General features: G+C 35.7%; 8 protein-coding genes and 2 non-coding genes across 10 annotated transcripts in view; 6 read left to right on the forward strand and 4 right to left on the reverse strand.

Annotated features, from left to right (window-relative positions):
• LOC111471064 (40S ribosomal protein S29) overlaps positions 1–512 on the forward strand; it is a 1,493-nt gene extending 981 nt beyond the window's left edge. Inside the window, exons 2-3 of the mRNA XM_023116752.1 lie at positions 91–190; positions 288–512. Coding sequence (XP_022972520.1) covers positions 91–190; positions 288–296 — 109 coding nt within the window. The 3' untranslated portion in view covers positions 297–512. The remainder of the gene's footprint in view (positions 1–90; positions 191–287) is intronic.
• Positions 513–8,978: 8,466 nt separating this feature from the next.
• On the forward strand, positions 8,979–18,669 carry LOC111471084 (QWRF motif-containing protein 2-like). The gene is made up of 6 exons (XM_023116778.1): positions 8,979–10,634; positions 14,049–14,168; positions 17,426–17,542; positions 17,637–17,726; positions 18,034–18,141; positions 18,234–18,669. Exons 1-6 carry the CDS (start codon positions 9,153–9,155, stop codon positions 18,312–18,314), a joined length of 1,998 nt encoding a protein of 665 aa, XP_022972546.1. The 5' UTR covers positions 8,979–9,152; the 3' UTR covers positions 18,315–18,669.
• Positions 18,670–21,227: 2,558 nt separating this feature from the next.
• Positions 21,228–22,108, reverse strand: LOC111471090 (zinc finger protein AZF3-like). Its single transcript, XM_023116782.1, has one exon. The coding sequence runs from the start codon at positions 22,000–22,002 to the stop codon at positions 21,295–21,297; it is 708 nt and encodes a 235-aa protein (XP_022972550.1). The 5' UTR covers positions 22,003–22,108; the 3' UTR covers positions 21,228–21,294.
• A 1,817-nt stretch (positions 22,109–23,925) lies between these two features.
• Positions 23,926–34,653, forward strand: LOC111471086 (zinc finger protein-like 1 homolog). Its single transcript, XM_023116780.1, has 9 exons — positions 23,926–24,187; positions 24,578–24,658; positions 31,872–31,989; positions 32,100–32,194; positions 32,673–32,744; positions 32,939–33,226; positions 33,321–33,429; positions 33,971–34,157; positions 34,236–34,653. The coding sequence occupies exons 1-9, from the start codon at positions 24,164–24,166 to the stop codon at positions 34,336–34,338; spliced, it is 1,077 nt and encodes a 358-aa protein (XP_022972548.1). The 5' UTR covers positions 23,926–24,163; the 3' UTR covers positions 34,339–34,653.
• An 11,756-nt stretch (positions 34,654–46,409) lies between these two features.
• LOC111471089 (transcription factor bHLH139-like) lies at positions 46,410–49,355 on the forward strand. Its single transcript, XM_023116781.1, has 5 exons — positions 46,410–46,759; positions 47,926–48,162; positions 48,247–48,312; positions 49,107–49,172; positions 49,257–49,355. The coding sequence occupies exons 1-5, from the start codon at positions 46,424–46,426 to the stop codon at positions 49,353–49,355; spliced, it is 804 nt and encodes a 267-aa protein (XP_022972549.1). The 5' UTR covers positions 46,410–46,423.
• A 2,004-nt stretch (positions 49,356–51,359) lies between these two features.
• Positions 51,360–51,467, forward strand: LOC111471096. Its single transcript, XR_002715159.1, has one exon. It is a non-coding gene; the product is annotated as a U6 spliceosomal RNA (small nuclear RNA).
• A 387-nt stretch (positions 51,468–51,854) lies between these two features.
• LOC111471085 (vacuolar-sorting receptor 3-like) lies at positions 51,855–60,076 on the reverse strand. The gene is made up of 12 exons (XM_023116779.1): positions 59,323–60,076; positions 58,292–58,984; positions 58,114–58,202; positions 57,871–57,940; positions 57,197–57,280; positions 57,005–57,081; positions 56,803–56,884; positions 54,922–55,004; positions 54,758–54,824; positions 53,287–53,415; positions 52,472–52,578; positions 51,855–52,335 (listed from the first exon to the last, which is right to left on the reverse strand). Exons 1-12 carry the CDS (start codon positions 59,630–59,632, stop codon positions 52,237–52,239), a joined length of 1,890 nt encoding a protein of 629 aa, XP_022972547.1. The 5' UTR covers positions 59,633–60,076; the 3' UTR covers positions 51,855–52,236.
• Positions 60,077–60,201: 125 nt separating this feature from the next.
• On the reverse strand, positions 60,202–60,275 carry TRNAN-GUU. The gene has a single exon. It is a non-coding gene; the product is annotated as a tRNA-Asn (tRNA).
• Positions 60,276–60,886: 611 nt separating this feature from the next.
• On the reverse strand, positions 60,887–67,565 carry LOC111471001 (RINT1-like protein MAG2). The gene is made up of 5 exons (XM_023116675.1): positions 67,075–67,565; positions 66,870–66,959; positions 64,582–64,685; positions 61,666–63,601; positions 60,887–61,513 (listed from the first exon to the last, which is right to left on the reverse strand). The coding sequence occupies exons 1-4, from the start codon at positions 67,367–67,369 to the stop codon at positions 61,691–61,693; spliced, it is 2,400 nt and encodes a 799-aa protein (XP_022972443.1). The 5' UTR covers positions 67,370–67,565; the 3' UTR covers positions 60,887–61,513; positions 61,666–61,690.
• Positions 67,566–68,256: 691 nt separating this feature from the next.
• The window catches only part of LOC111470995 (dual-specificity RNA methyltransferase RlmN), a 5,085-nt gene continuing 2,611 nt past the window's right edge, over positions 68,257–70,730 (forward strand). Inside the window, exons 1-4 of the mRNA XM_023116666.1 lie at positions 68,257–68,614; positions 69,300–69,410; positions 69,510–69,644; positions 70,431–70,535. Coding sequence (XP_022972434.1) covers positions 68,324–68,614; positions 69,300–69,410; positions 69,510–69,644; positions 70,431–70,535 — 642 coding nt within the window. The 5' untranslated portion in view covers positions 68,257–68,323. The remainder of the gene's footprint in view (positions 68,615–69,299; positions 69,411–69,509; positions 69,645–70,430; positions 70,536–70,730) is intronic.

Raw genomic sequence — 70,730 nt, forward strand, 5'->3', positions numbered from 1 at the left:
TTTGATTGGGTTTACATTTATTCAGAACAATGATATGAAGGTATCTTTTGTTTGAATTAAAATGTGGCCTCTATTTGTCTTGTCTTTCAGCCGGGTGTGCGGAAATCCTCATGGGTTGATCAGAAAGTACGGCCTTATGTGCTGCAGACAGTGCTTCCGCAGCAACGCTAAGGAAATTGGATTCATTAAGGTAAAAATTTTACATTCTTGTTTATTTTGAACTAAATTCATATCAAGACTTTTTCAATGTCTTCTGACCCTGTTGAACCCCTCAACTCTTCTTGCAGTACCGCTAAATGGCGAAATTTTGCCTCTCCTGCCTCTCCCATTAGAGAATGTTTAATGGATAGAATATGGTTGCTGGATTTGCTTATATATGAGAAAGAACCTTGAACTTCTTTTCTGTCCCTAGTTCATTATTTCCTTGAACCTCGTGCTGATTGTTGAACTTAGGCTACTACAATGTTTACTAATTTTGAAGATTAAGTTAGTGTGTTTCATTTGGCAGAGTATTCTTGTTTACCTCTCTTTACTTCTTTTTCCCCCCCTAATGGTATTGCTTTATAAAATGTGGGGACTAGAGTAGAAATCGAGTTAACCACCATGGCTTGGTCTAGTGGAAAAGGGTCCATCTACCTTGAAGGACTTAGAAGAAATGAATTGAGGTCATGGTTACTATCTATTTGGGATTTAATATCATATAAGGCTTCGTTCTAACTGTATCACTTTTATATGTACGGATTAAAGTAGAATCGAGTTAAACCATCATGGTTTGGTCTAGTGTAAAAGGATCCATCTACCTGAAAGAAAGGGCTTAGAAGAAATGAATTCAAGTCATGGTCACTATCTATTTAGGTCTATTTAGGATTTAATATCATATAAGATTTTGTCTGCACGTTATAAATGTACGTATTAAAGTAGAAATCAAGTTAATCATCATGGTTTGATCTAGCTGAAAAGGGTCCATCTACCTGGAAGAAAGGGCTCAGAAAAAATGAATTAAAGCCATGGTCACTATCTATTTAGGATTTAATGTTGCTTAAGGTATAGCTAATGCTTTGACCGAACATGTATGAGGTATAGACCTAGCCACACTACTACTGATTGGTGTCCCTACTATGATGGTATCTCAAATGGGGTCCTCCCCATTAGGCATTAATGCATGCTAAATTCAGTCTGAAACAGGGTCTGGTCTGAACTTATTAATTATGTTCTTCTTACTGGTAATTTGTGCATAGTTTTTAGTGATCTGTGGACCATTTATCAATTGCTTGGGCTGACCCCGGGACAGTCAACATTCTTGAAGGCTTGAATATTCGTTCTTTGGACACTTTGTAGACCAGGCCCCTTTCCTTTTCCTCATAGCTTTGATGAAATATTTATTTTTGTCTTGGACATTTAAATGATTTAATTATGATATCTATAAAAGTTCATTGAATTTAGATAATAATGTAGGTAGAGGTGGATATAGGTTTTGAGATTTTAGTTCAGACACTGAAATAGGATTTGTCATGAGCGTTCTGAAAAATCTTTAGAGCCAATTCAAAATTTTGGGTTGGTGGGTGACTCCGAACAATTTGTATAGAATACCTTCAACTCAAATAATAATAAAAAAAAAACTTATCCACATTACATGTTACTTTAGTAACGAAAATCTCGAGGTTTCAAATATTTAGAGTGCATTACTAATATCAGTTATCAATGTTAACATATTCTTAATCTTTAAGATTGAATAGGGTTCTAACCAACTAGATTAAATTTTAGAAAACGTTCAATTTAATCTTATAGTTTGAATTGAAAAGATTTTTGGGTGTTCGAGTTATATGAAACACTTCCGATAAATGGCAAGTATAAAAGTAACCTACCTTATAGTAATCTATTTTTGTGGAAACCTCCAAAAAGTATTGAGTATAATGTTACAATACAAACTACTTTTAGCAAAGAATAATAATAAAGCACTAAAGTCTATGTTGTCAGAATTTCCAATGATGTAATGCAGCCACCAAGTGCAGCCATTTCCCTTTTTTTTACCCACTCCACCACCACCGGACCCATGTCCGGTAAAAATAGTCGAGGTTCATACAAGTTGACATAGACACTCACAAATGTTAAAAAACGAGATTAAGAGTTTAGCTCTTCATCTGGTTGAGGTATATGTCATCCACCACCGTGATTCTGAAGCTAAACACGTTTAATTTTGAATCTCATTCCATTAAGCCATTAAAAAAGAACAAGTATTTTATTATTACTAGTAGTAACTTTCATTATATCCTTAAGATAACTTTCGTTTGTATGCAGTCTTAATCCATTTATGTATCTTTCTCTTACTCGAGCATTACATACCCATCAACTTCTGCTTTTATTCACCACCAAACCACACTTTTTTAGGAAAGATTTCGATCGGATAACAATTGTAATGAGAATGACCCACACTTTTCGACTCCTATACCAACATGAGTCCTTTTAGCATATTTCGTTCTTACTCACATATTTCATAGAAAAAGAAAAAATTCTAAGAGATCCCTCGACGTAAAATTGCTCCAATATCGTTAAACAACTCGATATAAATGTTGAAATAGTCGGAACGTTACATTCCTCATCTGCCAAAGGCTGTGAGGATTGAGAGCATAATGATAAGTAGTTGAATTTAATGTTGAATAATGCATTGATCAAAGTTAGGAAAGAAATAATAAAATAAACAAACTCACACCAACATTTACTCACCATTACTGACTCCAACTTTAAAATCTTTTCAAAATTCTATATTTTTTTTTATAAATAAATATTAAAACAACTTTGAATTTGATTATATTTTTGTCCATCAAATCTTCAAATATTTTAAAACAACATGATCTAACTTATATATATATATATATTTATTTATTTATTTTAATGGGTTAAATATAGCTTAATAGAGACGGTCGGGGAATATAATCCTGTCTTCGGCCCCATTTATCTAGATGGGAGAAAATATTTCTCACTCAATCCCTCTTTCCTGGTCTAAATAGAGAACCTTTTTCTTATCGGGCTGAGTCCGAATGTGATGTTCTACATTGGTTGAGGATGAGAACAAAACACTCTTTATAATTATAATGGTGTGGAAACCTTCCCCTATTAGAGCGTTTTAAAGCTTTGAGGGGAAGTCTGAAAATGAAAGCTCAAAGAGAACCATATAGTGGTAGGTCTAGGTCATTACATGTTTTAAAGCCTTGAGCGGAAGCTCAGAGAGGACAATATATGCTAGCGGTGGGTCTGGGTCATTACACCCAACAACACCATAAAATGGTTATCTCTAAAAATTAAATTTCGAGTTTCAATATATACTTTAAATCTTCGGCTTAAAAGTATCCATAAATTTAATAATTTTTTTTTAAAAAATAAATTTAAAATATTGAACCATATCCAACCAAGATGGAAAGCAACCACATTAGAGTTATATTTACTTCTCCAAACTTTTCTCTTCAAATATCTCAATCTTTAGCTCTAAGAAAGTGTGGAAAATGTGTAACCTATTGCTTAGACATCTCGAGAATATAATAAACCCTAAACCCGAAAATAGTCACATCACGACTCAAACTCGGGATTTCTTTGAACCAATAAAATTAAAACTCAACGGCTTGTTTGAGAGACTAGTTTTACCAAACTTCTACTACGAAAGGCTTCGCTCTTGTTGGAGTTGTCCAAAAAAAAAAAAAAAAAAACTCGTACCCACAGTTCATGGAACAGTGCGACAAATAACTGAACCTTGAACGAAATTGAGAACCAAATATATGTTTCAAGCGTTATTACCAGAGTCGTTCTAGATCCCAATTTTTATATGAAATTCTAGCCGATCTCTATTCTCGAGACAGCTTTTAAACATTTATAACAGATTATTAAACGAAACGTGACATAAATAATTATTAATATATAATAAAAGAATGTGTTAAATGGAAGCAATGGTAGAGAGAAAGGTATATGAGTATTAGGGTTATAAGCACTTCATAAGCAAACAAAACCAATGCCTCAAAGCATTGTTAACAAACAAACCCATCACACTTAGTGGGTGCAAAAATATTACTTTTGAACCAATTTTTATTTATTTGTTTATTTATTATTATTATTTTTGAGTATGTTTTAAGTCACATTGGAGAATGAAAATTTTTATTTTTTCTTTTTAACATGATTCTCTCTCATCATTTTTCTCACATTAGGGTTTTTTTTTCTCTCTCTAAGTCGTTTTATATTATAAATTCGTTTGAGATTTTGTTAAAGGTGTATACGGGTTGGATTGGGTTTGGTTCGAGAATTTTTTGGATCAATCTGAAATTTTGGATTGGTTGAATGGGTGATTTGTGTAACGTGAATAGAGTTTACAACTCAACCCAACTTAACCCGATACAATCCATGGGTGACTCGAGAAACTTGAATAGAGTTTATAACCTAATCCGATACATCCCAATGAGTGACTCGAGCAATCTGAATACAGTTTACAACCCAATTCAACTTAACCCGACAAAACCCAATGGGTGACTCGAGCAACCTGAATAGAGTTTATAACCTAACTCGACACAACCCAATGGATGACGATTCTAGCAACCTGAATAAAGTTTACAACCCAATTCAACTTAACCCGACAAAACCCAATGGGTGACTCGAGCAACCTGAATAGAGTTTATAACCTAACTCGACACAACCCAATGGATGACGATTCTAGCAACCTGAATAGAGTTGCAATCCAACCCAACTTAATCTGACACAACCCAATGGGTAACTCGAGCAACTTGAATAGAGTTTACAACCCTACCCAACTTAACCCTACACAATCCAATGGGTGATTCGAGCAACTTGAATAGAATTTACAACCCAACTTAACTTAACCCGACACAACTCAATGGGTGACTCGAGCAACATGAATAAAGTTTATAACTTAACTCGACACAACCCAATGGATGACTCCAGCAACCTGAATAGGGTTGCAATCCAACCTAACTTAACCCGACATAACCTAATGGGTAACTCAAGCAACCTGAGTAGAGTTTACAACCCTACCCAACTTAACCCGACAAAATCCAATGAGTGACTCGAACAACCTGGATAGAGATTATAACCTAACCCGACACAATCCAATGGATGACTCGAGCAATCTAAATAGAGTTTACAACTCAACCCAACTTAACCCGACACAACCCAATAGGTGACTCGAGCAACTTGAATAGAGTTTACAACCCAACCCAACCCAACTTAACTTAAACACAACCCTCGATTCTTCAGGTTGAGTTGGGCATGTTACATTGATAACTTAAATCTCACAGTATTCAAATATCAAACATTCACAAGTCACAATGTATCGCTAACATTAATTACGATTATCAGGTATATTTAATTTTCATAACAATCTTAAAAGTACGGTTGAGTTGTGTTGGGTTATAACTCTATTTTCGAGTTAACTTATTAAAACAAATGTCAACCCATAATCTGACCCAAATTTTTTTATTTTTTAAAAATTCAACCCAATCCAAATCTCGGGTTTGGTTGGGTTATCAAGTTATATGAATAACCCTAGACTTGATTCGTTTATGTTACGTTTCATTGAATAATATTTAAAGAAAATTTTGACGACAAAACATACTAGAACCAATCACAAACAGTCAGTTTTCAAGCACCCGATCATGGGACGGACCAAAAGAGAAAGAATGCCACAATCGAGACTTCCTTAGATATCTCTCGATAAGAGATATTAGCTCAGTTGGATCGACATAAACACAAACGAGGTAGATTCGTGAGTTTAGTCCAACATGAATTAGGGTTTTAAAAAAATATATATATGAGAGAGAAAGAGAGGAGAGAGAGAGAGCTTCAAAAGCAAGAAAAAATGGGAGAAATTGGGAGGGAATGAAATGATGTGTCATATCTCATCAGATACCAAAAAATAACAATATTAATAAAATAAAATAAAAAGAATTTTATTAGGCTTATAAGCTTAATTAATGTATTAATTAATCTAATTAATGATTATTAAGTGCTTAAGTATATCCCATTATCTCTTTAATTTTCCATTTAAAATTATTAATAATGAGAAAAAAGAGGACAGACTTTGTGAATATTTCAATTAAAATTTAAATAATTATGATTATTTTGGAGAATTAAAATTAGGGTTTGTTGGGTTAAACATTTGGTTTTGACTTGAAAACCCTAATCAATAAAATAATTCTAGAACCCGAACCATCTCGATTGAGATAGAGATGTAAAGTTATTTGTGATAAATTAGGTTTAATTTGAGTTAATTGAATCTCGTACATGTTCGGTTTGGTTGAGTCACGTTATTGGGTTTAATAGTGATTTCTAATATCGTATCAAATTGTATATTAGGTCGTTTTCTTCTGCTGTAATATCGAGTGTTTGAAAAATCTGGTGACTCAAACAATCTGATCAACTCTACCGAACTAGTAGTATTTGGGTTAAGTTATGAACTCATTTGACTTAGATTTGGTTCAAATAAATCAGACCAACCCAAACCCAAACCCAACTACAGTAATATCGAGTGTTGAAAAATCTGATGACTCAAACAATTTGACTCAACTCGTACTATTTCGATTGAGTTATCAACTTATTTGAATTATATTTGGTTCAAATAAATCTGACCAACCCAACCCAACTTAGCTCGTACTATCTGAATTGAGTTATAAACTTGTTTAGGTTGAATTTGGTTCAAATAAATATGACTAACCTAACCTAACCCAACCCAACCCAACCCAACCCAACCCAGCCTAACCCAGCCTAACCCAGCTAGTAGTATTTGAGTTGAGTTATCAACTTATTTGAGTTAGATTTAGTTCAAATAAATAACCAACCCAATCCAACCTAGTTCGGACTATTTGAGTTATTTTGAGTTAGATTCGGTTCAAATAAACGAAAACAATATTAATTTAGTTATATATAGTTACTCCTCAAATTAATTTAGGTTGAACCGAACCAACTTAAATTATTCTTAATTAAAAAAATATTACTTAAAGAGTGATATATATACATTTATTTACTTATTTACTACGCAATAACTCTTATAGATGTATTAGTCTCCGCAATATAATTTTTCAAACCATATACTAAAATTGAGTCAAAAATTTTAATTAGTATTAAAAATAAATAAACAAAATAAATCTCAACCATTTAAATATGAGATCTCACATCTGTTGGAGAGAGAAACGAAACCTTCTTCCCTCCGTAAGACGTACAAACATCTTCTTAGTACATACATTTTAGAATCGTAAGATATGTAAGGTGCATTATATAGCTTGAACTGTTACACTAAATCTCTGGATTAGTTAATAACGCAGATATTTTATAATTAAATTAAGTTAAATTGATTAGTTAATAATTGAGTTTTAGGGTTGGTTAGGTCTAAAAAAAATTAACAACCCTAATACGAATTTTCCACGTGTAAATAAAATATTAAAAAAATTATATACTATTAATTCAAAAGTGTAAACGAATGAATAATTATTATTTTATATATTTAACTACTAAAGTGTGTTTGAAATTCATTTATTAAGGAAGAAATTGTAATTTATATGGTTTAATTATTTATATATATTTTATATTTATATGTAATTAATACGGTCGTATTTTTAATTTAAGTACCAATAATGCAATTTATTTAATTTTTAAAAAAATTATTACTAAATAAATATAAAACTATTGGATAGTTTAACCTTATTATAATCATATATAATATTAAAAAAAAGTATTCTCATAGTTTAAATTACAATGGTATGTATTTTAGAATTAAAAATAAGAGAAATTAATATATGTGCTCTAATATCATATAATATATTTATGGGCTCAATATATATATATATATATATATATTTATGAATTTTTATACCATCTATAAGTTCTAAGGAATGAATTTTAAAGCGTATTTTAAAATTTAAATATTTTTTATTTTGCACAAGAATTTGATGATCGACTAAAAGAGGAGTATATTAATGAATTGAGACCACTTTTAGAAGTGATTTTGTAACAGTCCAAGCTCATCACTACTAGTAGATATTGTCTGTTTTGACCCATTACATATGACTGTTTTCAGGCTCACGATGTAAAACGTGTCTATTAAGGAGAGGTTTTCGCACCCTTATAAAAGATGACCCAAGTCCTTGTTGGTACACTACCCGGTGTTTAGCTTTGGTGCCATTTGTAACAACTCAAACCCAACGATAGTAGATATTGTCTACTTTGATCCCTAACGTATCGTCGTCATCCTCACGATTTTAAAACGTGTTGGTTAGTGTACTTCGTTCCCCTTTCCAATTGACGTGGGACTTAACTTTTTAAAACGCGTTTGCTAGTAGATATTGTCCACTTTGATCCATTGCATATAACCGTCATCCTCACGATTTTAAAACGCCGTTTGTTAGTGTATTTAGTTTTCTTCTCCAAATGATGTGAAACTTAAATTTTTATTTTTATATCTAAAAGTTTCTTTAAAAATATAAAATTTATAAAAATGTAAAATTTAAACATCAAAAGATAAAAACAATTTAAAATAACATCAACTTTTAAAAATAATAAAAATAAATAATTATCCGAATTATAAAAATAAAAAAAAACTTATTAAAATTTTTTAATAAGGCTGAGGCAGACTCATAACATTATTTTTAAATTTAAAAAAAATAAAAATTTAAAGATTATAATAAATAACAAAATATTTAAATAAATAAAAATAATAAAATAATAAAATTACATAACGTCTCTCCAAAGACTCCCATAAACCCGAAGAGAAGACCACTCGATAATAAATACAGTATTCATATACAAAATACAGTCTTCTCTTCTCTCTCTACTTTCTCTCTCCTCTTTTTTTTTTTTTTTCCTCTCTCTGCGAGTGAATTTGCAGAGCTCTCAAATCTTGCCTGGCACCTACTCTCTCTCTCTCTAGCCCTGGAGAGACGGTGGTGAGCTCTGAGAGAGGGAGGGTCCATTCCATGAGCAGTGATTTCATTGCTTTAACGGAAAATGTTGAATCTAGCAAGCTTTGTCCACCTTCTATCTGGAATTTCTTGAATCTTTTGTTCTGAAAATGGGGAAGAATTCGTCACTGAGATCGTTGTTTTTGAGGATTCAAGTGTGAAGAAGAAGAAGAAGAAGAGGAGAATAGAAGCTTTGTTGCATCGATGGTGGCTGCCATTACTGGAGCAGCTTCAACCCATACCCCAATCCCTAAAACCTCGGCTCAACGGAGTGAGCAGCAGCAAGATCATATCAGAAACCAAGCGAGGCCTCCGCTGTTACCTTCCGAGAGGGACAATGGGATTCTCAACCGAAAACCTAGAGGCAGACAGGTTCCTTCAAGGTATATGTCTCCTTCGCCTTCGACTTCTACTTCTAGTGCCTCAACTACTTCATCGTCGGCTTCTTCTCGGCGATTTCCGTCTCCATTGCTCTCTAGGTCCAGTAATTTGACACCTGCATCGACTCCATTGCCTTCGTTGGGACCTAAGCGGTCCCAATCGGTGGACCGGAGGCGATCAATGACGCCCCGGTCGATGACTCCGGTTATCGATTCTAGACACGGGAATGCGAGTGAGAGTTCGGCGGCTGCGAAGCTTTTGGTTACTTCGACTAGGAGTTTGTCGGTTTCGTTTCAAGGGGAGGCGTTTTCCTTTCCGATTAGTAAAACTAAGGCTACTGCGACGCCGATGAGCAATGCAAGAAAGGGTTCGACGCCGGAACGTCGTAGGGCGACTCCACTTAGGGATAAGAGCGATGGGTCTGGAGTTCAGGTGGAGAATTCGAAGCTCATTGATCAACATCGCTGGCCGGCGAGGATCCAGCATGCGAATTTGGATGGGAACCCGTTGTCGAGGAGTTTAGATTGCGGCGCTGAGCAGAAGAAAGTGAATGGAATGGGATCTGAGATGGTGGTTCGGGCGTTACATCAAGCAATGCAAGATGACTGTAGAAGAGCTTCTTTTGACGGTCGATTGAGCTTGGATTCAAGCAGTTCTGAGTTGTTGAAGGCAGTTCGGCAAAGCCCAGATGCGGATTCAGTGAATGAGTCTTCTGTGCCCTCTGATCTCACTACTTCTGATACGGACAGTGTATCCTCCGGCAGTACTTCAGGAGTTCAAGATTGTGGTTCGGCTGCCAAGGGGCGAAATGGGCCTCGAGGGATTGTTGTATCTGCGAGGTTTTGGCAGGAGACCAACAGCCGGCTGCGGCGCTTGCATGATCCTGGTTCTCCTTTATCGACTAGTCCTGGGGCAAGACTGGGAACCGCATCAAAGTTCAGTCAGTCAAAACGGTTCTCAAGTGATGGTCCACTTTCATCTCCACGAACAATGGCTTCCCCTATTCGAGGTGGCACAAGGCCTCCATCCCCAAGTAAGCTTTGGACTTCTTCGGTATCATCGCCATCAAGGGGAATGTCTAGTCCTTCCAGGACAAGAAATGGTGTCGGTGGCTCCTTGGTTAGTAACTCAATGAGTACGCCCTCCATTCTCAGTTTCTCTGTTGATATCCGGAGGGGGAAAATGGGGGAAGATCGCATTGTTGATGCACACGTATTGAGGCTTCAGCATAACCGTTACTTGCAATGGCGGTTTGTGAATGCAAGAGCGGATGCAACGTTCATGTTGCAGAGACTAAACGCAGAGGTACTTCTTGTGTGCAGGATTGCTTACCCTTTCAATTATTTCTGTGGTTTTTTTTCTAACCCCATTATTACTGTGGAGGTTTTCAATATCTACTTACAGTTTAGCTTATACTTTGTTCTTCTTCTTGATGCACGCCCTGTCTCTCATAGATTGTTACATCCAAAAGTTGGACTTAAATCAGATCTAACGTTGCTAGCCATATCCACTACTTTCAATCATCTTTCTTCTAGATTTCTATCTTAAATTGCCTGTTCAGTAACTACTGAATCTTTCATATGGAACTTCCTATGGGTGGGATGTATGAACGGAGGGGATGCTCACCGCATTTGGTCACGATGCTATTGTCCTTAGGTGGTATAATTAGTTTTCCTCATTTAGGGATTTAGTTACAGACATCCTTGGAGAGTTGTTCTTCCGGATTTAGAGTATTTTGGGTGAGTTTCTTACTTGGTTAAGACACACAGTTCATCCTTGGAGGTACAATTTTCAAAGAAGCAAATGTTTCACATTTTTCTTTGTCCTTGGAAAATTGGATTCAATTTTCTTTTTAGGATTCTACTTTTTCATTTCCTTTACTGCACTGACACTACTCATGAATTATCTTCTATGCTCCCTTCTACTTAAAGGATAGGATCTAGTATAAGTTTTTTTCTTGATAAATTCCTCTTCTTTCCTTTTTGAATGAGGTTTTTTAGTCCTCTCTTCTAGAACCCAAACCCTCTACTTTGGTTTCCTGTACTTTTTAACTTATGGGATGGTAGAGTTTCCACCAATCTAGATGTTTGTCTTTAAGGGATTGTTTGGAGTTTGTTTTTGATTTTTTAAAAACAAAAAATCATTTTATAATTAAGTGGAAAACTTCAATTTATTTGAGATGAAATGGAAACTTCAATCTAGAACAACTATGGTGACAAAAGTCTAATGTGGAAGGCACTTATATATGTCCGTTCCTTAAGAAGCTCTATTTTGTGTGTGACATATTAAATTAACTAGTATCTTTGTATACGGTCTTCAAAATGTTCTATGCTAAAAAGCCATAATCTGTAGTTCCTCAAACTATTTTCACCTTCTAGCATGCTTTTTGTGAGTAGAGATAAGTTATTGGAAGATGGTAACAAAAGTCTAATGTGAGTGAGACATATATGTCTGACATGCAATAAGCTACGATCGATTAATATGTGACTTATTAGCTTAACTACTACCTTATATAAGATCCCCATGAAGGTGCTTTCTGAAATGCTGAAATTCACGCTTCCTTTCACTCTTTTCACCTTCCAGTCTGCTTTTATTGGAAAGAGACAATTTATTGATTCCCTATTGTGGCTAACGGGGTGGTCGATGACTGCAAGCAAAGGCACGTGTGGGGTTTTGAGTTCAAATGGTAAAGGCTTACCAGTTGCAACAAAGTTGATTGGTCTTTCCTAAATATTGTTCTACATTCTAGGTAATTGGTGGTAATTGAAGGAACTGAATGTATGGGGGTATCAAGATGAATTGGCTGACACTGAACAAGCTGACGAGAGCCTCTCTGGGACTTTCTCCCTTTCTTCCACTCCATTGATAGACTTTGTGAGGTTTTTAGTCATTGGCAGGTATCATATTATCATGGTGGCACTGAGTTTAGGAGAGTAAATTTGATGTTTGCAGAAAAGGGGGAAATTTAAGTATGTGCATCAATGAAAACTTTGAATTAGTTAAGTGTTAGGTTCCCTTATTTGAAGTGACTCTCTCTCATCCTCCCCACACTGCCCTACCAGCCCCCAACACCCAACCTCTGGTGTCCCCAAACCGCTCCGTCCAACTGCCTCTCCTCACTAATGGACAGAAGAAAATACCCACACTTGGTTTCCGTTGAAAAATAGACGGAAAAACACAATCGAGATTGAGCACCAATACTGAGGAAGTAGGGCAAAACTCACTAAATCACAAATGACATCTTTTTTTATCTCTTCACTGGACGTTGGTGCTTTGGATAACCAAGACTTTCTCCACACTCCTTCCTGCTCCACTCAACCAAAAGTTCTTCACAGAAACTCGAGTTGATGACCTGACCTTGTGGGTTGAAAAGACTTCAAACAGGAAGGGAACCATTGCAGAAATCGCCAAAATAAAAAACAATGGAAGATTGGACAAACTCATTATCCCAAACAGTGAGGGCAGAAGTGGTTGGCGATCATTTTATGCCCTATTACTTAATTCTGCTCCACCCACCCAAACCATCCAACCAATCAATACAGCTAACCCCCATAAATTTCCTCCCCCCTTCTGATCTCCCCTTGCCCGTGTAACTACTGGCTTCTCCTCTCTAACAAGGCAGCAATGTTTCTATATCTCCTGTGTTTCTTGACCCCTTGTTTATTTTTTTTTTATTTTTTTTTATAAGAGACAATTTCATTGATGAGTGAAATTTACAAGAGGGATGTATAATCCATGATGTTTACAAAGACCTTCCCAATTTGCAACGAGGGAGGTATAACTATAGGAAGTAAAAATATTAGATAGTTTACACCAAGATATTTCTTGACCCCTTGTTTAAACTGTCCATTTTCGTTCTTGGCAGCTGGCACCATGCTTGGGTAAGGCAAAATACAAGCCGGCCAAAGTATGATTGTTAAAGTTAGTTCTATTTAGTTGATTACAATGTTGGTGCTATCTATCATGGACGTAACTAAGTCTTACTCTTCCATGAGGTCTCCCCTACCTTTCTCAGGTTTGGAGACTTGGAATTCCTATCAAGTCCCTGATATATATTTTGATGATTCAAGTTAATTTTACCAGTCCTGATAAGCAAGCATCCAAATGGTTTGTATAATTTGTAACTAGAATAACTAAGAATATGATTGTTGTGGTTGGTTTGGTCATGGAGTGGGGAATGTATTCTGGGGGAAATGATTTGGTTTAAAATATGACAACAAAGAAGTTGTGGACAGAAACAATAAATTAAGAAAGTTTACAGAAACGACTAATTTTTTTCATTTTTCAACATCCTCAAAAATCTTCCTACCCCCTTCTATATAAAATTTCTTAAAGAAGAGCCCTTGATAGCATCCAATGGTTCTTATAGTGGTTTTAGTCCTTCATGTACCTTTTAATATCTTTTAATTAAAAAAAGAAAAATAAATTAATGAAGTTTCTGCTTTCTATCGATAGAACTGGTTTGGCCCTTTTATGTTTACTAATACTACAAGTAGTCATTTCATGATTTCTACATTACTAATTTCATGTATATCTTTAGTCGTGTCTTTTTCCATAATTTTTTGAATATCTGAATGCATTTCTTTTTTAATGCGAAACAAATATATGTGAACACACAATTTCGTTCATAGAGTTTGTGGAATTACTTGCTGCTATATCAGTGTGATTGGGATATTGAGTCCATTAGTTTTATTGTCTTTTTTTTTTTTTCTGCGCCAGAGGAATGTTTGGAATGCATGGGTCACTATTTCAGAACTAAGGCATACTGTCACACTTAAAAGAATCAAGTTACTATTACTACGGCAAAAATTGAAGCTGACATCCGTCCTCAAAGGACAAGTAAGATTCAGACTCCTTTTCTTTTTTTCTCTCATAGAACGTCATTTGGTCGATATTTTTGTCTCTTTAAATGCCATCATATTATATAGCACACACACAAAAATGCTATCGAACTTGATAAGTATCTTTTCTTCGTTTTGCTTGTTGAGAAAAAAAAAAAAACATTGCGTCGTTCTTCTAAATGACACTTGAAGTGCCATTTTATTACAACTCTTGAAGTGTCAATGAAGTAACACTGAGCCAAATTACATTGATTATATGCGAAGTTATTCTTCTTCTTTCTAGTTGAGCCCTTCACCATCAAAAGACTTAGGAAGGTTGGATAAGCAGCACCTGACCATCAAGGATAGAAATTGATAGTTTAGGACTAACTTGTGACCAATTGACAATTTTCTATTCTTGTCTTAATTTATTCGTCTAGTTTCGTATTTGTGACCAATGACTCATATTTGTACTTCTGCTCATTGACTTGGTTTCTCATTAGGTGTTTTTTTGTAAATCTATTTTATATGATGGTTTCTATTTTTTCCTTAGTGTATATATATATTCCAGAGCACCCTAGCCATCTGCGTTCTGTAGGAGTTTGTTTTCAGTATTTTCTTGGAAAAGATTATGACTGTTCTCTTTTGAAGATTGACATTCAAAACCATCTAAATCGAAAGATTCATAAACTTTCAAATTTCACAGACAGTGGCATTATTGACCAATATCTAACCCACTTGTTAGAATTTTTTTATAGAGAAATGAAATATTAATTGACTAAGGAACCTTTGTAGGATGAAAGGGATGATCGAAATGTTCTTATGTAGAATAAGGCCAAAACGTGAACTAGTTTTCACACATTTCATGTGTGCAACATTGTTACATTTGGGACTTGCATTAATGTTTATTTGATATCACCTGATCTTTTTATGCGATAAGGAACTCTCCTATATTAGGTTCTTTGATACTATAGTTTTTTTTTTTCCTAATTTTATATTCTTTTTACAAGAACTAGTTCTTGGTTCCTAGTTGGTGTAAATGCTCCCCTTGAAGAAGTTTCTCGTAACTCTGTTGGATGGAGTCTACCCCTCTTTTGTAATTTCATAGCATCAATGAAAGTTTTCTTATAGCATGTATATATATACATACATATATGCATATTGCCTGTTCTTACTATATGAGCAGGAAAGATACTTTTGGTTTCAAGTTTTAGTACATAAAATTAGATCCGTAATTCATCTTTTTCGTGTTTCTCAACATACATGCAATTTTTGTTTCCCAAAAGAAAGACCATATACAATATGAAAAAGAAGGCTCTGAAAGTTTTACCCATTTGAAAGGCGACTTTGAACCTTTTCAACTGATATCAAGGTGATATGTCTACGTTGAACATCAGGTTAGGATCCTTTTTAATTTTGACGAGTATCAACTCTGTTTTGGATAAAAAAAAAAAAACTACACTGAATAAATGAAAACACAAAATGAAGGAGAAGAAAGCCTCATCCCAGGTTAAGGAAGTTTCAAAAAATTAAAAAAAGAAAAGAAAAGGAAAATACAATTAGGGCAAAGAGAAGAAAACCCATAGTTACCGAAAAGGTTGAACAATCTGGACCAGGTAAAATCCACAAAGCAATATGCTCTTGCAAACTAGAGAACATTCTTCTCTTATAGATTCAATGGTTTCTTTCAAAGAAGCTTTTGGGCGTCTTTGTAGGGTGATAATCAAAGCAGTCATGGAGAAGAGTAATGATGATACTGTTAGGAAGAATAATGTGCGACCCAAATGAGTTAAAGGAGGGTAGTCCAGAAATGTGAAGCCTTTGAGCAAAGGATGATAAGGTGATCTTACTTTTCTTTCTTGTTTGTGAATAAGGCACATCAATTTGGGGGAGGTTTCGTTGTTTGGTTACTTCCTTTTCCGTTGAATGACTTTAGTTTTTCCTTAGTGTGAAAGATTATGATTCCCAAAAGGTTAAGTTTTTCGTGTGGCAGATTATGCAAGGAAGAGTTAACACATTGGAATTGGATGTCAGCCAGGGAATCCTCTTTGGTCACACCACTATTGTATTCTTTGTAGGAGCACAACAGAGGTTTTAGATCATTTACTCCAAAGATGCGATTTTGTTAGGGTTGTGTGGGGATGTTTCTTTTAGACATCTAGTTTTAGCTTTGCCCGCTTGCAAGGTTGTAGGGAGACAATTTCAAAGCTTCTTATTCGTCTTCGACAAGAAAGAGCTGTTTTTTTGGCAGGCTGGGTTTCCTCCATTTTTATGGGGTCTTGGATGTGAGTGAAATAATATAATATTTAGATGGAGGGGGAAGTTGGGTTTCTTGTTAAATTCTATGTTTCTCTTTAGGCATGGATTACAAAGTCCTTCCGCAATTACTCGCTAGGTCTTATTATATTGGATTGGAGCCCCTTTGTATACTTGGTTGCTAGGCTCCCTTTTTTATGAGTTTCTCTTTTTTGTAAGCCCTTGCATTCTTTCATTTTTTAGAAAATAAAAGTTCGGTTTTTCGTAAAAAAGAAAAAAAAGTTACCCCTTCCAAATCCATTTGCACATTGGATAATTGAGAAAGGGTAGTTTTCATGCAATCTTCATATGTCCCCTTCGTTTGCACATGGGATAATTGAGAAGAGACTTTATATTTTTATCAATACTCTTAACCCTCCCCTAAACACTAATCAATATAGAACTTTGATTGTCTTCTCAATAATCCTCCACTCAAACAAAGGATCACCATATGTCCCCTTCATTAGTCATTTATAGAGAATCTCGCCTGTTCGATAGATCTCAACAATGGATGAGCAAGACTACATCTCCGAGGCTCATAACTTCTTTATTCATCACTCAAGCACCTTGAGAATTCCACTGACCTATCTGATTTTTCTAAGAATTGCATTGACATGGCTGATTTTTCCAAGAATTTTGCTAACATGGCTTATTTTGTTACGAATTCCACCGACATGACTGATTTTGGGGCTCTGGCTGATTTTCCTAAGAATTCCATTGACATGTCTGATTGTCTTGAGAATTCTGCTTGACATGGCTGGTTTTGGGGCTCTAATATCACTTATTGGGGACAATGTACCTTCATATTACTATAACGGTATAATGTTACCACTTTGTACATAAACTCTTCTAGCGTGGTAACTTTGTCTTACTGAAAAAATGTCTTTAAGTTTGTGTCCTTGTGGTGAATGATCGATTTTGTGTTGATTTTATTCTTCAAATTCTAACATGAGCGTTTTAACTTAATCGATGTGATTGTAGATAAGTTATTTGGAAGAATGGGCTATTTTAGACAGAGATCACTCCAGCTCCATGCTTGGAGCAACTGAGGCTTTGAAGGCCAGTACCCTACGGCTCCCAGTTGTTGGGAAAGCAATAGTATGTGCTCCTGCACCAATCTCTACCTTCATTGAAAAGCGGTGCTAATCAATGTTCAAAATATGAAGAAAATAAATCGTTCTTATTTTATCAGGCTGATATTCAGAACCTGAAGGATGCTGTGGGTTCAGCTGTTGATGTTATGCAGGCAATGGCATCTTCAATATGCTCTCTCTCATCTAAGGTGCTGCTTTACCTATAATTTCTACCTGTCTGATAAAGTTAATCATTTTTCTGCAAGCCTAAGTTTACGAGTAGATCGCTTGAAACTATGTACTTCTGTAGATTCAATTTAGGTTTTTCGGTTCGGTATGAGAAATCTCGGGATGCTGGTTATTTTCATTATCATATGGTGTTCATCCTGGAGGCTGAAAACTAATGCTTTTACCCTTTTCTGTAGCTTTCCACTTACGAATGAAAAGATAATGGCATCCTTGACTTGTATTCCTTTTACATAGCTTATATCTTAGAAATGGTTGTCTCATTCACAGGTAGAAGAAACAAACTCCGTTGTGGCTGAACTGGTTAAGGTGACGGCAAAGGAACGGATTTTCCTTCAACAATGTGAAGACTTTTTGTCCACTCTTGCAGCCATGCAGGTTAGTCGTAGTTATCGAGTCTTGATAATCGAAAAGTGAACTGTCTTCGTGTTGCGTTTCTCTTTGTTTTACCGTTTGGTTGTTATGAATAGGTGAAAGATAGTAGCTTGCGGACGCACATATTGCAACTGAATCGATTTCCAACAAGACAGCAGCCTAACAATTACATGTAGAACTGATATGATCCTGATGATATATGTCTCACTCCTCACCCGTTATTCTACTAACATTACACGGACCCCGTCTCGTTTTTCGACCCGATGGAGGCAGAAACTGAAGTAACACAAGAACAGATTGGTGATTTTTAGGATCTCTGGGTTTTGAAACCTTCTTGGTGGCTCCTCTCTATGTTGTTAAATGTATCTCTTTGTATCTGGAAAAAAGAAAAAGATGAACAAACAAACAAACAAACCCCATCCCTTTGATTAGCTGTGTAAAAGTGCAGCAATTCTCTATCCCTTTAGCCAACGAGTAAATGCCAATGCTGAATGTGTATATATATGTAATGTTCTCATCATTGTTGATTCTTGTAGTTTGTGAATTCTTGTGACTCCCTTTTTCCGTAACTCGTAACTCATCAAGACATCATTTCTGTTCGACTAAAGATTTTAGTGGATTGATAGACTTGTGTTCGTTGTTGTAACCGCCCAAGTTTACTATTAACAGATATTATCTGTTTTGGTTCATTACATATTGTCGTCAACTTCACAGTTTTAAGACGTGTGACGTGTCCACTATGGAGAGGGTTTAGCCTTACTTAGATAAGTGTCTTGCATCGTCCCGCGACGAACTCTAATACCATTTGTAATAACCATTTGTAATAAATTAAGTCTACTGTTAGTATATATTGTCTACTGGATATATTTGTTAACGGTTGACTTTGTATTTTACATGTTAAGCAAATAAAATATTAGTTATTGTAATGTTTTAATATTCACAAGATTTTTAAATAATTTAACTATTGATTTAATATAATTTAATTTTTAAAAAGAAAAAATAAATAAATATGTGTTTCTAAATCTCTTGAATAAAAGAAAACTCCACTTGAATTAATTAATTAAATTAGCCAACCAAATTGGAATCTCTCTCTAACAAAACTAACCAACATTTTAATATATATATATATATTTATTAGAAGAGCCCAATTGTATAAATTCTATGGATTATCCTATTTTATTTAAAATTAATAATACGGCTTTAGACATCGACAATAATATAGCTTTACAGGTCACAGGTCAATATTTCATCCACTCGGATATATCTTATAATTATATATGCCAAAATGAGCATAAAACAGCGATAACTGACATATATTCTTTCTTTTGAAGACAACCGCTCAAATTCTTGTACTCCTATTCATTGTACTTAAAAAAAATTATATTTTTGTTCATTTAGCTTCTCATGTTACCGCTCGTATCTATTTAGTATTTATGTAGACTTTTAATGCATACTTCTTCTATTAACGTACACCAGTCATTTTGAACACGGTTGCTTCATAAAATTATTTTTAATTTTGTTAATAAAACTGACACATGGTAATTGTGGTGGACGACTGATAAGAAAAAAGTATCTACGAGTTTCGGTCAATTATTAGCTCTTCAGTGGTACGTCACAACAAAATTTTAGGTTGATTTTTTCAATTATTATTCAATATTTATAAATAAATGAATTAAGTAAATATTCAAACAAGATATTGCCTATCAATGGTATATAATTAAGCTCTAAATTAATGCAAAACCAAATTAAAAAAACGTGGAAATTTCCCAAAATTAACGGTTAATTACTTGTTTATTTAAAGATAATTGAAATTAGGAGTTTATTGATTAATAATGGCATTTTCTTCCACCTACACGCAACGGCGACGTATCGAAAGATAATTTAAATAATTTTAGTTACCAACTGCCCTTTCTGTCGTTTCATCGATTTTGACATCGCACCAGAAAAACGACACAGCGTTTTGCGCCTTATTTACTAAAAATAATAAATACATTTTTTTGAGAAAAATATTGTTTTTTTTTATATAAAAAATAATAAATTTCAGCAAATTAATCAATTTTTATATGCAAAAATCTATAATTTTAATTTTTTTTTGTGGTAAATGTTCGGGCACAATTCCAAACAAGATATGATACGATAGCGTCTGAGGTGAACTTCTTTTAATTTTAAGCTGGTTCTTAGTCTAAGCAAATAGGTGATCGAACCTTTTACGAATGTGATTTTTGCATTGAGTACCACTTCCAACCGTCTATACCTAGGGATCATCAGTATATTTCGGGCTAGTGGGTTCACACAAGCCAATAACCCATTGAGTTGAGCTTGTTTTCTAGTTGGCATGTGTAGGTTTCACCTTGACGTGTCCGAGCTATAACTTGTGTACGTTTCGTTCGGTAATTGTATTAGATGGCAAGTTTCCCGAAAACTTTTAATTAAAAATTAAAAATTACTCTTAAACTTAAACAAAAAATTTTAAAAAAATTTCGAGTATTTTTTAAATAAAATATTAATGGTTTCCTAAACTTATTTTTTGAAAGTTTAAAAATAATTTTATTTTTTTTAACTTTTTTTTAAGTTTACCTTTTCCCGGTTTTAAAATATCTATGTTGTTGAGAGATTTTTATGCCCTGTTTTGTTATCTTCTATAACGGGTGAGATCTCACAATCCGCTCATTAGGGGTCCAGTTTCTTGGTCCATTGTTAATAGATATTGTCTATTTTGGATATCGATGAGATCTAACAATCGCTCATTAGGGTTCCAACTTCTTGGTCCATTGTTAACCGATATTATCCATTTTGGATATCGATTAGATCTAACAATCGCTCATTAGGGGTCCAGCTTCTTGGTCCATTGTTAACCGATATTGTCCATTTTGGATATCTGTTATTGAGAGATTTTTATGCTCGTTAAGGAATGTTTTGTTACCTTCTACAACCGGTGAGATTTAACAATCCATTAGGGGCCCAACTTCTTGGCCCATTGTTAACCGATATTGTCCATTTTTTAGCATTATATATTGTCGTCAACCTCAAGGATTTTATTTTATTTATTTATTTTTTTCCTGACAAAATATTAAAAGAAAAAGAACAAAAAACAAATTTAATCTAATCCATAAATAATTAACAACTCTTCTTATCTTTGTACACAATCAAATCAATCTAAGAACAAAAAACAGAGGATTTTGGGTCGTCGGAGATCGGAATCGGAATCGGAATCCTCAGCTTCTTCAACGGGTGAGGTCTCTCCACTTCTTCCTCTGCAAAGTCTTGTTTTGCACTTTGACTTTGACTTTTTTGCTGCCGGTCACTGGCGGGAAATCTCGACCAGACCTCCGGCACGGCAGGGACGTTAAGGTCAAATTCCCGGATATGGGTTTGCGTGAAGCTAGAGCTATTACTTTTATTACCACTGCCGCCGTCGTAGTGCCGTCGCTTATGGCCGCCGAGAGCCTGACCGGTGGGAAAACACTTAAAACAAATGGAACACTGGTGGGTCCTACAAGAATTAGACATGGTGGCAGTAATCGCCGCCGATACTTTCTCTCCACCGCCTCCTCCACCGCCATCAGATTTCCGATGGCTAGCCTTATGACCACCAAGAGCTTGATAGGAAGAAAATAATTTATTACAAATACTACAAGCATAAGACTGGGACGGAGATAAAGAAGACTTATTGTCAGTGTCAGAATCTGAGATTCTGCCACGGGCTAGAAGGAGAAGGCAAAAAGCGAAGTACTCGTCGTCGGAGTCGAACCGGGGTCGTTTGGAACGCTTGGATCGATGGGTCAATGGGTCGAAGGGCTTATGATTGAGGAGCTGGTCGTGGACGAGCGCGGAAGTAGGGGAATTGAGAGCTTCCAAGGCCATGGGTGAGGTTTGTTTTTTTAGTTGGGAGTGAGGGAAAAGAGGAAGGGAAATTGGGTTATAAAGAGGGAGGTGGACAGGTGAGTGAGTAGTGAAGTCGGTCAACTGAAAGGAAGGGAGTTGGAAGCTGAGGGTGTGGTTGGCGGTGGCTAAATGGTGGCTTTATGGGACCTTGAAAAAGTCAAACTAAAAAGGGTTGACTGTGTTTTTATTTTTATTTTTATTTATTTATTATTATTTTAATAATTAATTAAAAAATGGAAATTAGAAGAACTAGACGTTACTAGTGAGTGGGAGAATTATGGAGTGTCCCTCACGCATTAATTCCGTTTTATTTCTGATTTTTTTATATTTTATATTTAATTAGTCATCATTTATTATATATAAATTTAATTTATATATTTTTTAATTTTTAGGAATTAAAAAAAATAAAAATATTAGTAATTCTTTTAGTTTTGAATGAAATTGAATTATTAGGGTAAAATATTTGTTTATTAAATATAACATATATAAACTATTTACATTTGAATTAATATTTTTTAATAAAATGTAATTCATGAGGAAATAAAATTTTAATTTTAAAAATAAAAAATAAATTGGTTTAAAATAGTATTCATTTTTTTTAATGGGCCACGTGTACTTTTTTATCGCATTTTCCATAAATCACTGCCGTTTCCAACTCACAATGCTCCAACGTGGCACCAATCTATTCGACAGCTGTTCACTTTCTATTGGCTAACACCCATCATCCAACCTCCCCACCCAACTCCTTAATTCTTTTTATTTTAAATTTAAATAATACTGTATATATTATTTAATTAAATTCAAGGATAAAAATGAAGTTTTAGCATATTTATTTTATGTAATTAATATATTTTTGAATTTTGAATTTTATCTTTAAAAATATAAAATAGATACATAATATTTTTTTTATCTAATAGATCATTCAAATTTGATTTTTATATTTTTAAAATTAAATTATTAATATTTGAAATATTTATAAAAGAGGAAGTATAATATTAAAAAGTTTAAAAATAAAGTTTATTACGAGTATTTTTTGTAATTTAGTTAAAAATTGAAATTTTAGAGTCGTCGCCTTATGTCGTCTACGTGACAGCAACGGTTAAGCCCACGTCATCAATACGCGCTTCTCTTTCGCCATGCTGACGCGTGTTCCTTCTTTTTAGGGTCGAACAGTGCTTCCATAACTGACAACTAAAAACTGTCACATTCACCACATGGCCCTCTTTCATTGGCTGATTCAACTAAATTCCCTCCACGTGGTCTCCTCCTTGTCCACCACTTGCCACGTCATCATCCCAGTCAAAATCTCCACTTTCTTTTTTTTTAAACACGTTTATTATATTCTCTCTTCTTCAATGTCACATGTCAAAATACGATACGAGACGAACATATAGGATACCAAATATTATCAAACCATATGATCTATTGAGCTCGATTAATCAAGACAAGGTGTCTCTAAAAGCATTATGACTTTTGATGAGTGGCAGCGATTTATTTGATCGTTGTAAGTGACCACCGAATTTAGTTGAGGTTGTCGATGGTATTCTCTTGTGGTGGATGACGAGGGTAGTGGCGAGGGGTTACAGTAGCTGTGAAAAGTAAACCTAGTTTGAGGATATTTTAGTAATTTAGTAGATTATTAAAGTTTGAAGTGTTATTTTTTAATATATTATTTTAGTATATTATGTGGATAAAAGATATCAATTAAGGTGTGATTTTCTGCCCTTAAAATTGAAAATGAAAAAAATATATAATTAATTTTAAAATTTTCCTTTATATTTTATTTTTTTTATATCTATTTTAAATAAAATATTAATGATTTCAAAAAAATATTTTAAAAATCTTTAAATTAAATATTTTATAACTTTAGCAAAAATTTTAAAAGGAAAAAAAAAAAAAAGGGGGAGAGAGAGAGAGGGAGCTGTTGGGAACGGATCGGCGAAGCGAACACTTGCCATTTTACCGTGTGCGGTGGGGGGTTTGATTGTTCTTCAGATACATTCGCACACAGCTAGCTCAAGGCGATTGATCATTGTAATTTCTACCAAAGATTTGAGAGCATTGGAGATCTGAATCCATGTCGTTGAATTGTTAGCTTCGCCATTGTATCCATCAGAGCGTCTCCGCACTGGTCACTGCAATGGTGGTCTGCAAATGCCGCAAGGTACTACAACTCTCCCTCCTCCTGCCTCTTCTGTTGACTATACAGGATTTTGGATAATTTCTGATTCGGATTGTAACGTGGAGGCTTGGTTGATATTCATTTCGTTGGGATTTGGGATCGGATCCGGGTTTGAGAGTTTGGAATTATAAGCGATCTCAATGCTTGACTAATTGATTGTTTGAAGAGTTAATTTCTCTGGATTTTCACGAATTTTGGAAGTACCGTTATTCGGATCGAGGAAATGTCTAAGGCTGATTGATTTACTGTTTAATTGAATTAAGTTTTCTTATTGTTGCTTTAATTTGTTATGGTTACAACCTTGTTGTTTCTGGCTTTGTTAAAATCAATGAACTTACGAATACCGTTTGTTTTGTGTTTTTGGTGCGTCAGGCCACGAAGTTGTATTGTTTTGTTCATAAGGTTCCCGTATGTGGAGAATGCATTTGTTTCCAAGAACACCAAATATGCGTGGTAAGCTTGTGTATTTGAAAAATTCATTTTGTATTTCAGTTTCTTATCGCATGTGTTTTTTGTAGTTTATTTCTAGCTGCATTGCCATTCCCCAGTATAGCACTCTTTTTCTCTCTAGTTTCTTGCGGTTTACAATATGATGAGCTGATAGATAATTTGGATGCTTAGCTACCATGATAGTCCATTATACTTTCCACCTTTTGTGTACAGTGCAGAAAGGGATTATTTACGAAAGGGTTCACCTGATATGTGTGCGTATAGAGAGTGATGGATTAGGTGTAAATCATGTTAATGTCTCTTAAGCATAGAATTTCAGCCCTCATCAAAAGATGTCTTCTTTGGTGTTAGGCCTTCGTGCCGTGTCTTATTTGAGTGTGCTTCTAAGAATATGGATATTCTTTTTATGTGATTCAATTTGAATTCTTTTTTTTTCTTGGGATTTTTGGGGTTTTACTTACCCTTCCAAGATAAAAGGCAGGGGACCATTTGGTATGTTGCTCTTTTTTCTTATCTTTGTTGGAACATATTACCCTTTAAATTTTTTTTTTTATAAATTTAATAAGAAACCTGTAAAATGTATTGAAAGAAAGAGAGAAACGAAAGACTGCCTAAGGCCTGGGGGAGAGAGTTCCCACTCCCTGAGAAGCTGCCCTAATTACAAAAGAATTTGCTAATCTGTGAGACTACCAAGAAGCATTGAGAAAACTCTTTGAATGGGAAAACTCTTTGAATTGAGAAAGGAATTTTCCATTGAGAAAAGTATTTCCATTTCACAAGATGAGTTCCAGCCGTGAAATCTCCCCCATCATATTAAAAGTCTCTAGACAGTGTCATCCTTTTAGTAATTCCAGCCGGCATTTTAAAGAATGGGAAAACTCTTTGAATTCAGATTCAATTGAAGAAAGATGTACAGAGCTTTTAGCATCCAAATGTTGCCTTTCCACCCTCCTCTTCGCCTATCTTACCCTAAGACAACCATTTTGTCTTCACCCCTTTGGATCCAGATGTAGGTTTAATCAGAGGAGTTGTTTACTTGATAAAGGACTTTACACCTTGTGATGGCATCTCTGAGGTTGATTTTGAGGTAAGTTTGAGTTGTGTGAAATCAGTCATCAACCAGTGCAGTATGGAGGCTGACATTCTTGAGGATTCTTTTTCTGAAGCTTTTGACTTAACAGTTCAAGATTGTGATAATAAAACTCTTCTTATTTCTTCAGCCAATCCAAACAAATTTGCTCTGTTGATAGAAGCATGTGGTCTTGAGTTACGTGAAAGTTCTCGTATGGCTTAAGAAGGAAGTCATGTTATGATTTACTTTGAAAGGTTTTGTTTTATCTTTTCTGAGGTAATTGGATTAACTTACATGAAGAAATTTTTTAGTTCTTTGCTAGTGATGGTTCTGCAAAAGCTTCTTTTTACAAGATTGTTGTTATTGCAAAGCTGAAGAGTTTTTTCGAGCAGTTGTGCAGATTTGAATCTGGAAGTTAAGAATTTGATGGAATCAATCTTTTTGATTTTGTTGAATAGGTTGCCTTATGGTTGGTTTTAAACTTTTTTTGTTGGTTGATTATTAATTATTGTTTTTATTTTCGGAAGATATGAGGTAACTACTGATTCTCAGCAATGCCTTATTCGTAGTTTCATCCTTCTTTTGAAAGCTCTCTAAGTCTTTTGGTAAAAAATATTAGAAAATTTATTGGTTCTTTAAATGTTTATGTAACAACTCTATTTTTCTACTACCTAGTGGCGCTACCATATGCATAACGTAACTTCTTTATGTGGAAAATATTTATTTAAAATGACTTCATAAAACGATGTCATGGACTCTTTACAATAAAGAAATATAAAAAAAAAAAAAGAAAAAAAAAGTAAATATTAAAAATAACAATGCCCTATACTAACTAAGATCTACGAAATTAAATGCAACTATCCTAGGTAAGTTCCATGGTCTTTAATTGCGATGTCAACCGTACGGGGTGCCTCATCTTTACTTGAAATATAAAAGTGTCAACCATACGGGGTGCCTCATCTTTACTTGAAATATAAAAGTAGCACATGACTTGAGTATTTTAAGAAATACTTAGTAAGTGACTCCACTATTGGGGTCATGGTTGAGTATTTCAAGAAATACTCAGGAAGTGACCCCACTATTGCACATGACTTGAGTATTTTAAGAAATACTTAGTAAGTGACTCCACTATTGGGGTCATGGTTGAGTATTTCAAGAAATACTCGTGACCCCACTATTGGGGTCAGGGAGTGCACACATGCAACTATGATTAGAGACTTATAATTTAAAACCATCATAGAGGTGACCTCTAGTTCGGACAAATTGGATGTGTACTACTTCCCTACACACGGCTCACACGTGCGAGCATGAGCCCACCAGGCGGCTCGCACACCCCTTGAACCTATCATAGTCAGGCTAGTTGGCTATAGCCGGACGTTCGGAGGTACAACAAACCTTCGAATATCATGTAAATCATGATGATGATAATGATCTCATCATAGTGTATGCGTTCGTACAAATTGAGAAGTAACCCAATGTGAATGAAATACAATAGTCAGGCTTACACGTGCGAGCATGAGCGAGAATGAGCCCACCAGGCGGCTCGCACATCCCTTGAACCCATCATAGTCAGGCTAGTTGGCTATAGCCGGATGTTCGGAGGTACAACAAACCTTCGAATATCATGTAAAGCATGATGATGATAATGATCTCATCATAGTGTATGCGTCCGTACACATCATCATAAAAGGAGAAGTAACCCAATGTAAATGAAATACAATATGTATGAATTCTTTATAGTTTTCATTTTAAATCATTCATGTGATACAACCCCACACATTCTTTACATGTTACTCTAAAACATCATTTAGAAAACTTTTCATTATAATGAACATGACATCTCATATATGCACATCATCATTTAGGAAACTCTTGATTATAATGAACATGACCTCTCATATATGCACATCATCGTAATATGGGATATCATCATATTATGTCATGTCATAATGCATCATCATTCTAGCGTATCATAGCATCATAGTATATCATAACATCATCATAACATCATAACATCATCAAAACATCATAACATCATCATAACATCATAACATCATCAAAACATCATAACATCATAACATCATCATGACGCATCCTATAATATTATATAAACATACATGACATGTACAAGGGTCACAGGCACGTGTCGTCATATATAAGACAAATCTTCTGACCGAGCTGATAGTAATGCTACTTACTTGGTTGGCCTAGGTCAAAGCTACTACAACTCTTGATGCTAGCTTAACACTGCTCTTTGAAATTTAATTATGTCGAAGGAGTTCAACAATCATAAATTAGAATTCTAATATGGGAATTGGCTCACCTAATTTTGCATAGAAGAATTTAAGTTAATTCTGTCGAAGGAGTTCAAGAATCATAAATTAGAATTCTAATATGGGAATTGGCTCACCTAATTTGCATAAAAGAATTTAAGCTTACTCTTAAAAGTTAATCATACTAACCTTAAACGCTTCCGAAGAGTTGAAACTAATAGGAAAAGGGTCCAATCTTATCAGGTCCAAGCCTCATTTGCCAAGATGCTTGCCTGAAGCCGTTAGAAAATATATTCTATTTTGAACGGTTAAAGTGGGATGATAAAATGAAGTAAGGGACCTCCATTTTATAGTGGAGGTCAACTCTCCACTTCTCAACTTAAGCGATGTGAGACAATTTATCTTTTTTTTTTTCCTTCTAATTTTTGGGTTATTACATTGTACCCATCTAAAAGGAACTTTTATCCTCGAAAGTGTCTTAATGTGAGTTAGGTCATCCAAATTAAGGACGAGACAAACAATCTCATGTTCTTTTCTCATGTTCTTTTCATAGATATGAGGTAGGATTTTTACTTTTTGAGTTGCATTATTACTCTGATTAGTTATCTCTTCATAACATCATTAAACTTTATTGACCTTCATATGTCATCCAACACATCTTTATACTACGGTTGAGACCAGAAAATTCCTTAACTTCAGAAAGCTCTTCTCACATACTCCTTTTTAGTGCGAGTTGTGGTCGCATAAATTGATTGAGTCTAACTCGAAACATTTGAACAAACCTTCTACATTGTCAGAGTGAGGGAACTTACAACTTTATTCTCTAGATAAGACAACTTAAAAAGTAAGCATCCTACCTCATATCTACGAAAAGAATATGAGATTGTTTGCCTCGTCATTAATTTGGATAACCTAACTCATGTCGTAGATTACGAGTTCTTATAGGTAGACGATGACCCAAGTTATGAGAAAAGACCAATAAGAATTTTAGCCCGAGAAGTGGAGGTGTTTTGTACTAGGAAAATGGTCTTTACAAAATCATCCATCGGAAGAAACTATGTGAAAACAAAAGGAAGAGATGAGGGAGAAATATCCTAAGAAGTAATTCCAAGATTAAGATAATTTTGAGGACGAAAGTTTTTTTTAGATGTGTAAGTTGTAATAACCTAAAAATTAGAAGGAAAAAAAAAAAAAGGAAAATTGTCCCACATCACTTAAGTTGAGAAGTGGGGGGTTGACCTCCACTATAAAAGGGAGGTGCCTTACTTTATTTTATCATCCCATTTAAAACGATTTGAAGCGAGTTGGAGAATATATTTTTTGACGGCTTCAGGCCCGTATTTTGGCTTATCCAGCTTGGGTTTGATACGCTCAGATTCTTTCTTACTATTTTTAACTCTTTGGAAGCGTTTAAGGTTAGTATGACTACTTTTAACTAGTGTTCGGACCCTTTCTTACTAGTTTCAACTCTTCCGAAACGTTTAAGGTTAGTATGACTACCTTTTAGCTAGTTTAAATTTTTGGAATCAAGTTTAAATTATTTGTGCACAATTAGGCTTAGCTAGATTAAATTGTTAGGAGTAAAATTAAATTATTTTATGCAAAATTAGGTGAATCAATTCCCAGAGTAGAATTCTAATTTATGATTGTTGGACCCCTTAGGCAAAATTAAATTTTAGAGAGTAGCATTAGCTAGTATCAAGAGTCGTAGTAGTTTCAGCCTAGGCCAACCAAGTAAGTGGTCTTACTATTAACTCGGTTGGAACATTTGTCTTATGTATGATGACATGTGCTTAGTGGCCCTTTCACGTGTCATGTATGTTTATATGATATTATGATAATGTGATTCGATATGATATTGTGATGTGTTTCGATGGTGCTATGATGTGAGTTTATATAACATTATGATGATGTTGTGATGATACGATGTACTATGATGTTATAATACGCTAGGATGATGATGCATTATTACATGATGACATGAGATGTATGATGATGATTAGACATAATATGATGATATCCCATATTATGATGATGTGCATGTATGAGATGCCATGTTGTATTATGATAAAAAGTTTTATGATACACAACCCCTAAATGATGTTATAAATGATGAATGTATGAAGACTTATGCACGCATGTTACCTAGAGTAACATGTGAAGGATGTGTGGGGTTGTATCACATGAATGATTTAAGATGAAAACTATAGGGATCTCATGCATATTGTGTGTTCATTTACATCGGGTTGCTTCCCCTTTTATGATGATGAGTATGGACGGTACACTATAATGATGGTGATGATAATCATGCTTTGCATGATATTCGAGGGTTTGCTCTGGACGTCCAACTACGACCAACTAGCTTTACTATGATGGGCCAAGGGGTGTGCGAGCCGCCTGGTTGGCTTACACTCGCACGTGTGAGCCGTGTGTAGGGAAGTACTACACATCCCATTTGTTTGGACTGAAGGTCACCTCTATGATGGTTTTAAATGATAGGTCCCTAATCATGGTTGCATGTGTTTGCATTCCTTGACCCCAATAATGGGGTGACTTACTGAGTATTTCTTACAATTCTTAAGTCATGTGCTACTTTTATATTTCAAATAAAGGTAAGGCACCTTCGTATGGTTGATGGCGGCATTGCAATTAAAGACCATGGAACTTGCAAAAGGTAATTGAATTTAATTTCGTAGATCTTAGGTTAGTATAGTGCATTGTTATTTTTAATATTTACCTTGGTTTATTTTAATATTTCTTTTGGTATTGCCTTAAAGTCCCTTTCTTAAACGTACAAGTTCATGACATCAGTTTATGAAGTTGCTTGAATGAATGTTTTCTGCATAAAAAGTTATGTCATGCATATGGTATCGACTCTAGGTCAGTAGAAAATTAAGGGTCATTACAGTTGGTAACAAAGCTAGACATTGGGCGATGTGCCAGCGAGGATGCTGGTCCCTCAATGGGGTGGATTATGAGATCTGACATCGGTTAGAGAGGGGAACGAAACATTTCTTATAAGGGTGTGGAAACCTCTCCCCTAGTAGATGCATTTTAAAATCTTGAGGAGAAGCTCAAAGAGGACAATATCTGCTAACCATGGGCTTGGGCTATTACGTACTAGAGCTAGACACCAGGCGGTGTGCTAGTGAGGATGTTGGGCCCTCAAGGGGGTGGATTGTGAGATCCCCACATCGATTGGAGAGGGGATCAAAACATTCTTTATAAGGGTGTGGAAACCTCTCTTTAGTGGACGTGTTTTAAATCTAGAGGGGAAGCTTGGAAGAGAAAGTCCAAAAAGACAATATCTATTAGCTGTGCGCGTATTTATTTTATTGGATATTTGCTGTTTGTATTTTTTTCACTCATTTTTGCTTTTTGTATTCCTTGAACATTTATTCCTTTTCATTATATCCATCAGAAATTGTTTCTTGCTAAAAAAAAACATGCTTCCACCTCTCTTCATTTTCTGTGGAATTAGTTTATCGGTAGTGTTCAATTGATAGTTTGATTTTGTTGCTCTATTGTATCCTATATCTTGAAATTAGTGGAATATCAGGGCTTGTTTGGAGTTTATAAAAAAAATAGTTTTTTTTGATATAGAAAACTTATTTGGCAGAATAATTTTTTAAGATAGTTTCCAGAACAAAATCTGAAAACAAAAATAGCGTTTTGTTGTTTTCACACATTTTCTTCGATATTCTTTCAACATTTATGGCTATAAATCTTAAGTATAACTTTATTTAAATGTGTTATTGTTATATTTTTGGTTTAGATACTATTTTAGTAACTGTAATTTTTCGCACATTCTCTTGGTTATGTTTTCCTTTTAGATTCATTCTATGCTAACGTTGCACTTTTTTCTTTTAAGGTTCGTACCTATTCAGAGTGGGTATTGAATGGAGATTACGATTGGCCTCCAAATTGTTGCCTGTGTCAGGCTACGCTCGAAGGAGTTGGTCCTCAAACGACTCGATTGGGATGCTTGCGTATGTGACTTCTCATATTTATTTAACTTCTTTCCATGCAGATGCTAAGAATAGAGTGTATTTCAATTCAAATGTTGAATTTGTTATGTAATTCATTGTTCTCATGTTAGATGTTATTCATACGGATTGCTTGGTCTCACATATCAAGAGCTTTCCTCCATCCACTGCCCCTGCTGGATATGACTGTCCCGCATGTTCCATTTCGGTATGGTGTATATTCACATGCTATTTATTATTGAAAGTCAAATTCATAAACGATCCTCGCATGTGCCTTTGAAGACTCGATGATATTGTTGTGTTGTTTCTTCTGCACGATCAATTTTATTGAGTTCCTTTGATTGGTGTGAATATACCGATGGTTGAAATTGCTCCGGATACCCTTTTTAGTTTAGTTTCTAGAATCTATTTTTCTTAGTTCAAGATTCTTCTTACTAACTGGAATCAAAGAATCAGTAGATCTGTTCCACCAAAAATAGGAATGGACTAGGGTTATGAGCTTATAATCAATAATATGACGATCGAATCGATTTCATGATTATAAGTTCATTCCATAACGGGTCACACCGAAATAGGACTAGGTTATATACATTCTAGGGTCATTCGAGCGTACTCTCAATAATGGAAACTATGCTATTATCTCAGATATCTGATTGTTTTGTGGTGTATGTAAACTCTTGGTGCAGATATGGCCTCCAAAGAACTTTAAAGATTCAGGATCCCGCCTACACGGAAAACTAAAAGAAGCCATCTTGCAGGTTATGTTCACGTTTGACGTTACAGTTTTCGAACCGATGATCATCTCAATTCTCATATGACTATGTTTCTACTTTTGTTCTTGCGCTTCTAGTGCCTACGATATGTTACAAGATGTGTCTACTAAAGGAAGGGAGCTATGTCGCGATTGTAGCATAATATGATCTTATTGATTTTGTTTCTTTTTGTTCATCAGACTGGTCTGGAAAAGAATTTGTTTGGAAATCATCCAGTAGGATTATCAACAACAGAACCCCATGGTCCTCCCCCAGCATTTGCCTCAGATCCCTTGGTTTCCTCTTCAGGCAACGCACAGAACAATAAGAGTTCATTAAATTCAATAGCAAACATCGAGACGAATACGGGTGAAGGGTTCTCCGCCCCAACTGGAACAGGATCTTCCAAAAATGGCGTTGCAGATATTGTAGAGATTGAAGTGCCTGGTTCAGAAGGGAATTTTGTGAAAAGCTCAAGTCCTTCAGGCGTAAGAACATCTTGTCTTAGTCAACATGTGATTCATTTTCTTACTTTCAGTTCGTTCTCATATCTTTTGTTTTCAATTCTCAATTGCAATCCAGCCTGTTGCTACCACAAGAAAAGGTGCACTCAATTATGATAGGCAAAATTCTGAAATTTCATACTATGCTGATGACGAAGATGGTAACCATAAGAAGTATGTTCGAAGAGGTACGTTACATGTTTTTTGATATATAACATGTCGTCTCCTAAGTGGCCGTTTGTTTCCCTCTAGATCTCGTAAACCTGTTTCTTTGTTCAAATAGTCATCAAACTATTGTCTGGCTAGGGGGTGGTGGAGGGTGGATACCATTCCTGTAGCAACATGTTCCCTTTTCGACATCCACAAAAACAATTGGTTATTCGCAATCGCTAAACCTTAAACAAATTCAATCTTCTAGCATTCCCTGATATTTCATAAGCAAATATTGAAGAACCCCTTCAGTTTTTTTCATATAAGAGTGAAGCTTTTAAATCATATATATTGTATTCCTTTAAATTGTGATATCACGTTAGTTCATCTTGGAAGTCCATCAAGCCAAGTGTGTTACCCGACGGGACAGTAACGTCCCCATTTACTAACGCAACAGATATCTTAGAGAGACTTGAACCTTTTTGTTTGTGATTTTCACAAATAGAGCACTGAGCTCTTTACTTCAGCCATGGTATTGTGGAATTTATTGTCATCACTCCATTTCTTTGTTACCTGCAGGTCCTTTTAAGCACAAGTTTCTTAGAGCACTACTTCCTTTCTGGTCAACTGCATTGCCAACTCTACCCCTGACTGCACCTCCTCGTAAAGATGCATTGAGCGCCAATGATGTTGGTGAAGGTCGTGTTCGGCACCAAAGACCCTCTAGAATGGATCCGAGAAAAATTCTTCTTATCATAGCAATCATGTAATACCCATGGATCTGTTCTCTCTCTCTCTTTTATATGCTTTATGGTTTGTCTTGAAATCATAATCATGTGTGCAGGGCATGTCTGGCAACGATGGGCATTTTGTACTACAGACTTGTACAAAGAGATATCGGAGAAGAATTTGTGGATGAGGAGCAGCAAGTGCAAGCAGCACAATGAAAAAACAATAATATTTGAAGCAGTGCTTAGCTGCTGCTGCTTCTGCTGGTAGAATTTGTTTGGCTCCTTGAAATCATCGGACCTTTTGCCAATTTCATCATACAAGCATTGTAAGTATCTCTTACTTGAGGCTTCTCTGCCCCATTTGAGGTGAAGTTTTTGTTGTCATCTTACAAACTCTGTTCTTGTGTGTGTTCCTTCTCACTTGTATGGATTGTTGATCAGAGAATTAGGTTAAAGAAAAGATCTTTCATTGGAACTAATTTATTTTGTAATTACCCATTCACTCAATAATCTTACATAATAATACTTATTGGAGATGTAGTAATTCTAGATTTTAGGGGGTTTATTCATCGTTTGAATCGGGTTTTGAACTCGTTGATTTTATGTATTTAAGTGTAACATTCCAAGTCCAAGCCCAAGCCCACCGCCAGTAGATATTATCCTTTTTGGGTTTTCCCTCAAAGTTTTAAAATACGTCTGATAAGGAGAGGTTTCCACCCCTTATAAAGAATGTTTCGTTTTTCTCTAACTGATGTGGGATCTCACAACCCACCCCCTTTGGGGCCCAACATCCTCGCTCGCACTCGTTCCGTTCTCCAATCAATCTGGAATCTCACAATTCATCCCCTTTGGGGCCAGCGTTCTTGCTGGCACTCGGAACCCTCTCCAATTGATGTGAGATTCTACATCAATTGGAGAGGAGAACGAAACATTCGTATAAGGGTGTGGAAACCTCTCCCTAACAGACACTTTTTAAAAACCTTGAGGGGAAGTTCGAAAACGAAGCATTCTTATAAGGGTGTGGAAACCTCTCCCTAACAGACACTTTTTAAAAATCTTGAGGGGAAGTCTGAAAACGAAGCATTCTTAAAAAGGTGTGGAAACCTCTCCCAGACACTTTTTAAAAACCTTGAGGGGGAAGTCCGAAAACGAAGCATTCTTATAAGGGTGTGGAAACCTTTCTCTCACCGACACTTTTTAAAAACCTTGAGGGGAAGTCCGAAAACGAAACATTCTTATAAGGGTGTGGAAACCTCTCCCTCACCGACACTTTTTAAAAACCTTGAGGGGAAGTCCGAAAGGAAAAATTTAAAGAGGACAATATTTCTTAATCGGGAGTTTGTGTTGTTACATATCTATAAAAAGCACCGTCATTGAGTGCACGTGCATGTGTGATCTAACTATAAAAACAACCTAATAAGAACAACCTAATAAGAACTACCATGTTTCACTTACTAAACAACAACAAATATAATATTCTTAAATCCCTAAGTAAACAATAATACCATATTTTTAAAAACATGGTTCTCATGATCAACTTAATCTAAGGGGGCCTATTTTTAGGGGGTGAACGGAGTTCTTCCATTCATTCATTCATTGGCATTTATGATTGATATAGAAAATTTTTTGTACCTTCTTTTGCCCCGGTCATAGTCTGAACGAGTCACACATACACCCTAGTACATGTTGAAGGTATTCTCGAAGGACGGGTGATTTGAGAACATTTTTTTATTGACAGTCTTGTGAAGCTTACAACTTTTAACGAACGCTACTAATATCTAACTATTTGAACTATGCTATTTATAAAGCCAATGAATTATTGATAACAATCCTCGTGTCAATTTTCGCCTCCGAAAACAAAGAACCGTTATAAGAGATGAGATTCATATACTATAAATTTTGAGTTCTAACAATATCTTCGAATGATTTCATAATATGAGATATTTTCCCTTAATACTTTAGTTCTTATTTTGTGCCTAAGAGTCAAACTTCATATTATTCACATAATATAATGCATTACATCATCAAGGACCATTACTTAATTTCAAAAATATTGAATAATTAATAGAAATGTTATCAATTAGTCTCTTATGATATATGAATAAATAATTGAGTATTCTATGTAATATTATAACAACATAATAGAACCATGAATGAAATATAAAAATAAGAGCATGAATCAAATTCCAAATTGGGACTATATACTTCCAAATTTTGTTTCAATAATTTTCTACAAATTTTGATTTCATTTATTAATGATATATTTTTTAGAATTATGGAAATTACATTTACTACTCACTCGGTTTTAACTCTTAAGGAGCTGTTTGTTCTGTTTCGAAATTGAGATAATCGAAACCTTCGATCTTAACTCAATTATAGATGCTCGACTTTTATATATATTGCGAAATTTGTAAGAAGTAAAATAAAATGAATATTGCGCATTAAATTTCAACGGAAAGTAAAGACATACAGGCCAAATGTCCCTAGACTCGCGAATGGGAAAAGGGGCTGTTTGAATGTGGGGGCGGTTCTTATTTTACCCGAAGGGTTTGAATTAGCCCCAGATCGTATTTCTCCCGAGATTAAAGAAAAGATTGGCAATCTATCTTTTCAGAGCTATCGTCGCACTAAAAAAATATTCTTGTGATAGGACCCATTCCATGTCAGAAATATAGTAAAATCATCTTTTCTATTCTTTCCCCAGACCCGTGCAACTAAGAAAAATGTTCACTCCTTAATATAGTGAAATCTTAAAAACTCATAATTGAAAAGGGCTTCTAAAACTCGTTAATACCTCTATCATTGTCATCTTAAGATGTTCGGGCATCTCGAAATACCTAGATATCTTACATTGTTGACCGACAAATGAGGTAATCTGAATACCCGTTCCATACCATAATTTCCTATATTTTATAGTAAGAATTTGTAATAATAATTTTTTTTTTCCCTATAACTAACAAGGTGGAGAGCACAACATATTTACATATACATATATCTATTATAGAGTCTTTCACCTATTTTTTTTTTTTTTTTTTTTAATTCTTATAAAGTTAGTGAATACTAAAATAAATAAATTTATAAAATAAATCCTAACGTAAGCCATGTTTTAATTATTTTATATTTGGGCGTGTGGTACTATATATATATATATATATGAATATAAAAATAGATTGTGTTATGTTAAATTATGAATAATGATTTAAAAAAATAGAAAAATAATTTATACTAAATTAATAAAAATACCTTTAAACTTTATATAAATCCAAAATATTCATAATTTTTTTAAAAAAATCAATAATGTTATAAAAAAAAAATTTAAATCATTAATATTTTGTTTCAAAAATATAATTGAAATTTCAAAAATACCCGTTATTAATGGAATTTTTTTTATAAAAAAAATCAACAACACTTTATTTACAGTACTACGTTTCAAAAATATTCTTAAACTTTTCAAAAAAACATTAAAATGTTTGTAGATAATTTGTGAGGTGTCGAGAGAGTTTTCTTCCTTATATTGACAATAAGAATTATATTAATGCTATTTTTAAAATTTTATGGGTATTTTTTAAACCTAAGTTTTTTTTTTTTTTTTTTTTTTTTTTTTTTTTTTTTTTTTTTTTTTTACTTAGTGTTTTNTTATTTTAAAGTTCAATAATATTTTTGAAAGTACAGACCGTTTTCATTTAAAATTAATATATGGGTATTTTTTAGATTTTTTTTTTAATTTAAGAATATTAATGAAAATTTGAAGAAACTTTTAAAGTGCACATCTCATTCTTTTAAATCTTTTTTAGCAATCTTATTCTCACGATCGCTTCGATTAGGATGTCGTCACGGTTCATTCATGTGTCCCTCCTTTACTCGGGTGTCACACATGCCTACCAGTTTCTACCTTGATTTGTCCTTGAACCACATCTTACTAAGAGAGATATCGTTTTGATACCATTTGTAATGATCAATCTAAGGATTCAGAATCTAGATTTGACACTTAATGGTCTCGATAGTTTACTATATCTTCTATGACATGGTCATGTTGCTTACTTCTCGATTTCTAAGAATATGAAGACTATCACAAAAGGCCAACACGAGGTGGAAGCAAGGTTCTCGATGAAAGAAAGACTCATTGAATTGAAGAGAACTAGACCAAAGCTAACCTAGTCACCAAATTGAACTAGCGTGAACCGATCATTTCCTCTCCAGCCGAGGAACACTCTTAACACTTTGGAAATTGAGACTCCAATCGAAATATTAGAACAAATGACTTTCACAATGGTGTGGAAACCTCTTCCTAGTAGACACATTTTAAAACTGAGAGTCTAACGACTATACATAACAGATAAAAAATAGACAATATCTTACAAATGGTATTAGAGCCAGTCAACAAGTGATGTGCCACTGAGAACTATGGGTCCCCCAAGTTGGCGGATTGTGAGATCCCAAATTAGTTGGAGAAAGAAACGAAGTATTTCTTAACAAACTAGTTTTAAAACTGTGAGGCTGACGGTGATACATAACGAGTCAAAGCAGACAATATCTACTAGCGGTGCCAGACACGAGACTGTTACTTTTAAGGAATACTTCGTTCCCCTTTCCAATCGAGGTGGGACAATTATGATGCGAATTCAAATTTGATTACATAGGGTTTAGTTTCATTGCAAAGCTACGAAATGATGTTAAATAATCTTTTAAACACCAATCACCAAAAACTAATAGAATATGAAGAACAAGATGGATCATGGCTATGAAATGCCTAATTTTTAATGAACATCAACATTTTTTTCTTTGCCACTTTGATATAAATTTATATGATTAATACAAATAGAAAATCATACAAATCTTCGACGTGTAATGCATATCATATGTAAATTTCTTTTTATTATTTCTATTTTTTATATGGTTTAAATCTTACGACATGATAGAGAATGCCATTTTTTAATTTTTTTTTAACTTGGCAACATGTTAATTAATATTTTCCATTTGAATTAAATTATTATTCAAGCTTCAAATAGTTTTTTAGTTCTTCAAGAGATTCAAATTTGTCTAATAAAAATTATATTATCAAAATATATAAATAAGGTACGTAAATGAATCGAGACTACATTCAAATGAGAGTGAAGTTAAGAAAGATTTAAAAGGACCGAAATTATTATCCATATCAATAAGGTGCACCTTTCTTTTTCGTGACTGGAAGTGGAACAGGAAAGTTAAATATATTTTATTAGGAGTAATTTTATGTTCAGTGTGCTCGTGACAACTTTTCGAAGAAACATGTGAGTGGGAACAAAGCATGTTAAAAAGACTCAAACTCTTGGAAGTAGTTCAAGACACGTAGATAATATGGTCATGTAACGGAGGAGGATGTAAGGGAATATTAGGACCATCATGTATCGAATCCGAATTCCAAATTGTAATTGGAATTTTAGATATACGGCGTTGATTTTGTCTCTCTACGAAACATCAAAAGTTTTGCTTTACTAATACTTTACCCATTTTTTTTTAGATAAGGAGAGTCTAGTAGAGAAATTATTCAAGAACGATGCCACGATGTAGCTAGTTGCTCTGCACCGTTAAATATATATATAAAACAGAAACTAAAAAAGTACTTCGAATTTTGTACTGTAACAGTCCAAGTCCACCGCTAGCAAATATTGTCCGCTTTGTCCCATTACATATCACTTTCACGGTATTAAAATGTGTCTACTGAGGAGAAGTTTCCACGCCCTTATAAGGAATGTTTCGTTCCCCTCTCCAACCGATATGGGATAATCTCACAATCCACTCCCTTGGGGACCTAGTATCCTCGTAGGCACAAGCCCAAGTCTGACTCTAATACTATTTGTAACATCCCAAGTCCAAGCAGATATTGTCTGTTGGGGTGGAGAGGAAAACGAACCATTGCTTATAAGTGTGTGGGAACCTCTCCCTACTAGACGCGTTTCAAAACTGTGAGACTAACGACAATACGTAACAGACTAAAACAAACAATATCTAGTACTATTGGACGTAGATTCAAAATTACCAAATATAAATTTTTTAACATATAAGATACAAAACTGTCTATCACGTTGTAGCAGATGTTGTAGTGGTGGGGGATAAAAAACTTGTTTTTAGTATATATTTAATAAAGGAAATTCTCTAAGCTCAAAACCCAATGTTGAAACTCCCAAGAATAGTTTGACATTTTGTCATGATGAGCACATAGTTCATAATCATTGTTTACATTTTATTTTATTTTTTTTAAAAAAAGAAAAAATAATAATTCTAATAATTCTAATAATAATAATAATAATAATAATAATAATAATAATAATAAATGGAATAGTTGGACTTCATTAAATGCTACGAAGAAAAACATGTACTTTGAGTTGGAACTTAAAATGATTGGAGATTGTTTCATAAAATAGTTCTATTAATAATATGAAATGTTTTTTTTTAAATTAATATTATCTTATTTTTATTTATCGTGTTCCATTAATAAATTTGATTAAAATTTTTATTTAAAATGTCTCGTACTTATGAAAATAGATAGAATTATGTAATTTGATAATCAACCAATTATATTATAAAAAATAATTAAAGTTAATAATAATAGATATTAATAGGGCATCGAGATTAATAAACTAAACTAGTTGAAATTTTTTATTGGTAATGTTATGTATTACTTTTTATGAACGTTTCAAAATTACCCTTAAAATATAACTTTCGTTAGAATTTCAAATGAAAATTAGGACTCGAAACGGTATGGTAGTGAAGTAGAACAAAATTTTGTATCGTTGTATCATTTTAGGTCTTAATTTCTGCCTTAGTTTTTTAAGGACTTTTGCTCGGTAATTTTGAAACATTTATGAAAAGTTAAGAGTAATATTGCAATTTATAAACGTTTAAGGATATTTTTTAAATAAAAGATAAAATCTACGGATAATTTTTTGTTACTATCCGAAATTCGGATCTGGTAATCCTCTACATCCCATGCGACATGATGACGTTACTTACTCTTCGCTTTAAGAGCGGAGACTATCCCCACAGGCCAATATGAGTCATTTCAGTATATTTTGTTTTCACTCACGTGCATCTTAGAAAATTTTCATGGGTCACCCAACATAAAATTGCTCCAAGAAAAACAGGTTTATCTGTGAATTTTCTAGGATTAAGTCATTGATATAGACAATTAAGTACATTTTTTCGATATAACAATTTGTATGTGTCAATATGAGCATATCTCAACGATTAAAATATACATTTTCGACTAACCGGTCTAGAGGTTTAAATCTCTCCCCACTGTGCTTGTGTACAAAAGACATTCATGAATAACTCGAAATCACATTCGACCGAGAGTGATTACGAGAAAACGAAGGTTAAGAACTACTTAAAAGAATCGTAATACCGACAATGAACACTTTACTTTTCAGTGTCTCAATCATAAAAACTCAAGAGTTACCTCATTTCAATGTCTTTTATCCATAAATCAATCAACACGGGTTCCTTCTAACGCATTTTGTCTTCACTCACATGCTTTCTAGAAAAATTCTAAATAAGCTATCGAACATTGTAACAACCCAAATTACCCAAACCCACCGGTAGCAAATATTGTCCGTTTTGGCCCATTACGTATCATCGTCAATCTCACGGTCTTAAAACGTATCTGCTAGGGAGATGTTTTCACACTCTTATAAGGAATGTTTCGTTCCCCTCTCCAACCAATGTAAGATCTCACAAACGTATAGTTATTCCAAGCTAAGGTAATATGACTATGTCGAACGAGGAAGAATGTCGAGGCCATTAAGTACCAAATTCAAAATTCAAATTCTTACCGTAGAGTCCGAGCGTTACATTCTCCTCTAAAATATCTATCACATGTAATTTAGAATTTGAAATTATAAAAACCTAAATAAAATAAGAATATATTCGCAAAATTAAAGAAATGGTAGATCCAATCTCAAATCAAAATAAAATAAATCATATTTTTAAAATCTAGTTAAAAAAATCCATTACAAATTAAAAAAAAAAAAAAAAAAAATCAAATAGTTATCCATCTCTTTAACTTCTTTTTTCTCCTAAATTCATCGCGGTTAATCAATGACTTTGATTTACGACAACTTTGGTGAAGGAAATGACAGTCCTCGAAGTCGATTTGGAGCTTTTAGCTAAGGTTGTAGGGTTTCAAGTTCGAGAACTTCTTTGCCTAACTTCTTCTTACCTTTCTCGAGCCGAAGAAAAATGGAAATGAAGAAGGAGAGTAGCTAGATAGGTATGGAACGTTACAAGTGGTATTAGAGCAAATCTATCTATATAAGATATGATTTAAGAAAGAATCAGGGCGGAAGGTAATGGACATATGATATTCGAGTAAAGAAGGGATACATAAATAAACCAAAATTACACCTAACGGAGAGTTTATTACATAATGACTTAGTGTTTATCCAACTCAAGTTTATGTGCCAGATCATTGATAATTCAATTATATAATAGATATTTTAATTCGTTCTTTATAAATGATTTCGTAGGTAAAGAGAAACTCGAGAAAGAAGAAGACGGATTAGGAATAGGCGTACGGACCTGTTTTTTACATATCTCTCGTTATTTGGGATCCTATTCATCTCTTGAGCTTCTATTGAATCGAGAAATAGGTTTGATTGTCCATTTTTTTTAATATAATAGTAAGACATCTTCCAGATAATTCAAATCGAAGCAATTGGATGTCCGACTCGAACCTATATGACATGACCGAGCAATAGAAATACTCTAACACTCCACCGTTGTCATATATTCCATACATCACACTAGATAGATAGCATATTCATGGTATATGATTCACTTTCAAGATGTCTTGGTGGTGAAATGGTAGACACGCGATACTCAAAATCTCGTTCATAATTTAAAAAGGGAATATGATGGAGAAGTTGTGGAGAGGAAGGAAGGAAGCAATAATAGAGATTGAATAGTTCATGCAAAAGAGAGGATCAAATCCATTCTATTTGTGATGGAATGTTCAATTATTATTTTATTTTCATTTTGGTCTTACCAAGATTTTATTCCCTCATTCTTTTTCTTTTTTCTTTATTATTTTTTTTAAATATCCTTTTTTGATTCATGGTTTGGCTCGTGAATGGATCGAAAAAACATTTGAATGAGAGTAATCTTAAAGATATGATACTTAAGAGTGTTCGTAGGTTGGGTTGAGTTGGGTCAGGTTGAGATATTTTGTTGTGAGATACCCTAACCGTTGGAGAGTAGAACGAAACATTGTCTATAAGGGTGCATTTTAAAACGGTGAGACTGATGACGATACGTAACGGGTCAGCGGTGGGCTTGAGCTGTTACAAATGGTATAAGAGTCAGACACTAGACATTGTGCCCGCGAGAATGCTGGCCCCTAAGGGGGTGGATTGTGGATTGTGAGGACATTGGGCCTGTAAGGGGGTGGACGTCGGTTGGACTTCTCCGCTAACCAATGAATAAGATTTATTTTTCATTCCATATTTTTATCCTCTGATGGTTCCGATATTTTACAACATCCCATGCACGATATTTATTTGTTTTTAACTTCTTCTATGAGTGAGAATTATCCCCCTAACTAACACATATCCCATTTTTGCACAGAAGGGTTATGAAAATCCACGAGAAGCAACCAACCGTATTGTCTGCGCCAACTGCCATTTAGCTAATAAGCCCGTGGATATCGAGGTTCCACAAGCGGTACTTCCTGATACTGTATTTGAAGCAGTTGTTCGAATTCCTTATGATATGCAACTGAAACAAGTTCTTGCGAATGAGAAAAGGGGCGATTTGAATGTGGGAGTTGTTCTTATTTTACCCGAGTTATTTTAAGATGTTTTGTTATCACTCATATGCTTCTTAGAAAGACTCATAGAAGGTCGATCACCCGACATAGAATTGTTCTAAGTCAAGCATGCTTAACTTTAAACTTTTTATAATTGAGCTACCGAAAAGAAAAGAGTACTTTAGTATAGATAGTGTCTCTCAATTTTTAAAAATATTTCTTAATTATCGTATATACATTTCCTTTACTCGAACATCCGAGTCATAAATTTGTTAAATTAAGGTGAAATTAGGTGAGCTGTCGTTACTTTGTTGTGTTTCACATTCCTTTGAAATGTCAAGGGGACAGACAAGACACACGAGGGATTCATGTCGGAATGTCGTGTTCCATAAAAAAAAGTATTAAAGAGAATTATAGAAAAAGGACAAAACCGTAAAACAACTAAAACAGATAAGGAAAATAGTAATTGTAATTAATTTATGTTATGATTTATAAAATAATTCCATCATACATTAGTTTATTTAGTTGCAAGACTTTTTGGTTCACCTAATTTATTTTAATTAATTTTTCTTCGGTTGCGGCTATCTTTACGTGGCTTGAGACCTATCCTTTCGTAACATAACATTTCATAGCCTTGAACTCTACTTTTAAGTCCGGGCTAAAATTGTATGTGTAGTATTTCTTTATACGCGACCCATGTATGCACACATGGACCCACTAAACGGGCGTTTACATATCCCCTAGACCTGCCTTTTAACTTCCGCAAACTCACACAGCCGGAACCATGGAGGGAAAGAAGCTCGCATAGTATTATGGTGTGCACAATATTGAATCATAATGTCATGACGAACATTAATGTCGTAAGGTACGTGTTTGTACTAATCATAATGAAAAAGTATCTCGAAGCATATGACACATAAAGAATGCATGAGGTCCACGTAACTTCAAAACATATAAAATTCAGATCATACATTCATTCTTTCGTAAACATTTTTCATGAATACATTCTTGGCGTATCAACATTTCAGAGTCTAAAAAAGAATCATGCTGACACGGTGTGCGTGACATATCACAGCATAACATAAGTTATAATACATCATCACGTAGTCATGGCATAACATAAGTCATAACATTACATAACATAACTCATGTCAATACAGTCATAAAATACGAAACATGAATGGACCACGATTCATCCAACCATGTCAATAGTAGAGTCACATACGTGGTTGGCATAGACTAGAGTTACTAATTATTTACTAACCCGAATCTACACAGATGCAACAAAAATTGATGAACTTTGACGAAGAAGAAATTTAAGATTTCGACTTAATGAGATAGTTTTCTTCCTATGACGATCTTCCTTTCATACTTTCATGGTGATGAAACTGTAACGTCGTAATATCGAGGGAACAAATAGGGAGACACGAAAACAACCGGGTGATAGAATTTGTTTGAGGCAATTCTACTATCCGGGAGAAAAGTTTGGAAACTCATGTTTTCGACGAGCATCAAAAATTGGTTAGATGTCTCACGTATAGACAATAAATAAAGAACTAAAAATTAAATGGTTATTAAACTGGTCGAGTCATCAACGAAAGCAACTTTCCAAATTGGACAAAAGAGTCCAGATCTAATTCGAGTTTTCATATGTTTATGGAAATCGGTCTTAGGTCTCGGGTCTTTTCATCTGTCTATAGCTATTTTCTTGTTCATCCTGACTTTGCTCCTTTGCTAGCTGCTCTTCGATCAACTAAGGTTTGGGTCTCAAAGGTCATTTTTCTAATCCAAAAGGTCACTTTCATGGCTTTAGTGGGTTAATCAGTAGGACCTTTCAAAAGTTTCGTTTTTCAGGCTTGATTTTGAGGCGTAATTTTCCACTCGATTTTGCACTATATATCTCCCCCCGCGACTAGGCTACTACGTTTTCTTGGTACTTGTTGCTCATCCACTACGTTTTTGTTTTTAGTTTTTCCCCCACCCGATCGAGGAGTGTTGTGTACTAATGAACTAGCTTACTATACCTGCCAAGGACGAAGAAAAAATGAACGACAATGAGGTCAAACACGACACTAACAACTACAACCAAAACACAATAGCTACTACCAAAAGTGTACCAAGTTAGACACGGGAAAATCTAATGATTTTTTCGAACTTCCGACTTTATAAACTTGAACGACTTGCTCGTTTAGCTTATCCTTGCTTTAAATATATAGTTCGAGCAAGCAAATGAGTATCTCGGTAACCAAAAAGATTAGACCTTTTCAACAAAGTAATAATTGGGAAATCTCTCAATTTCTTAAACCATCCAAAGTCAACTCCATCACACAAAAACTCCCTATAAATATATATATCCCTCACATCCAAACAAACACAGCCCTATCTCCTTCATAAATGGCTCATCTCACAGCCCCCATTGCAGAGGGAGATGATCAATGGAGCTCTCTCAATGGAGCCTTCACAGCCGATGAAGAAGAAGCGATGTTCGTGGCTCAGCTCTTCGCACCGCCCGACCCTTTCATGGCTAACCTTCATGATCTTCATCAACCTCCTTGTGAACCAGCTTCTTGTTCAAGCTTTTATAGGGTTTCACAAGAGAGTAGTGAGTTCAGTGGTGGAAGTTATTGCAGCCAATTGTTGTTCTCTGGTTCTGAAAATAATGATAATGATAATTATTATTATTGCAATCCAATGGATAATCATGATTTTAGCTTGGGAGAGCTTGGGAACAATAACAATGGCGGATTCCAGCTTGAAGATCATGAGGACTCCATGAATATAGAAGCTGTTCTGGGAGAAGAGGGCGGTAACCCACGTGATATCAATTGCAAGAAAAGATCAAGGGGATCTGGGGATGTAAGTATTTTGTATTTGCCTAATTATTGATTCATGTTATTTGACGTGTAATTTGATGAAATCGAAAGTTTATGAGCCCACCGTTAGGTTTTTAAAACGTGTATCTAGGGATAGGTTTCCACACCCTTATAAAAAATGTTTCGTTCTTCTCTTTAATCAATGTGAGATCTCACAATCTACTCTTTTTGAGGCTCAACATCCTCGTTGGCACTCGTTTCCTTCTTCAATCGATGTGGGACCCCCCAATCCACCCCCTTTAGGGCCCACGTCCTAGTTGGTACACCCCCTCGTGTCCACACCTTTCAGGACTCAGCCTCCGCGCTGGCACATCGCTTGGTGTCTAGCTCTGATACCATTTGTAATAGCTCAAACTACTATTAGCCGATATTATCTTTTTTGGCTTTCTTTTTTGGGCTTCCCCTCAAGGGGTTTAAAACGTGTCCGTTAGTGAGAGGTTTCCACACCCTTATAAAGAATGCTTCGTTCTCCTCTCCAACCGATGTGGGATCTCACAATTCACCCCTTTCAGGGCTCAGCGTTCTCGCTGGCACTTGTTCCCTTCTCCAATTAATGTGAGACCCTCAATCCACCCCTTTCGAGGTCCAGCGTTCTTACTGGCACACCACCTCGTGTTCACTCCCCTTCAAGGCTCAGCCTCATCTTTCGTTCTCCTCTCCAACCGATATGAGATCTCACAATCCACCCCCCTTCAGGGCCCAACATCCTCGCTAGCACTCGTTCCCTTCTCCAATCAATGTGGGACCCCCAATTCACCCCCAAGGCCCAACGTCCTTGCTGACACACCACCTCGTGTCCACCCCTTTTCAGGGCTCAGCCTCCTTTCTGACACATTGCCCGGTGTCTAGCTCTGATACTATTTGTAACTGCTCAAGTCCACCACTAGCATATATTGTCCTCTTTGGGCTTTCTTTTTCAAGTTTCCCCTCAATGTGTTTAAAATGCGTCTGTTAGGAACAGATTTCCACACCTTTATAAAAAATGTTTCGTTCTCCTCACCAATCAAGGTAGGATCTCACAAATTCTGTCCCGTTTTTTTAGTGAGTCCAAGTATATATATTCTTTTATAATAGTCTAGGAGGTCTTGAATTCAGATTTGTTGTAGTTTTTGGCATCATGGCTGATTCATTACTCTACTTGAACTTTAGTTACAGAAGAGGAGGAATGAGAAGTCAAAGAAAACTCAGAAGCTTATCACTGAAGAAGATGGCAATAATGCTGCCCATAACAGGCAAAGCACAAGCAGCTATTGCTCGGAAGACGAATCCAATGCCTCGCTCGAGCTGAACGGAGGAGTTAATAACTCGGGACCGAGTCCGAACGGGCCGACCAAATCCCGAGCCAGCAGAGGTTCAGCTACTGATCCACAAAGCCTCTATGCAAGGGTAAGACAATGGGAAAAACCTTAAAAAATAAAAACTTTATTGGAAATGAAAAGTAAATTCATCTGTAATATTGTTTTATTACAGAGAAGAAGAGAAAGAATCAATGAGAGGTTGAAAATCTTACAGACTCTTGTCCCAAATGGAACAAAGGTAAGACATAATATGAAAATTACCTTAAAAAATACAAAGAAAAACCTTGATGTTTTGTGAGATCCCATGTCGGTTAGGGAAAAGAAGGAAACATTATTTATAAAAGTGTGAAAACTTTTCCCTAGCAGACGCGTTTTAAAAACCTTAAGGCGAAACCGGAAAGGAAAAGCCCAAAAAGGACAATATTTGCTAACGGTAGGCTTGAGCTGTTACAAATAGTATTAGACCCAAACACGGGGCGATGTGGTAGCGAGGAGGTTGAGCCTCGAAGAGGGTGGATTGAGGGTCCCACATTGATTAGAGAAGGAAACAAGTGCTAGCAAGAACGCTGAGGCCCCGAAGGGGGGTGGATTGTGAGATTTCACATCGATTGGGGAGGAGAACGAAACATTCTTTATAAGTGTGTGGAAACCTCTTCCTAGCAGACGCGTTTTAAAAACCTTGGAGGGAAGGTCGAAAGGGAAAGCCCAAAGAAAACAATATATGCTAACGATGGGTTTCGGTTGTTGGTAGCAAGAAGGCTGAGCCCCAAAGGGGTTGGATTGGGGGTACCACATCATTGGAAAAGGGAACAAGTGTCAGTGAGAACGATGAGCCCCGAAAGGGGGTAGGTTGTGAGATCTCACATAGGTTGGGGAGGAGAACAAAACATTTTTTTTTATAAAGGTGTGGAAACTGCTTCCAAGCCGATGCGTTTTAAAAACTTGAAGAAAAAGTACAAAAAAAACAATATCTAGTTTCATGTTGGAAAAACATGTTTTGAATTATATTCTTGTCTGTTATGGGATATGTAGGTTGATATCAGCACAATGCTTGAGGAAGCTGTTCAATATGTGAAGTTTCTACAGCTTCAAATCAAGGTCATTTACAAACAAAACAAAATCAAGAAAGTTTTGATTTTTTTGGTTCTTTATTGACATCTTCATTATAAATGATTATTGCAGCTATTAAGCTCGGATGATTTATGGATGTATGCTCCGATCGCTTACAACGGAATGGATATCGGGCTTAATCCGACCCCGAACACACCGAAAGTGTTATGATCAAACAAAGAAGATGGGAAAGTGTTCATCTTTGTGGGAATTAATGTGTTTTACCTATAATAATAAGACTTTTTGATAGATTCTTTTCATTAAGTTTGTCATGAACAATGGATCAATGAGTTCGATAGAGGAAATTCGATTCGACTCGAGAACTTTGAGATTAAACTGTACATAAAAGAAAGTGATGGTGATGTTGTTCATTCTTTGTATGATGATCTCCATGAACAAGTTGATCGGTTCTTAATTTTGAGTTCATTTTTTCTACAACTTTTTTTATAACTACAAGTTCATATTATGTTCCATCGAGCTCGAGAAAGGAAAATTTTGGGGAATCCAATAATAAAATCCGTTCAACCAAATCAACCATAAAAATTTATGGCTACACTAATCCACGGCAAGAAAAAATTTGCTATGAATAATGATTAAATAACTACAAAATCTCACGCTACTTTTTCTCTTTTAAATAGCTCAAAATCTATGTATAAATGAACCGAGACAATGTGGAGACGTCGTCTATGTAACAAGTCGTTAGGGTTAAGTACACTCGTAGCATTTTTTTTTTTTTTTTTTTTTTGTTTGGGTAGAACTTGGGTAAATTTTGGTAGTGAGGTGTAACAACCCAAGTCCACCACTAGCAGATATTGTCAGCTTTGACACGTTATGTATCGTTGTCAACCTCACAATTTTTAAAACGAGTCTATTAGGGAGAAGTTTTCACACAGTTATAAGAAATGTTTCACTCCCCTTTACAACCGATGTGAAATCTCATAGAAGGGGACAAGGAAAAATTTCTCTGTCTCAGCTTAACTTATTGATATCTCTAGTAAAATTATAGGATAAAATTAGCTGTCCTAAGAATCGGTATCAACTTTTATGTCTCGAATTTAAATACAGGGAAGAAATAGAATAGACCACCTACTCTAAGCTCGACAGAGAAATGGGCCAATGACCAACTTATTCACGAGCTAAGTTATCAATTTATGTTTAGCTAATTCACTCGAGTGAAAATAAACTAGGAAACACTAATTAAGAACTTCCCGTAAACATAAAGAATTAATCAGTTTAATGACAAAATTTATAAAATTTTACTTCTCTAACATAGAATTAAGTATCAGAAAGTGTTCGATAAGTATCACACTGGTATTGAACTCTTAATCTTCGTTGAGATCGTGCCCATCGATAAATCAACAACTTTCATATCTTCATCATATCCTTTATTTCCATTTTCTCTTTTTTTTTTTTTTTTTACTCAAATAACTTCATTTTTAAAAATACTTAATAAACAATAATAATAATAATAATAATATATATATATATATATATATACACTAATTTAATGTGTTTCTTCATGTCCCACCTTTGACTCCTAGATTTAATCACATATATTATCAAGAAGAAAAAAAAGTCAACATTGAGCTAAGCATATTATATGAATTGAAATGCAATAATGTCAAATTTTTAGAACTTTATTCTTTTGAATATTCTCTTTCTAATTTTCTTACTTGGTTGACTTTTTATTCTTAATTGGTTGACTTTTTATTATATATAAATTTAAACTAAGTTGATATTTGGAAATGTCAAATATTTCATGAATTTTTATATTATTTAAATTTTATGTCAACTCTTTCGTCTTCCAATGAAGATGGATTATTCGAATAAACCCTCTTTTTATTAACATATTTCAAATTAAAACATTTTGACTTTTTTATTTTTCTATTTTTCTGGACTCTTTTTTTATTTTTTTTACTTAAATCATTTTAGATCGTGGCTATTTTTAAAAAAGATAATTATATCTTAAATAAAAAATAGAAGAATCAAACTTATAACTCAAAAAAAAAAAATTATTATTATTATTATTAAAAAAAACACTATTAATATCTAAAACCAACTTAAATGATTTTTTAGGCATCTTGATCGACTAATTGATCTATTAATAATGACCTAACTTACCGTGAATAGTAGGTGTAACAGAGCCCACTGCTTTCCTTAAGGATAATCGAACCTTCTTTCATTATATAGAGGACATCGATAAAATTGGAACGATACAAAGAAGATTAGCATGACTCCTACGCAAGGATGACATGCACAAATCGAGAAATGGTATCAAAGCTAGACACCAGACGGTGTGCCAACGAAGACACTGAACCCTGAAGGAGGGTAGACACTAGGCGGTATGCCAACAAAGACATTTAGCCCCAAAAGGGATGGATACTAGACGGTGTGCCAATAATTACGTTGGACTCCAAAGGGGAGTTGATTGTGAGATCCCATATTGATTGGAGAGGATGAGTGTCAACGAGGATGTTGGGCCCCAAAGAGAAGTGGATTGTGAGATCCCACATTGGACAGAAATGAGAACGAAACATTCTTTATAAGAGTGTAGAAACCTCTTTCCTAGCAAACACGTTTTAAAAACCTTAGAGAGAAGTCCGAAAGAGAAAGCCCAAAAAAGACAATAATTAAGACTCTAAATTTCATTAGTGAATTGATTTAAACACATTTTGAATAATCTCCTTATCCGAACGTAATACTTTGAAAAGGATAAAACATTTGACATTAAAATGCTACAAATAACAGTCTGATAAAGTTACATAACCATATTTAACCTTCCCACCATGCTTAGCTTAGCCCATTCAAAGGCATAAGTCAATCACACGAGTCCTCTGCAACTGCCCAAATAAGAATCTGGAGGACTCCTCAGCATGCTATAGTCTGTCAAATTCAAAACCATTTGACGTTTTAGTGTCATATATTACAAGAATGTAAAGATCTACCCTCAAAAACCCATCACTGCACTGCGAGTTTGTGTTCGACATGACAGACCGCTCCACACTCTGCTGTGTGCAACCGTCGACAGATTCCTACTGTATCGTCTTCCTTCTTACGCACGATTCTCATTGACATGGTTCGGAACTTCGGCTTGGCTGTCGAGAGGCATGTACTGAGCCATAATAGCTCGGATTTCTGAATCCATGTATGACTGCAAAGAAACAGAACATCCCAAGGATTATCAATCCATGTATGACAAGGAAAACAAACGGGAAGACCCGGCAATCCGTGTCTATCAATCATTCGTCAGGAAGCAGTAGAGAAAGAAACGTCTTTTTTAAGCTTACCCTTAATCTGTATTTGTATACTAGGTATGCTCCACCAGCAGCCATAGCCAGGCCTATCAAGATAACCCAAACAGCAGTCCAGGCCGATCGCCCACTCGACGCTTTACCTACAAAATGGAGATGGAACGTTAGTGAAGAACAGCCCCCAAACAGCCATCAACCCCCACCAATCCCTTGATCCAATTTGGTATCTTTTGGGACCTTTAAAGTTCCCTTTCCCAGCAGGAATTATAACTTCATTACACGGATGCGTTTCGGGTGTCTTAGGCTGAAGAACAAGTGGCATGCTCTGTGGCTTAATACAGTGCAAGTTAGTTGTAATAACCCAAGCCCACTGCTAATAGACTTTCCCTTTTGGGGTTCGCCTCGAGGTTTTTAAAACGCGTCTGCTAAGGAGAGATTTCCACACCCTTATAAAGAATGCTTCATTCCCCTCTCCAACCGATGTGGGATCTCACAATCCACCCTCCTTGGGGCCCACTGTCCTCGTTGACACTCGCTCGGTGTCTGGCTCTGATACCATTTGTAATAGTCCAAGCCCACCACTAACAGATATGTCTTCTTTGGGCTTTCCCTTTCAGACTTCCCCTCAAGGTTTCTAAAACATGTTTGCTAGGGAGAGGTTTCCACACCCTTATAATGAATGCTCCGTCCGTTCCCCTCCAACCGAAGTGGGATCTCACACTAGTCTTTTGGGTTTTATCCATCATTACATACATTTAATTTCATCAATAAGATTGTTCTTTAATTATTTTTCTATTGAAAACATAAAAGAAAAACGAAAAATAACAATGCGTGAAGATGTTGTTGCTTACTTATACAAGTATCATGGGATCTCATATACAAAAGATCACCACTGCAGCTGCAGTTGTAGCTGCCCCAGGTATTTTTGCAGCTACATTCAGGGCACTGACAGGCTTTCTTCTCTTTGCATTCGTCGATATCTGCACGTCACAACATCAAGCAAGAACAAATTATAAAAACTACCTTAATGACCAGTACCAGAAGAGTTGTCGTTCGTGTAAATTTGATAATATTTTCATTCGTTAAACTAAAACGAGGTAGAAGCTTCTTGTGGAATGCGTGCTTAGAATGTTATAACAGTGGAAAGAGTGCAAAAAAACATGTCCGGTTTTGGTGTTGGGTTCAATTTAGTTTGTGCTGTGTGTTAAGTATTGTGGAGATAAGCCTTGCTTGTTTTTAAACGAAGAAAAAAAAACACTTTTAGAAGTTTTTCGAATGTGTGGAGGGAGATTTTTGATTTTCCAATATTATAAAATGTCAGAATCGTTAGGGGCTCACGATTGAGCTCCTAACGATTCCGACATTTTCCTGCATTCCATGCGACCTAGCCTAGCCACCTATCTATCTTGAGTTGCTTGTGAGGGTGAAGATTATCTCGGTATACTAATATGGGTCCTTTCAGTCCGATTTGTCCTCGCTCACACACTTCCTAAAAAAGTTCCTAAGAAGTCACTCAACACAGAATTGTTCTAGGTCAAACACGCTTAATTTTGGTGATCCTATAATTGATCAATCAAAAAGAAAAGTGCACATTGTTAATATAGGTAGTAACTATATATTCTTTTAAACATCACATTCAGATGTTGTGTCGATTCATTCATGTATCTTTCCTCCACTTGGGCATAGGATGCCCACCAACTTCTACCTTGGTTTGTCCCAAAACCATGTCGTAATAGGAGAGATTCAATTCAAATACTTTTAGTAATTCCCCAACCCAAGAGCAGTTCTGGCTTTCCCCCTACATCTCTTGCGGCCTAGTCATGTCACTTACTTATCTTGACATGCTTGCAAGAATGAAACTATCTCTACACCGGTCTAATTTTCCTTGATAATGAAGTTTTTCAAAGAAAAAGCTTCATTCAAAACCCAAAGGAAGGGGAGGGAAGATGTCCACCTCTTCCCAACCCAACAAAAATTTGTATGTTCTGTGTGTCGTCCGAGTAGGGGAGGGGTACAAGAATGAACTCACGTCACATTTGAATGAGATGAGATACTAACTTATATTTTGCAAATTTTCAGGGTTATATTACGGTTTGGATATTTCTTTTGATGATTGATTTATGAATAGAAAACTTCTCTCATATAATTCAATGAACATTATAAAACTCCACAAAAACTCTAGTTTTCATAAAACATGCATTCATAGGGGTTCTTGATTCAGAATAGCAAACACTTGAGCTCTTGTATATATTTCATTTCCCCATAATTTTAAAACTAAACGTGTATAAAACCAAATAGCGCGTAGAATTTCAGTGTTCATACCTTCACAGCTTTTGACACCATCGCCTTTAAACCCTGGAGGACACGAGCATTTCACATTGCCATCATCCTGCATAAAAATGGTAAGTGTTATAATCTAAAACCCCGAATCGACTATTAAAGGAAAAGGCTGAGGCAGTTTAGAGAGAAATGTGAAGATGACTAACCGAACAAGCAGAGAATGTATGTCCATCCCGGGTCTCGTGCCAACATCCTCCATTATTAATTTTGCACCTTGCAGGCCCACTCGCTGAAAGCAAAAATTATTAATATTTTTATTTCGTACAGCTGCAAAATAGCTCTAACTGAAACAGAACTTTTCAAGGTGCCTTCTCAAATGAAAATGAAATTCTTGGGCTTGATGTTGTTAGGATTGTTGCTTGGAGTCATTGTTTTGAGAGGAAACGTACGGTCTTCACGAGTGGTTTGAGTCATCAGAATCACATTTACAAATGAAACACCAAATGGGGCCAAGGATAAAAGTAGATACTCTCTTTATAAAGTGTAAGGTGTTAATCTTCCAAAAGCAACCAGCCAGAAAAAATATTGAATTGCTTGTGGCTTCGATCTTTGTGACATCCCAATTCGGTTGGAGAGGGGAACAAAGCATAGGGTGTGGAAACCTCTCCCTAGTAGACGCGTTTTAAAAACCTTAGGGAAGCCTGAAAGGAAAAGCACAAAGAGAACAATATCTACTAGCAGCGAGTTTGGGTTGTTATAAATGGTATTAGACCCAGACACTAGGTGGTGTGCTAACAAGAACGTTGAGCCCTGAAGGGGGTGGACACCGAGTAGTGTGTCAGCGAGGACGCTAGGCTTCAAAAGGGGTGGATTGAGAGATCTCACATCGATTGGAGAGAGGAACGAGTGCCAGCATCCTCGTTGGGCCCCGAAGGGGGGTGGATGGTGAGATCTCACATCAATTGGAGAGGAGAATGAGCGCTAGCGAGGACGTTGGGCCCCAAAGGGGGGGTGAATTGTGAGATCCCACATCAAATAAAGAGGAGAACGAAGCATTCTTTATAAGGGCGTAGAACCTCTCTCTAGCAGACACGTTCTAAAAACCTGGAGGAGAAACCTGAAAGAGAAAGTCCAAATAGGAGAATATCTGCTAGTAGTGGGTTTGGGTTGTTACAATTTTCAACTTCCAAAATGTATAGAAGAAAGGAGAAAATGAGGATGGACAAGAAACCAGATGACCATACAGCAATTTACAAGTGAAAACACCACATAGATCAATAGACCAAACACAACAATCTCTAAGAAGCTAGTTTCTTTAAGGCTTGTTTTGATACTTTTAAACTGGTTGAATTTCAAAGTGTTCAATGATACTCGTGAAGATGCAAGTGGCTAGCAATCAGATACAGGCTTTATATGGGCGGGAAGGTATGAGTTCAATGAAGAGAGGGTGACGCCTAAAAGGAAATTTGAGATAACAAAAAAGAGAGCTTCTAAAAATAATTATCCAAACATGTTTATAGGATTCTTTGTTCCAAATAATGGAAAACCCTTTTGAGACCGTTTCAAATAACCACGAAATATTCTCCAGGCTCATATTACAATAATTCAATGACCTTCCTGATGCCAAATGCTACTAAAAGATGCAGTTGTTCTATGGGTTTAGCAGAGGGATATAAGAGCTAATCGTTGCTACTAAAAGATGCAGTTGTTCTATGGGTTTAGCAGAGGGATATAAGAGCTAATCGTTGAACACTCTGGTTAGCAGGCTCTTATGTAGTTCTTTGAGGGAATGGTTTCTCAACCTCTGGCTCTTAGGAAGCTTTCAAAATTTTACGGTAAATATTTGTAATAGCTCAAGCCTACCACTAGCAAATATTATCCGCTTTGGCCCTTACATATCGCCGTCAGCCTCACGGTTTTAAAGCACGTCTACTAGGGAGAGGTTTCCACACCCTTATGAGGAATGATTCGTTCCCCTCTTCAACCAATGTGGGATCTCACACTATTATTGATATTTGATAACAATTTTGTCGGCATCTATAATCTATTAATGCATCTCCATAGACAAGAAAATGCATAACTAATACCTGCACAAGTGGTGTAACCATCTCCTTTGAACTGCACACCATCAACAAGTGGGCATTCACATACCCTCCCACGAAAAGTATCCTATGTAAATCAAAACTTGTCAATAAAAAATAACACAGTAATAGTCTTCTGATGTAATCTACCCTTGGTTTAATTTACTAAAATTCGACACCTAGTTTGCCATATAATCTTGATTCTTACCCTGCAGGCTGTTAGTTTGGCTGCTTTATCCTGCCAGCAACCACCATTGTTATCTAAGCATTCATTGGTCTCTACATCTATCATGATCAGTCACCAAAATCAAATAAAGTTAAATCAATCAAGGGAAAGTAAATGAGCAAATAACAATCAAAGTGAGAATGAATAAACAGTTGAGAAACCATAACGACATACCACTACTCAAACAAATGGCAGGTTCAGTTGTTTCCTCGAATCCTGAACATATGGCCTTCAGAACTGCACCTTTCTCCAATTTGCCTGCAAGCACTTGGGTCAAAAAAGGAAATGTCCAGAACAACAGACACATATAATGTAACATCCCAAACCCACAACTAACAGATATTGTCCTTTTTGTGCTTTCCCTTTCGGGCATCCCCTCAAGGTTTTTAAAACGCGTCTTCTAGGGAGAGGTTTCCACACCCTTATAAAGAATGTTTTGTTCCCTTCACCAACCGATGTGGGATCTCACAATCCACCCCCCCGAGAGCCCAACGTCCTCGCTGGCACACCGCTCGGTGTCTGGCTCTGATATCATTTGTAACCAAACCCTAAATTAACCCAAGGAGGACAATACTTACTAGTGATAGGTTTGGGATGTTACAAATGGTATCAGAGCAAGACACCATGCAATGTGCCAGCGAGGACGTTGGGTCTCCAAGGAGGGTGAATTGTGAGATCCCACATTGGTTGGAGAGGGGAACAAATCATTCTTTATAAGGGTGTGGAAATCTCTACCTATCATACGCGTTTTAAAACCTTGAGGGGAAGCCCAGAAAGGAAAGTCGAAAGAGGACAATATCTATTAGCAGTGGGCTTGGGTTGTTACAAAAAATATAAGCAGAACAGACCTCGATATTGTCGATTATTGACAACAAGGGTAGGCAATATGGTAACATCTCCTCTGGTTCCTTTCCCTACCTGCAAACAATATTTGAATCAGGCAAGACTAGATAGTAGTTAATTGAACTTATGTACCTAATGGGAAATAAATATAAGAATCTTCTCGTGTTTTAAATGAAGAATATAATTGATATAATTAAAAATTTATCATATGGAGAGCAGGGGAAGGGATGTCGGTAGGAAACACGGACTTGGGCGTCTTGCTCTTCTTTCAGAACTGGATTTACAACATCAGCATTTGGATCCCCCATGCACGTCTCTATCTTTTTACCATCAAGCTCTACACAAAAGTTGAAACAAATTTAAAAAAACATTACGGTATTGAACGAGTATCCTCGACAATATAATATGCATCAATAACCAGCATACCAAGAGACTTAATAACGCCATCGGCACATTCCTTGTTGTACTTTTTATCCTTCATTGGACATCTAATCTGAAAATCTGTCACATAGTCCCACCAAATCCAAGGCTTTCCAGTCTCGTTCGCCACTTTGAAAACACATAGCTGCCTCAAGTTTTCAATCACCACGTCTTTCCCATCATAGCCAGAACTGAAATCCTGTTCAGGATCAGGAGCACAGTACCTCCCATGATTGATACATTGAGACTTGCACTGCTTGCTTAGAATGAATGCCTGTGGGCAATACCAAGTTATGTAATGTGGTGTGAATTGCGAGTAGCCACCCTTTTCAAGTAACTGAGCTGCACCTTTAAAATCCTTCAAGAATTCCATCAGCATGTCACACTTAACACCACATTCATCGTTACTATTAGTCCATAACTCATATTCCACACGGTCATCTGGGTGCGGTACAGCTTCCCTCCAATCAAGACTCACACTGACCATTTCTCCAGAACTAATCCCTTTTTTCAGTTTTTCACCAAAACTTCTTTCAATCAGTGCAGATGGTATTGTTATGTTTTCGATGTATTTCGCCATTGAACTGTCCTCTTCAGGGGAGTCCATGGTTATTAACCTTTCCTCAATGTTGTCTGCAACAAGAACTGCAGAAGCACCGGCTTTCTGCGCATTCCAGACCTTCAAGGCAAAAAAACAATCTGGAAGCCAACATAAAGAGAAAAAGATCAATACTCCAAACAAAATTGTTCCTCATGAAGGCAAAATACAGAGCAATATAAACCATATGGGAAAGTTTATCAAATTTGACATCAGGGACCAACAATTTCTCTACATGAACGAACAACACTTCTTGATAACTCAAGCAAATGATTTCATTACTGTAACAACTCAATCAGTACATAGATAAACATGCACAACAGTTCTCGATAAAGAGAAAATGATATCTTCAATTAGCTACATGGAAGCAAATTTAGCCTCAAACGAACCAGCCAATGAATTTTCAAGAACAAAGATCATAATTAAGAGCAAAATTTACCTCCCCGATCAACCAAAACGAACGTAGGGAGAGCTCCTGGTTTGGACTGGAATGAAATCCCGGCGTCGCTGAACTCTCTGCAACCCTTTTGATTATCCTTAGGAAACACCACAGTTCCAGACATGCTACCACCATATTGAGGAATCCCGAAATTTCCAATGGCACTATCGTAGGTACCTTTCAAATCCTCAGGCGATGTAACCCTTAAGCTATTCTTTTCAACAACGAATTTGGCCACAGACAGAGACGCCAAAGACGGCACAAGAAGAAACCCTATAAACAAACTCAAACCCGATTTACGAATCTCCATTAACGCAATCTCAGATGATTGATAAAATAAACCGAAGTTCCAATTCGCAAGTGGTTCTTCCACTTCTAAGATTCAATCAAATCAAAACGAAGCTAAAAATTCTTCAAACGGATCGATCAAATTGCTATAAACAGAAATCCGCCGCCGCCGTTGCCATAAAGAAGGGCGCGCGTTTCAGTCTTCGCAACTGGATGAGCGAAGAGAAAAACGAGACATGATCTGTGTGAAATCTTTGAAGAAGAGGATTTAATAACGCGACATCATCCCCCACTTGCTTTAAATATCGATTTTAACAGAGATTTTCAAGTCTCAGTGCCGGAATTGGAAAATCAAGGGAAGAAACCCCTGGAATGGAACATCTTTCAAGAATCGAGAATTTGTAATGTGTTTTTTCCCCCAAAAGAACAGTATTTTCAAGATCTGTCATTTGTCGAGGAAACTGACTAGATGTGTTCTTCTTCTTCTTTTTTTCTTTTTCTTTTTTAACCAAATTGAGTTAAATTTTTTTAAGATTCATTTTCAAAAATACTATTAGCTATGAAAAAAAAAAAAATGGTTTCAATAAACGACGCTAGAAGGAGGGCTTGAACCTCCGACCTTGTGGTTAACAGCCACACGCTCTAACCAACTGAGCTATTCCAGCTACTTGTTTTAATAATATTTAGTTTTTATTTTTTATTTCTTTTTAGATACATATTTAGCATCATTTTAAACATACACTAACAATAAACAAAATAAATTAAATTTTCATTAAATATAATAATAAGTGGACTAGGTATGACAATATCAAAATATATTTAATTAAAGAAGTCCTCGTAATTTATAAATATTTATTTTGGATCTTATAATTTGAAAATATTCATTTGGGTTTTCATATTTTTTTAAAAAATGATCATTTTGGTTTTTTTTTTTTTAATCAAAATTTAAATTTACAAACTTAGCCATAAATTAATGTCAAATGTGTAACGATATGAATCATAATATTAAAAGTACAGGAACCAAAATGAATAAAAGACGGTAACTAAAGTAAAACTTTTGAAAATATTGTTACTGTTTTATTCGGTTTATTTATAATTAATTATAAATAAAAATAAAAATAAAAATGTAAAGTCCTCACATGACCAAAGCTTCAAATTTTAGATGGGGCTTTTTGGAGGGATGACGTCACTTTCTATTTTGACCTATATATGTGGGAGGTGTGGAAGGGCACACCTTGAACCTTTCAATACCCTAAAGTTTCACAACTGCCCTTCACATTAAGACCCTTTCAACCTCATTTCATTTCTTCACCATACAAATTCATATAAACTTGAAACAAAATGTTTGGCATTCATCATATATCCTCCAAGCCACGCATGGAGCTAAAGATCAAAACCGCTCTCGCTCTCGTTTTCGCTCTCACATTGCTTGGCTTTTCTTGTCTCGCCCGCTCGGGAACTCTCTCGACTGCTCCATCACCTGCACCTGTAAGTTCTCCCTTCTACACGATTTAGGACGTGCTTGACTTACCTGACTGTGTCGTTTTTTGTAATTTTTGAAAAGGAAGGAGAGGGAAATGGAGGCCGTAAAGGTGTGGTTGGAAGGAAGCATATGAGGAAGGGCTCATTTCCAGGAGACTGTGATTCTAAGTGCAACCAATGCAAGCCGTGCAAGCTTGTTCAAGTATCAGTGAGATCCATGAACTTAGTTGAGAACAATATCGAGTACTATCCTCAAGTATGGAGGTGCATGTGTCATCACAACATATTTTTTCCTTAAATCAAGTTACCAGTCATCAATATCAACACAAAAACATGTCAAAATCTCGATCTAATGAAGATATGAATGGAATGTCGATTCAATCTACGAGAGGCTCTAACGTCTTAACCAGTCGAACGCTACCTGCATTAAGAATATATCTACAATATTAATAAAAACCAATATAATGAAACATAACGATTCTTTTCCCTACATAGACAAAAACTATCATCATTCATTCTCATTTTAACCATTTCAAACCCACTCTCGACAATACGAGAGAAGCTAGAGCTTACCCGAGCGTCGATGCCCATTCCAATTCTATAACATCCTACTCTTCACAATCCTATCAGCTTCAATGGTACTCAAATGTTTCAACCCATTTTCCTTCATCCAAGCCTGCCCTCCCACCAAACTACTTTTAAGTTGTTCTTCCTTCATCTTCAGCAATCTCATGCTCTCACTTAGTTTTGGGAAAAAGCCTTCAGGCCTCAAACACCAAGACCTAAAGATCCCAAACAAAACTTCCATATCATCACCAAATCTCTTCACTCCAACATCATTAAACTGCACATTGCTCATCATTATGCCATTAAAAAGAAACCGATCCACACCAGCAGCCAAGGTTCTCCAGAGAAAAACGAAGTCTATACCATTCAAATTTTCCTCTAAAGTTGACATTTTCCCAGCCAGATAATCCAAAGCCCCAACTAAAAGCCTGGAAACTGTCCAACCATCTTCAGATTTTTCCTTCCATTGTTTTTTGTTTTTTATGTAATCTCGACTTTCAGCGTCAAATCCCCTTAAAATTACTGTCGATATTTTCTCAACCCATTCCTGTCTAAACTCCTCCAAATTTCTAATCTCTTGGTCGATGATACCAGTTGATCGACTTTCTAACAGCCCATCAACATCACCGTCGCCGTCGCCATCCAGTACACCTAGTTGACCATCTGAAACTGATCCCATCTCGAGGAAAAACATGTCTTCACGCCATTCTTTTAAGATAGACTCAAAATATCGTGCCGCATTAATCGAGTTTGCAACTTTAATCAGTGCATCGTCATCTGTCAAGGCTGTTAAACCTTCAGCTTCCTGGCACCTGATTAGTACACACCTCAAAAATTTAGCTATGATAGGAGAACCAGCTAGCTTGAAAAATCTTGACCTCAATGAGATAGTAGGCAGAGATCGACAGCGATAAACCAAAGACGAGAGGTGCTTAATAAAAACGGAGGAAATTGCAGGAGATTTAGAATGCTCAGAGGAAGAAGGTAGAGTTGCAGCTGGAATCTTATCAGACCAGTTCCGTTCGTTATCGACCTCCATTTGCAGCTTGGCCAGTGCATCACTTAGCTCCATTTCTGCCCATAAATCAAGCCAATCAGGTCTATCACAGAAGATAGCTAATGAAGAAATTCTTTGCATGTTCTCATTTTCATCAAAGGAAAGCAAAAGTCCAGACTGCTCAACAAGTGATTTGATTCTTTTATCAAACGATATCATCAGGTCGACTAGATGAAGCCATGCTATTCTAGCCTGTGATTGAATACCAGTGTCAGAATCTTCATCGAGTTGGCTAATATAATTTGGGAATATCTCCTTTGCCAAGTAAGTTGACAAGGAGGATACAATTGATGATATCCATTCTTCTCTGCAACTATACCCCACCAGCCTCGCTTCATCGACAAGAGGTTGCAAAACTTCGTCCATAGAGTCAATATAATCCCTGGTAATCTTATAAGTAAGAACAAAAATAAATTCTGGCTTATCAACCCACTTTGAAAAATGACCTTGAGCTGCTAATGATATAGGATTTACAAGCTCTTCAATTGCCCAAAGGGGTTGTTGCAAAGAAACCTCTCGATTATAACCCTCAAGCTGTCGAGATTTCCTTCGTCTTTGAAGCTCTTGTAGGCTGCATAGGGCAAGAAAATTTTCACAGTATTGCTGTTTGAGCTTTCCTTGCATTGTGAAGAGAGGATTTTGGGATTCAGTCGATTTTGTTGCATCACCTGCAACAGTTACACTGGAGAGAGGGGGGGGCCATCCAAGGGAAGCAAGAAGTGAGCGGTGGTCTGCGATTGCCTGAGGTCTTAAAATAGCTAAAGCCCGATCAACTCTGTGGTCAACTGCTGACACAAGATGTGTCCACTGTGGCCGTGTTTTTGAAACTGATACTAAGATATCTTCAGTAAGTTTAAGGGTTTTTATAGCGAGCAGCCTCGCATCCTACACAAGAATGTCATCAGAAGGTCAGTTTTGAGGATGTTAAGAGTATAAATCCAAGAGGAGAAATGGGAAATCTATGTTTCATTACTTTGATATGAATGCTTTTTATTACTAAATCCAATAATTTTTTAGTTCAACAACATGTGGGGTTGACGGATTCAAATTTCTAACTACTAGATGTTCAGACTGACTATTAGATTCAACATTTTGATACACTAAATTTTTCTTTTTATTTATTGTGAACGAAAAAACCAGTTTCCATTGATATTAACAGAGGTAAAGAGAAGGCCACATGAAAAACAAGCACAATTAACACGAGGAGAACTAAATACAAAACGAGAGAGAATTACTAAGGGGACCCAAGCTACTGGTAAAATAGGCACACTAAAAACAATAGTTTTGAAGAGAACCTAACCCCTAAACCTCCTCCAATGTACCAAAACCCAAAAAGATTGTCGTTCAATTACGAAATACAACAGAAACACCAGCAGATCAAAGTAAACAACCTATATTCTTTTAAACAAGAAACGAAGCTTTCATTAATCATTAATGATTGCGAAGTTAGAAAGAGTACAAAAGTGCCCAGCCTACAATTTATAGAAAAAGAAAGCACAATAAAAGGGGAAAAAAGTAGAAAAAAAAATCCTACAAAAAGCCATCCAGTTTGAACAAATATCAGAGAATTAATAGCCTTCAAAAACTTGAGATAAAAGAACACCAATGAGATACTAATCTTGATGAGTTTAAAATGAATTTCCTAATCAAGGAGCGATTTTTTGGTTATATAGTTGATAATAGAAGTTTGAGATCAAACTATAACTTACTCATTGGAAAAAAAGAAAATTAAAAGAAGAAAATTAATGTGGTGCAAGGGCGTTGAGAAAGCAGCCAACAGCAGGGTTTCCTTCCCTTTTTGCATTCTATTTTACCCTCACATTATAAAGAAACCACCTTTACACAAAGAGTTAGAAAATCCTCACCTCTGAACTCTGAGCTGGGGAATACTTCCTCAAGTTTTTGTTTATTGCAGAAGATACAGCATCTTCAATATCTCCTATCATGCTATCAAGCTTCATTGTTGTTTCTGAAAGATTTGAAAGATAAACAAATTTTGAACTATGTAGATGAAAGTGAGATAGATAAATTAGAGATGTACTTTGACGGTTCAGGAATATACAAATAAATCTGTTACTGTTAGAGTTCTACCATTGATGATGTCTGGGACAAGGAAAACAACTCTTAGAGTTCCAAATTTACAGAGAAACCTCAAACAAGATGAAAGTTCAAAATAGGCATCCCTTACTGAGCTTATTCCTTCACAATGGGTTTGGTGACACAGCAGGGGCACTCTTTCTATAAAATCATCAGTCTACAACCTTACTGACGGAAATCATGCTCTCTCCATCGAGCAGCATAAGAACATTTGGACGGAACCTTATCCTAAGAAGAACAAATTCTTTTTGTTGGATTTCGACCATTCTTTCCTCAAAACTTAAAATCAGTTGCAAAGAAGATGCCCTTGGGCTGTGATCTCCCCAAATTGGTGCTGTCTTTGTAAGGAAGCTGGAAAGTTGCAAAGACACATCTTCATTCGCTGCCCCTACACAACAAATATCTGGATTTGGATGGCTTGTCTCCCCTTTGGAGATTATAGATTGGCTTAATTTGGTGTTAACAGATCACTCATTCAATCAACAAATAGTACTCTTTGGCATCAAATCATCCAGGCGGTTTTATGAAAAATATCGAATGAAAGGAACTTCACGATTTTTCAAGACAAGGAAAGCTCTCCACAAGAAACCCTTGATGCAGCTCTATTCATGGCTCTTTTCTGGTGTATAAATTTAGTCTCTTTCGACAATTACAGCTTAAATATTCTCCTATCAAATTGTTTCCTATCCAAATATATATATATATATATGCAAATCTTTATTCTTTCGTGTCTTGTTGTCTTTGAAACTATTTTCAGTGAGAATCATTTGCATTATAGTTAGTTTAGTCAAAAGTTTTTTCCTTCTAGCCAAAAAAAGAAAAAGAAAAAAAAGAAAAGTGTATAAACTAACTAGAAAACGAAGGAGATTTTTTTTCCCTTGGCAAAATTTCAAGGATGGTATTTCCAGAGAACAAATGTACACCAACAACCACAGCATATCCATGAATCAAAGATATAATAGAAAAACAATGAGTCGTGGAAAAGGATAAATTTCTTCTGCAGATATACGTAGTTTATCATAGACGTTTAAGACCAAACTCACCAAATTGTACAAATAAGGACGTGGTTAGAAATAAGGTAAACTATGATTTTAGTTCTTGTATTCTTGAAGAAAAGGGCTTCACAAGAATATACACCAACCAAGAAGTTTAAAAAAGGCTCTACAATTGGCTAACAAAACAGAAGAGGGATTACAATAAAAGACAACTTGACTTCAAAGATCAAAGAATCATAAGATAAATAGCATCCTTCCAAAGCTAATTGCAAGAGCAAGACCTCTCTTCACAAAAATTTCTACCACTTTACTCCAACCAAATGACCCCTAAGAGCATCTTCCAACATTGATCAAAAGGTTTTCTACTGAAGATTAAATGCAGGTCCAAAATGAATTCAAAGGTCATCAACTTGGCCAAAGAATGTAGAACCCTAGCCACATCAAAAACCCTCATAAACTTAGCCAACAAATTGAGCACCATGAGACTAGAACAGAAAAGATGGTCGCTGTTCTCCCACAATCTTTTAGCGAGGACGCACAGAAAGAAGCACTAGGAATGAGCCTTTGTTTTTTCATAATAAGGCCATATAATGCAAGAAGCATCGAAAAAACTCACTTTTCTTAAACACCTTCTGCTTTGTGCTTCCAAAAGACTATAAAAATGCCTAGGGAGCAAGCAAAACAGAGCAATGTCCAAGCTATTAGTCTTGTTACCATTAACAGACTCTACTAAGTTGAATTAATTAACTGGAAATCTTTCTTGAATCATTTTAACTCTTTCCTAACCATTTCAACATTGTCCCTCCAACATCACAAGCAAAATGGTGTTTGATGCTTGAATCTTTCTGGATTCGTCATACACAGATTGTCGAGATAATAGCTATGTTTCTATTCTTATTACTTGGAAATCTAATCTTTAGATGGAGATTCTTGCAGAAAAAATGGTCATTTCATGATCGATATCAAATCATATTCCCAGCCCAACATTTCAACGCACTTCCCCCGACCACATTTATTATAGTCTGGGAAGAAAACAAGGAAGAATTCCTGCAGTAACTCACCGGCGTACATTCGCACCGTCTCCATTCTCGCCACTTCTTTTGCCAGCGACGATAGCTCCTTCCCCAGCACCCCATCAGCTATTCCCACTCCTGTAACAGATCAACGAGCAGAGATCTCAATCTCAATAACGAAAAATTACATACAGTAACATGCAGCTAACCATAATTCCGTGTATAAATCTACGAGCAAGCAAGCTGCACAAACCTTGTGTGGAACTCAGAGCGCGAGTAAGCGATTCAAGACCGACCAATTTTCCATTAACATCTCCAAGGAGGCCATGAAGACTATCGGAAAACGAAGAGTGGGAAAGAAGAGTCTGTCCGAGGCTCCGATTGAGATCAAGTAGAGACAGATTCAATTCGTGGCACTGATTTTGAAGATCGGTGACAAGGGCCGGAGCTTGCGCTAGGGTTTCGTTGTTGTATAGCTGACGATCGAGGAATGAGAGGACTGAGGGCGAAAGCTCTGAAGGAGCAGGAAGAGCTTTGAGCTCGCCCATGATTGATGCCAATGGAGTGAGAATTGTGAGAGCCAAATCACGACGAACGAAACTGGATTCAAGATTCTCTGATCAAATTTCTTCCAGAAATTGATGATTACAAATTAATGACTTTGGTTTGATTGAGATGATCACATTCTGTAATCCACTTCCCCGACGAACGAAAATCACAGATGCGAGAGAGAGACGAAGAAATTAACAACGGAAGAGAAGGCTATTTTCGTAAATGTTATATCAAAATCGAGCTCCCTTATCAGGTCAAAGAGACGCATAGTATTAGTCTTGTGTATTAACATCAGATGACTCAGTCATGCTTGTTCAGGACATGTTGTCAATAGTTGTATGTTCGTTCCCAACCCCTTCTACATGTTTTCATCTTAGATAGGTCTTTATTATTTCAATCTCGTGCGAGTGTATGACTATTCACCAAAATTATGTCTACAGTCCACAAGGCTAAAATGCCCCAAAATGTACTATAAGAGATGCGACTAGTTGTCAATTTTTCATGCTCGAGTTATATGATATTTAAGCTGAAGAGTCATATAACTACTTTCAAACTTTCTTTCAACCTCTCTTCGTTCATGTTTTCTAAGACATTTCTCGCAAATGTGATTTGAGGTCCGAGCAAACGCTAACGTTGTCTTTGATGTTCGAATTTCTTACAGTTGACTTGTTCACTAGGTTAGAAGTGCACAATCGTTATCCCATTGTCCCCTAACTCGCTGTAAAGATAAATTGAAGAATTTTAAAATTAATTAATATATTATATTTGAATTGAAAAAAATTGTAAAAATACAACATTAAATTTATAATTTAAATAATTGAGAAATGAAATAACATAAAAATTGATTTAATTTAAATATATGTAATTAAGACATTTTCATAGGCCGAGGAGGAAAAAACTGTCCCGTATCAACTACTGCGCACACCGAACCAGAAGCGAGCGGCGGAGCGATGGCGGCGTTTCGGTCTGCATTCGATGCCGGAGAGATGAGAACCGAGTTCGAGAAGGCCGGCATCAAATCGACCTTCATCCCCTTCATTTGGAAGCAGTTGCTTCATGATTCAAACAACCTATTGAACCAAAATATGGCATCCGAATTCCAATGGGAGAAAGCCGTGCCTTCGCTGCCATCGGCGACTTACTCCTTGCTCCGGTCAAAGTTTAAGCCTCTTACTTCCACCGTCAATACCGTCGTCGATTCCTCCGATCAGACCACCACCAAGCTCCTTATCAAGCTTCAGGTGCCCTCCTCTTCCTTCCGCCTCTCCCTTTTTCTTTTGGGAAAAGTTTGATGTTCACCCTAAATTTATCAGAATGAATCAATTTTTAACGTCAATTTCATCAATTAAAATACTGAACATAAATAAATTTTGTGATAATACAAACCTATGCAGATTTTTCAAATTGTGTTTGTGTTTTTAATTAGTTGGGTCTAAGCACTTTATCGCTAAGAAGAGCGTTTCCTATCTGCTTGATTGTGTGGAAATCCAAGTATTTTCCTGATATAATTTGAACTTAACTCGTTTTTTTTTTTTTTTTTTTTTTTTTTTTTTTTTTTTTTTTTTTTTTTTTTTTTTTTTTTTTTGTTTGTTTGGTTAGATGAATTGTGTTTACTTTTTTGGTAGGTTCGTTAGCAATTTTCAAAGTTCTATTAGATGAAACGGAAAGCTTTTAAAATCGACTCACCCACTTATGACTTGAGTTTATGGATAAATTTGAACTTTTCTTTTTTACTCTCATCCATCTGTTAAAGGTTTGGCGATTTAGACCATTTAATAATATCATAGTTCAAATCAAGTAGTGAGTTTCTGTTGATTTCTGCAGTACTCTTCCGGTTATAATCATTCTTTCAAATATCTTCGATGTTGTTAATCCTACCCCATGCCTTTATGCCTAGATCTTAGTTTTTTCCCCTCATGTTGCTAGAGTGGGGCTTTTGTGGAGGCTGTCATCATGAGGTATGATTCTCGGCTGGGAAAATATGGCGACAAACCTCGTCCAGGTGGTCTGCGGTCTACTCTCTGTATCTCTTCGCAGGTTTTAATTTCTTCATCAGCATTGTCAGCATTCTCTGATTTTGTTTGTTTTTTTTTCTGATATTTCATCATAAGTTTCTCATTATATGTCTGTTCTCAGGTTGGCTGCAAAATGGGCTGCAGATTCTGTGCAACCGGAACAATGGGATACAAAAGCAATCTGACTTCAGGGGAGATAGTAGAGCAGTTGGTCCATGCCTCCCGTTTGTTCCAAATACGCAATGTTGTTTTCATGGTGATTCTTCCACCCTCTCATTTGTCTGACTTATTGTAGCAAAAAAGTTTCCACTTAGAGGTAGACCCTTTGGAGACATCCTTATGCATCCTTAGGGCGTATGCATCCTTAGAGCGTTATGTCCATATCATTCTTCGCCTACACTTGAACATTCTTTGCTGTTCAAAACTTATTGACTTTGGATATGGCCTTAACATACCACCCTTTCAAGAGTGCAAAAGCCTTACTATGAAAAAACTTCATCATGACTTTCTTTTGGAATCTATGGAAAGAAAGAAATGAGAGAATATTTGTAAAAAAGACACAGAACTACCCAAAACTTTTCAACAATATTGTTTACCAAGCTATATCTTGGTGTAAACTGTCTAATATTTTTACTTCCTATAGTTATACTTCCCTCCTTGTAAATTGGGAAGGTCTTTTATAAACACTATAGATAACACATCCCTTTTGTAAATTTCAATCATCAATTAAATTGTCTCGACTGTGAGGTTAATTTTGAAAATTGAATAATTTTCCAGAGAATTACGGTATTGTGGACAGATGTAGTGATTAATGACAAAGTGTGCATGACAGGAACCAGACTACTGTTGGCTTATTTCGAGCATTCAACTTCACAAGCCCCTTCTCTTTATTTTCTTAGCAGATTGTGGCCCCATGTCTGTTTAATTGTCCTCTGTTTCCTTGTTAGCAAGAAGTTGCCTGCCTCGTGCTTTCCTATCATTTCATACCTTTTTTTTCTCTTAGAATATACTTTTTCATGTTGATTTTATTATTTTGTGACAGGGAATGGGAGAACCATTGAATAACTATTCTGCTTTAGTGGAAGCTGTCCGTGTCATGATCGGCTCCCCATTCTTATTATCACCCAAGAGAATTACTATCTCAACTGTATGTACTCTGATCTTCCTGTTTTCTATTTCTATGGTCCTTTATCTAATTTTGTACGAATTTATAAGGTTCCACCGTTTCCCGATAGTTCTCATCTTAGTGCTGGATTTATTTGTTGATTTTCTTTCTTTCAAGACACATTGAATTTACCTGTAGAATATTGAAAATGAGACTGGGAAGCTACATCTTCCCATC

The sequence above is a fragment of the Cucurbita maxima genome, unplaced genomic scaffold, assembly GCF_002738345.1.
Source record: "Cucurbita maxima cultivar Rimu unplaced genomic scaffold, Cmax_1.0 Cma_Scf00048, whole genome shotgun sequence".
Classification (NCBI taxonomy): domain Eukaryota; kingdom Viridiplantae; phylum Streptophyta; class Magnoliopsida; order Cucurbitales; family Cucurbitaceae; genus Cucurbita; species Cucurbita maxima.

Bases quoted from the DNA above. Each gene is read 5' to 3' on its own strand.
- LOC111471086 (XM_023116780.1), top strand. From the start codon at position 24,164: ATGGTGGTCTGCAAATGCCGCAAG. The intron at 33,227-33,320 runs GTAAGAACATCT...ATTGCAATCCAG, and splicing joins AAAGCTCAAGTCCTTCAGGC to CCTGTTGCTACCACAAGAAA. The intron at 34,158-34,235 runs GTAATACCCATG...TCATGTGTGCAG, and splicing joins CTTCTTATCATAGCAATCAT to GGCATGTCTGGCAACGATGG.
- LOC111471090 (XM_023116782.1), bottom strand. From the start codon at position 22,002: ATGGCCTTGGAAGCTCTCAATTCCCCTACTTCCGCGCTCGTCCACGAC.
- LOC111471085 (XM_023116779.1), bottom strand. From the start codon at position 59,632: ATGGAGATTCGTAAATCGGGTTTGAGTTTGTTTATAGGGTTTCTTCTT. The intron at 57,281-57,870 runs GTCTGTTCTGCT...AAGTGCTTGCAG, and splicing joins CAATAATCGACAATATCGAG to GCAAATTGGAGAAAGGTGCA. The intron at 55,005-56,802 runs GTATTAGTTATG...TTTTGCTTTCAG, and splicing joins TGGTTACACCACTTGTGCAG to CGAGTGGGCCTGCAAGGTGC.
- LOC111471089 (XM_023116781.1), top strand. From the start codon at position 46,424: ATGGCTAACCTTCATGATCTTCATCAACCTCCTTGTGAACCAGCTTCT. The intron at 46,760-47,925 runs GTAAGTATTTTG...CTTGAACTTTAG, and splicing joins GATCAAGGGGATCTGGGGAT to TTACAGAAGAGGAGGAATGA. The intron at 48,163-48,246 runs GTAAGACAATGG...GTTTTATTACAG, and splicing joins CACAAAGCCTCTATGCAAGG to AGAAGAAGAGAAAGAATCAA.
- LOC111471084 (XM_023116778.1), top strand. From the start codon at position 9,153: ATGGTGGCTGCCATTACTGGAGCAGCTTCAACCCATACCCCAATCCCT. The intron at 10,635-14,048 runs GTACTTCTTGTG...TTTCTGCGCCAG, and splicing joins TGCAGAGACTAAACGCAGAG to AGGAATGTTTGGAATGCATG. The intron at 17,727-18,033 runs GTGCTGCTTTAC...TCTCATTCACAG, and splicing joins TATGCTCTCTCTCATCTAAG to GTAGAAGAAACAAACTCCGT.
- LOC111471001 (XM_023116675.1), bottom strand. From the start codon at position 67,369: ATGGGCGAGCTCAAAGCTCTTCCTGCTCCTTCAGAGCTTTCGCCCTCA. The intron at 64,686-66,869 runs GTGAGTTACTGC...CAAATCTTTCAG, and splicing joins GACGGTGCGAATGTACGCCG to AAACAACAATGAAGCTTGAT. The intron at 63,602-64,581 runs GTGAGGATTTTC...ATTCTTGTGTAG, and splicing joins CCCCAGCTCAGAGTTCAGAG to GATGCGAGGCTGCTCGCTAT.